Here is a 71,766-nt window from a genome sequence, read left to right as displayed (position 1 = left end):
GGTAGCTCGCCGACACGTGGTGAGGCTGGAGAGATTGGGGACCACAGGGGAGGCATATGGGACCAAAATGGAGGAAGCACAGGTTTTGTGGGGGGGTCGGAGGTTTTGAACTGCCTGTACGCCTTTTGCTGTCATGCCTTTCTTATGTAATAGCCACCATCTCACAGCCACATAAAGATAAAATATAGAAAACTCAAAAAAAAAAAAAAACAAAAGAACCGGAAGACTTTTGGGATTAGAGAAGGTCTCAAGTAGCTTTGACTCTAGGAATCATTGAACATGAACGAAAGACTAACGTTCGACATGAATTGACATGCGATGCCACCGGAAAACAGAGCATAGTAAGGAAATTCGAGACACTAAGCGCAAAGGTATCTCTAATATTATCAAACCATAGGATGTTTTGATAAGCCTTTGTAACAAATAATTCCAATTTCTATTGGACATACAATAACACATCAACGGTGATTTGACTTTTCTTTTTTAAACTAAAATTACCCAGATCTTCAAACACGACACTAAACCTTTATCATACACAAAAGGAAGATAACATAAGTGTTATGATGTATAATTAGTGGGGAAAACCACAATTTTTGTGGCAAATTTTTAGCCATTGTGAAAATTTTGAACAATAAGTAATACAGGCTTAGTTTAGTAATTTCAGACATGTATTATTGACCAAGTTGCTTCCTTTCCTAAATTCACCAATGAACCAAGCCACATAAAGATAAAATATAGAAAACTCAAAAAAAAAAAAAAAAAAAAAGAACCGGAAGACTTTTGGGATTAGAGAAGGTCTCAAGTAGCTTTGACTCTAGGAATCATTGAACATGAACGAAAGACTAACGTTCGACATGAATTGACATGCGATGCCACCGGAAAACAGAGCATAGTAAGGAAATTCGAGACACTAAGCGCAAAGGTATCTCTAATATTATCAAACCATAGGATGTTTTGATAAGCCTTTGTAACAAATAATTCCAATTTCTATTGGACATACAATAACACATCAACGGTGATTTGACTTTTCTTTTTTAAACTAAAATTACCCAGATCTTCAAACACCACACTAAACCTTTATCATACACAAAAGGAAGATAACATAAGTGTTATGATGTATAATTAGTGGGGAAAACCACAATTTTTGTGGCAAATTTTTAGCTATTGTGAAAATTTTGAACAATAAGTAATACATGCTTAGTTTAGTAATTTCAGACATGTATTATTGACCAAGTTGCTTCCTTTCCTAAATTCACCAATGAACCAAGCCACATAAAGATAAAATATAGAAAACTCAAAAAAAACAAAAAAACAAAAGAACCGGAAGACTTCTTGGATTAGAGAAGGTCTCAAGTAGCTTTGACTCTAGGAATCATTGAACATGAACGAAAGACTAACGTTCGACATGAATTGACATGCGATGCCACCAGAAAACAGAGCATAGTAAGGAAATTCGAGACACTAAGCGCAAAGGTATCTCTAATATTATCAAACCATAGGATGTTTTGATAAGCCTTTGTAACAAATAATTCCAATTTCTATTGGACATACAATAACACATCAACGGTGATTTGACTTTTCTTTTTAAACTAAAATTACCCAGATCTTCAAACACCACACTAAACCTTTATCATACACAAAAGGAAGATAACATAAGTGTTATGATGTATAATTAGTGGGGAAAACCAATTTTTGTGGCAAATTTTGTTTTGAACAATAAGTAATACAGCAGTTTAGTAATTTCAGACGTGTATTTTGAACCAAGCCACATAAAGATAAAATATAGAAAACTCAAAAAAAAAAAAAAAAAAAACAAAAGAACCGGAAGACTTTTGGGATTAGAAAATAGCTTCATTGAACAATAATGAATAATGCGATGCCACCAGAAAACAGAGCATAGTAAGGAAGAGACACTAAGCACAAAGGTATCTCTAATATTATCAAACCATAGGATGTTTTGATAAGCCTTTGTAACAAATAATTCCAATTTCTATTGGACATTAGTTTAAACTAAAATTACCTGTAAACACAACACTTTCAGACATAACATAAGTGTTATGATTATAATGAAAACCAAATTTTGTGGCAAATTTTTAGCTATTGTGAAAATTTTGAACAATAAGTAATACAGGCTTAGTTTAGTAATTTCAGACATGTATTATTGACCAAGTTGCTTCCTTTCCTAAATTCACCAATGAACCAAGCATGCCAAAGAAGAATTTACCAACTTCATCGACTAGTTTTTAACTAAGAAATTAATGGTTGGAATGCGGGCTTTGTTTTTATTTGAGTGAATAATGGATTCACTATCATTCAATTTCATTAGTTGACTACACCCGTAAATCTTGCATTGCATCGCAACCAAACCATAGGAATTTTTTGCACCGATTTCGTTGCTTCTCATTTGTGATTACTTCCACGAAAACTCGAAAAAAAGGGGGAAATCAGAATAAGGAAAGAGAAAGAAAACAAAAGAAAGGAGAAGTAAATAGACTGTAAAATGACATGCGTGACCCTCAACGTACTCTAAATTACTAGAGTAATTTATGAACTTTGAATATCCACTCCAAAACTTAAGCTAATATGTGACGGAAGGGAGCACGCATGTGTATATATAAAAAGCATATAAACCCCATAAACAAGTGATTCACGTACAAGAATGACCTGCTCACGTGACATAAACCGAGGCAAAGTCTAACTCCAACAACATGTTGAAATCTTTGTTCACAAATCTTGAACTGATAGATAAAAGGAGATTGTGTGCACATATGAAAAGCAAAATTTTACAGAGACACAACGTGGAATCCCATTAATCTAAAGGAACTCACTTAACCACTCATAAGTCTTGAGAGAATTCGATTTCATCAGGGCTTATGAAAATCAAAATAGCAAAGGAACAAGTTCAAATTTCGCTTCTTTAGAAAGATTTCCAACGTCTTCAAGGGGGGAAGAAAAGCAAGAGGAGTTCGTCTAATTAATTACCTCGGGGTGCGTGTTAATTCTGATGCGAACCCGCTTGCCTGAGATCGAATCCAAGAAGCATCAGGCCGTCAAAACGAGAAGTCGAAGTCGAAGTCAAAGTCAATGTCGACTGCTTCAACACTGTGCGATCTGATCTTCTTGCTTTTATATTCGGTTCTCGGTTTGCAGCGTCGGGCCGTTGGCGATGATTATCTCATCGTGGCGTTTGTCTGATACAAATTACAATTAAACATATCCAATCAACTGCTCATTGCGAATTCGAATCGCCATCCAGAAAGAATCGGTCGAAAGCAAGTTTGAAGATTTAATTTAATATGGTTTAGTTGAATGTTATAATCTTTTTTCGAAAAACTTACGTGAATTTTTAAATGCATTATACTTTACGAGATCTGCAGAAACGAAAGCTTGATGATCAATCAAACAGTGGAATATTCTACGTAATGATTCTTTTAATATCTTCGAATATTTTACATGCCAGTTAGGCATATAAAATACATTAATCGTAACTACTTTCTCAAGGAGGGCAGATATGTTCAAAATTGGAGTACATGTTTCAAGATTTTAGTTCGTCCATTTCTTTTTATAATGTTCTGTTGGTTATCACGTAATTAATTATTAAGGATAAATAAGCATTAAAATCTATTAATATGTTATTTATATATTTTGTTGTTATTTCTATAATTATGTTTCTATTTGTACTCTTTCTTTGATTAGTCATTCTTATAAATACATATCATACAACTCTAATCGGGTTGAGCCACCATAAGTACTTCATCGTTATTTTATTTTCGACTCTAAATATTAACATGTAATCAGAGTAAGAGATTCTAAATTCTAATTTTTCCAAACCCCAATTTGCCTCCCTATTTGCATATTTCCACAAAGGCCAAAGTCTTGCCCACTCGTGAGGGGAAATGTTAAAATATTTAAATAATAAATTACACATTCACCTAAAAACTTAATTTTTTAGAACAATTCATAGTGGTCTTATAAAATTTCATTAGGTCAGCATGTTAAATCATTTACTATTCCAGATTTATTTGTCATTGTGCTTCATTTGATCAAATATAATGTTATAATAGTTAAGTAAACATTTATAGCTCTTTGCATCTGTCAATGATCATGCAGCTCAAATACAAGATGGAAACGCACTGGATGTTGACACGTGAGCCAACTATTAAAGCCTATTCTACCCATCTTTTTTTTAGTATGCATATAGGTAGTAATCAATAGATCAATTTACGAATATATAGTCTTCCTCGTCGGATTTGATGACATATCATTTGTTATTAATATTATTTTTCAGTAAAGCGAACAAATCATTGAAGAGATTCTAAAAAATAATTATTTATGGCTAGAGTCATTATCAAAATTAAAGTGTATGAAACTCTTTCATTGAATCACACTATAAATAAGTTATTCTAAAATCCGGGTGACAATATTATTTGTTCATTCCCGTTCTCTTTACGGTCAAGTAGCTTTCAGTTACAGTTTCTATTATAAAAAATACACACACAAATAAAAGAGATGGTAATTATTTTGCCAAGGTTGGATCTTCTTGAAATTTTGATGAACTTGAAGACATTGAAGGCTTTTGAGAGTTCTGAGTGCGGGGGCACTACAGCTATGAGGTAATTGTTAAACCCTTAATTTTCGTACGCATGATTATTATGCTAATCTTCTTTGTATCATTCCAATTTTATCATATGTCTACAAACAGACAACTTTGGCGGAATGATAGCTGCATATGAACTGTTCAATCTTGCAAGTGGTAGTAGAAGTAGGACTTCGCAGTTAGTCCGAGACTCCTGTTAAATATCTTTGATGGGCTTGCAAAGGCCAAGGATTTCAGGTTAAGAAAGATCTATGAATTTTCCATACAAGTTTGACTTTCAAATCACTTAACTTATGCAAATCTAAGTTAAATTGGTAGGTATGTAAAATGTGTAAGTTATTCATAAATAATAGATAACTCTTGGCCGACAAATCACAGAATTTGAATGAAGAATGTGTATGTTATTCATAAATAATAGATATCTTTTTGCCAACAAATTACAGAATTTGAATGTAGAAAGTGTAAGTTATTCATAAATAATAGATAACTCTTCCCCAACAAATTACAGAATTCGATATTTGTAATGTATGTAACGTTTAACTCTTTGACATGATTTTTTTATATTCAAACTAACGGATACCCAGCTTCTTATTTTAATTTATTTTATTGGCCTAATTCATAAATACCAACTTTATGTAGATTTCAAAGCAGCCAAACCTAATGATATGCAACGTCAGGCAAATTTCCCTCTCATATGGACCCTCACCTTCGTTCATTGATGTCAACATTCTCGAAGGAAAGGGTCGATATGAGGTGAGAAAGTGCCAAATTTCAGATCTTATCGTTTGGTACTTTCGTACGTATTGCTTCCGCTTGGAGATCATACTGTCTGCATTAGGCAAAGCCACAAGATATGCTTCTTTTTTTATACATTGTTGGGCATGACGTTGCCAACTTGTCACTGATCAATGAGCTGTAATCTCAAATCAGCCGTATCTAATGCTCAGCGTGTGGTCCATCTTCTCTCCTTGTTTCTGCTTTACAATTACACATTATGAGAGAAGATAAGCACTAGCGAGGCTAGCATAGACATATCATATTTGTCTCGACAATAGCATTTACGAGACTCTGCCAACTCAATTCTTTATTGGGTGTGGTCGGCTTTATTTGGATCCTTGGTGTTGGTCTCCTCACCGTAAAAGGGAGTTTGCACTCCTACGATAGTCTCCAAGGCCTGCCCGTTTGCTTGTAGTGATGGTGGGCTTTATAGATGCGTTCTTTATTTTAATATATTTTTTATTTTAATATATCAGTGTCTGCAAACCTCATACTCTTAATTCTCCCTCTATCTCTATCTTCCCTAAGGAGAGGGAATACTCTATTGTTATTTTACATCCCAGTGATCTCAAAATCCAAACAAGAACCAAGATGAAATCTTTTAAATACTTGTTTAGGTCCAGGCTTTTATTTCACGCACACCAAATATTAGCGGAGCGTGAGTTCATTCCAATCAAGAGAGTAGAACACGTCTTGTTGCACGAAGAAGACAAACACGTTCATCACACTAACAATTTCACAATATCCGCATTAAAAGCCTAATTTTTAAGACACCGTACGGATGAATGTATTTGCTTTCAATGCTTCTCTTGTGGGCATGAATCAATGCTCTGGTAATTACTCGGTATGCCTCGTCGCGTTTTGCACCAAAAGTTCGAGCAATATCTTCCCACGCCAATAACCAGAATCTCATGGTACAAATTATAAGGTAAGAACAACCGGGGTTGTGATGCATGTTGTTAGAAACCTAACAGGAGAACAAAGCATCTTTACCAACATGGCACTAGAACAAAGTATTAGGTTTCGTAATATGATTTGAGAGAACATTAGGTGCACAATTTTGCTCATTCACATGCATTACTTCCCCCATTGCTCACGGAATTATTGTATTGGTGTTAGTTAAGATAGATTTGAAGTCCACAAGTATGATCATAACCACATAAAAAATTGGCCTACTTAACTTTTGAGTTTCAAAATATTGAGAATTTGATAGCTTCCCCAAGATAAGGTAGGAAATGCTAAGAAAGGAACAGATATCGTGGATGAATGTTGGACCACAGATGGGTCTACTTATTTATTCATTTCCAACTTGTGCCCTTCAGTAAATTTGCTATAGAAGTTGCTAAGCCAGAAATTGAAATTGAGGATGCATCAAAAATTTTAAAATTTATTATGAAAGTGCAATCAAGTCTTAAAATTTTTAAATAGTGCAATCCAATCCTACAACTTACTATATTGATGCAACCGATTGCTTCTATTAATTTAGTTTAATTCAAATAACGGAGAATTTTGATGTGATTTTTTAATTTTTCGAAGAGAGAACCATCATCAATCAAATTTGTCCACTATCATCAATGCTTAACTTCATGACTATAACGATTTGGTCTGATGAGGGTAGGGAGTGTAAGCCGAGGTCAAAGGACTCGAACCTAGCAAGCTTCTTGGATGTTAAAGGAAAGGAATAAACCAAATTGTAAACTAAATGGGATAAAAAAGCAATTATATGATATGTGTGCGCACGCGTGTGTGTGAAAACTAAAATTAATTCGTGAAAGTGTCTTTTGACGTGATGGCAATGCTTAGACTTGAAACTCCAAAATAAGTATGCATAGGTGGGAGCACTCCCAAGATGGATGGCCTCTTGAAAAGGTGCCCGCTTATGTGCCAAAGAATAAAACCGTAAGGTTTAATATGAGATGAGTCAAAAAAAAAAAAAAAACAATACCTTAATGAGTCAATTAGGGGTTACCATGCCGCTCCACCGATGGTAGCGCCATTGCAAAAGTATTGGTGGAAGGATGGTCGAGCCTCCAAGTGGTGGCTTTAGATTTTTTGTTTTTTTTATATTTTTATTAGTTTTTCTTTTTTTAGTCCTTTTTTTCTATTTTCTTCTCAAACTTTGATGTATTTTTCTTATGTTTTGCGGCACCATGTGTTTCAAGAAAATAATTTTAAAAATACAACGTTATCTTTTTCATTTAATCTAATGAGACGAAGTTAATAGAAGGACTTCATTGCATCATGTGACAAGTTTTAGGGATTTGATTGCATCATTTGAAAGTTTTAGAGCTTAGTGGCATTTTTACAATTAATTTTAGGACTTTTGATTTACTTATTCTTAAATATTATTAACAAATGAGAAGTATTAAACCGCATGTTTCTCCCTTGCTTCTAATGACAAAATGTTATATGACCTTCAAATCACTTATTTAGAAAAATAGATAAATGGTCTAAGTCACCCAAATAGATAAAATTCACATAAGAGTTGTTCACTTTAAAGATTCAATAAGAAAGATAAATATTGTGTTTCCACCTTAGTGGGTTCATGTATTGACTCACCATATCAGAATACGTGGCAGTCTCCAAAGTTTAGATAAGTCATTCTAAATCCTTCCAATGTCTAGTCGCAACAATAAGAAGGATTCATATCAAAAGCAATAGCTAAATCGTCATGGAAACCACTCTGACATAAAAACAAAGAAAGTGGCTACCTAAACCAAAAAGAGAAAGGACAATAAGAAAATTAATCTGCCTTCCATTAACCGCACAATTTATGACAGATTTACACTCATTCACTTTGAGTTGATGCGCTACGTCCTTTCACCAAATGCGCCTTGCATTAAACGGGCGTGAACACATACATCTTGCAGGCATGAGGAGCAACAAGTGCAGTCAAATGAAACCTCACGCTCTTTGAGACAAATGAATGCTGCCATAAAGAATAGTGTCTCAGAATATGCATTGAATTTGACAGATGATCAGTACAAACTAGAGATCAGGAAAGTTTAGTCGAAGAGGATCCATTGGATTACCTTCCAGACATCTCTGACGATGACCGCTTGCGACGGGGAGAGCCCGATTTCCCTCCATCCAACCGTTATAGGGGCCCTGACACCGCTTCTGTTCCACAACACTATCACCACTCTTCTTCTTGACAACGGTCCGGCCCAGACCTTCATGATGCAGATGACAGCAGAAAGAGACGATCGTGCCGCCGAGGTTTACCATGCCATCAGAAACTCTAATGCTTAGAAAACATCAAGTCACAATAGCCATTTTCTGGATTTGAAAGACGACGACCATTTGATTTACCTGGGATGCAGAATTTTCGTACTTTACTCATATTAAACAGCTTGAAACTTCAGTTAGACAATTGCTGGCCTTAATTACAATAACATTTTGGTGACTGGGATAACTAGTTCTCTGTGGTTTTTAACTATGGATGAACTTACTTCTAGCCCAGCCTTTGATCGAAGCTTTCTGGCTTGAACTCCCAAAGGGTCCTGGTTCACGTCAATCACCTCCTTGTTCCTGAGTATCGCTAGAGTTTCTCTGCTTGCGGACCGGATATCGCATCCAATTAGCAAAGGAGCCTGCGAGGAGAATAAAATTCAGGCATCATCCAAAATCTTTGTAGGTGAAAGATTAGGTAGCCGTGGAGCAGAAGGTGCACCTTCATGACAGCCCAGATGCTAAAATGGGATCGGTATTCCTCTAAAGTCATCCCACCATTGCCCACCTCCAGCATGTCAGGATCTACAAGTTTGCGCTGCATGTTAATGTTTTGAGATGGCTACAGACCAAAGACAATTTGACGATTGCTAGTAAATTTGAAAGCTCTGCAGGCACCGGAGCTTCATGACTCCTCATCAATCAGAAACAGCAGAAGCAAATCAAGTAAAAATATTTGTCAGTTACCGTTCCATCTGCCCGGTCCAGCAAATCTTCCCCATATGTTGTTGATATCCGCAATGGAGGTGACACTGAATGACAATGCATGAGGGCACAAGTGAGGCTATATTACATGCGTTTTTAAACTCAAAAGCCTTCTATGAATGATCTGTTAATGTTCGAAGAGATGCAAAATATCCAACCTATCCCATCTGTCTTTAATATCCCCCGTCGTTCGCCAAGAATTGCCGAGCTGACCAGCCCATTTTGCTGGATTCTCCTCTCCCCTGTAACATGGTTCAGCAGATACTAAAGCCATATATTGATACACGATAGTGTCCACTCATGGTGTAGTGAGATTTAGTGAAGATGCTTCAAAACATTCATTCCAAATACTGGAGATTATCACATCCAGTATCAAACACAGAATACCATTCACAGATAGAAAAAAGTATTGGTCGTTTGGCCCTCTGCAACGCATAGCTCATTCTCAAGAACCTGTCAAATGAAACAGAAGATCAAAACTGGTTGTTTAGCTAGTCCAGATGCCTAATTATATGATCAGATTTAGACCTTTGCTGAGGTATGGATCCATCATGGTAGCAATTGTCATACTTCAAATAGTCCACTCCCTACAGCCAAACACCCCTACGTCATATCATATCGTATCACTTAGTTCTCTCCCGAAATCAATTAAATCAAGGACACGAACCCAAGCAGCAAAAGTTCTTGCGTCCTGATCTTCATGCCCGAGAGACCCGGGCATTGTCTTGCTGCAAGTACTATACCTGTCAACATGAAAAAGAAAATAAAATCCAAAGAAGATCACTGCTATGAGCAAACAAAAATAACATGCGTCATCGAAAACCTGAAAAAATGGATAGACTTGCCCGGCATCTGAGTATATTCCAAGTTTTAACCCCTTTGTGTGCACATAATTCGCCAGGGCCTTGATTCCAGAAGGGAAAGTTGAAGACTTTGCCCTCAAATTGCCCATCTGATCTCTGTTTCTTTCAGCCCAACAGTCATCTGCATTTTGCTAACCATTTTGGTGAGGCTTTTGGTAAAATGGCAGTCATAAAGCAGACATTGCTATAGCACTAATTTGGTGGCGATTTGCAAATTTGTCTCTGTAAGTAATCATGTTATTCTTCCTGATGCAAAAGGTGAAATTGAAAGTGTAGAAGAAAAGAAACAAAAGTTCATGGTCACTGACTACAATATTTCCAGGCAGTGGCGGCAAAAGTACCTTCCTAACAACTTCAGCAGCAGAATGTACAAAGACATTATTAAGGAATTGAGGACTGAGATTTAATGACACTTACCGATGTTTACATACTTGTATCCAAGTGCAGCCAAACCGGTGGAGACAAGTGCATCAGCTATAGAAGGAACGGAATGTAAATCATTAATATAAGCTGGAAAATCCATTTCATGGTATGAATAAGCCACAAACTTCTTTAAATCAAGTGATAAATGCCAACTCATCTGTTAGAGCTACTCAGAGCTCTCAAATGTCAACTTCTCGTCCCAATAATTCATCAGTATTACAGGTTACTAAGCGAAACTGTCTCTTCTATTCATTTTGAATCAGTTTATAACTGCTCTATATGCAATAATAGCAATGGCCCTTTTGGGAATGCTTTCCAGAAAACTTTCCACTTCTATTTTGGCGGGACAAATTCTCTTCTAACTTCAGTGCTTAAGACACTTTCAAAGTTGATGTCTTTAGTTGTTTTCACTCAGACGTCCCAGAAATCCGAGGAAACGATATGCAAGACCTAACTAAGAGGAAAGACATAGAAACAAGACAGAAGCAGAACAAAGAAACGAAGTTTCTCTATGAGGCTACTGGGAAATAGACCAGTGAAATTCACAGAAGTCCACAACACACATCTTTGCCATGATTATGAACAAGAAATAGTGAGTAAAGAAGACAAAACATCACCAGTGCTCTTCACAGTCCATTCATCAATCCCGCATTGAAAATGATTCCAACTGTTCCACCTACAACAAAAGCAAAAGAAAGAAACAGCGGAAGGGACATGATAAATCCACAACAGAACTAGCTGCAGAGCTAAAGAAGTGTGAAGGGTAAAGTCAAAACTGAGTGTCACCCCATTGGAGGAGTTCGAGCAACTCCACTGGCAAGAAGGAACTGCACATAATCTTCGTGGCCGCGAAGGTGGCTCGCGTTCAGAGCACAAGCTGTTTTGACAACGCACAGAAACAGAACGAGAAGCCCACTTCCGATTCCCGTCATCATCCCGTAACCTTCGAGGACGTGAAATTCCAATTGAAGACACAGAGCGGCGACTGGTAGAGTTGATATAAAAGAGCATCTGCGATCATGTGAGATTGGATGTCGGTGAGGAAGCAGTAGGGACAGAAGGGTTTTAATGCGAGTTAGTTCACTCGGCAGCTAGAAAGATTCTGTGAGACACTTTCGATCTCATCTTCCTTAACTTTATCCACTTTTTCTTTTTTTTTATGTTGAAAAAATGACATAAATAGTGTTTGAACCCCACCCAATATTCAATACCGTCCTTAGAACTTTTATTTTATTCAATATGATTCATGAATTTTTTGTATATATTCAATTTAGTCATTAAATTATGTGTGATATTGTTCTTTCATTAATTCAAATTCAAAGATATATAATTTAGAGGATAGATTGAACATTTATAAAAAGTTCATGAATTACATTGACAAATTATAAATTTAGGAGCGGCATGGCATATTGAGTTAATGTTCATAGACCATATTAAATAAATTAAAAGCTCATAAGCGACATTACACATTAGATTAAAGTTCATTGATCATTTATATGATTAACTCTTTTATTTTATTTTCATGACAACAAGCGACATGTCCAGGATTCTAGTTGAAACATAATTATCCAATTCATCTTAAATTTGAAGATTAAAAAATGATGAGCCGGTCGCTCCCGATGAATTTTTAACATGGACTTGAAGAATTATGTAGGAGCTACATAAGCCAAACGACCAACTCTATATCATGGCACGGAGGTAAATTTGTTGTAACTTGCATTGGGATTATTTAATTTGACCACTTCTACAAATCCGAGGGTCAATGGCAAGTAAATAAATTCGAAGGATTACATTGCGTTAATGAGACGAGTTAAATGACCAACTATATACTCATGATGTCCCATTGCAAATATGATTCGCTTTACTCATTTTTCCATTATCAAAATCGTGGCGGTCCGTATTCAGGTAAGTAATTCATGTGAGAGTTTTTACTTCTTCTTCTTTTTTTTTTGTGGGGGGGGACTTTTCAGTTCTATGATCGATTGATGTGGGGATAAGTGAAAAAAGAATTTTTATTCAGTCCAAAAGAACAAAAATCACTGACTTTATGGGCTTATGCCTTCTGCTGCAAATTCAATTGGGTCAGGCCCGTATGAAATGGCCAAGGTAAAAGCATAGGAGAAATAGTGGCTACAGCCCATATTCATATCCTAGCCCATTAGGGGCTCAATAGGAGTTCTTTTTTAAGGAATCGTTTTGAACCATTTCTGATTGTAATGTGTTTAGAGATGTGGATTCGAGTGAAGAGAAAATTGGAGCGTTTTCTTCAATTGAAACCTTGTATAAATCAATGAAGTTTGTTGTTCTCTACTTATTCTCCTAAATAGTTTCCCATCAATCGAAGATAGCAGTCTGGGTGCATACTAAGATCAATGTTCTCATTTTATTATCCGGTCTACAAAACAAGATAGCAAATGGACCTAGAGTGGAAGATAGCAGATCTTCTTCCTCATTTATCCAATCTAGCCTTTTTGTTGGTTGTCATGTATAGTTTTATATTAGAGATAAATGTATTAGAAGTTATAAAATTTGTCATGAAAGTTCAATTTAGTCATAAAACTTTCAAAAAATGCACTTAAGTCTTAAAATTTGTTACAAAAGTGTAATTAAGTCCTAAAATTTTCAAAAAGTGCAATTAAATCCAAATTAGTCAAATCAAGTCCTTTGATTGAAAAATAAATAATTTTTTTGGACTCAATTGCACTTCCGTGATAAGTTTTAGGATTTGATTGCATTTTTGAGATATTTTAAGACTTTATTGCACTTTCACGATAAGTTTTAAGATTTCTAGTACACTTCTCCCTTTATATTAAAAATAAGGATGCCTTACATGTCTATAGTGTTCTGTCTCAGGCACATGCAAAGACAAAAGCACAACTTAAAAAATTTGGGTAAAATCTTTTTGAAGTTTAACATGCCATTTAACATATTGACGAAACCAAGAAATGATTAGAACTAGTCATCAAGCATTTTGATTAGATTAGGACGAAATGAGAGTCATTGAAATGTCTACTTCAAACTAATTCAAATTATATAAATAAATAAAAACATAACTTGATATGGTCTTGTTGGACTCGTGCAAAAAATGTTATGCAAGAAAGAAAGTCAGGTGGTTCGATGTAATATAACTCCTTTCAAATGGAACCCACATAATCTATTGTGATGACTTTAGAATACATGTCTAAACCCATTTAAATCATTAGTTACTAGTCAAAACTGCTGAACCGAAAGATAAAATTTCTAGGTTCACAATGTCAAGAAGACAACTCAATTAGTGTGGTACGGTCATTATAGTCGCTGTGAAATATTAATTAATGTGGTCGGTTGAATGATTAAGGAACAACTAGGAAAGTCTGTCCAGAAGTCAAGATTGGAAGTACTCAACCCGCATTAGTTACTTTCTTCTTCTTTTTTTGACAAACCCTCATTAGTTACTTTACATAGTGGAAAAGGACAACTGGACAGCTCTTTCTTTCTGCATAAAGTGGCTCGACTTTGTCCCTTCTGTATCATCTTTTCTGAATCACTCTCTTGCTTCAATTTCAAGCGTCTCACATGGTGAAAACTAATACTTCAATCCAATAATTTGACATTGCGTCACAAAATAACCAAATGCCCTTGTTTGAGATGTCTGAATTTATGCTTGAATTGAGATTATTTGAGTTGATTACGTGTTATAATTGACACGATGAAAACTTTCTCACTGACGATAATCAATAGTCATTCTCTTTTTGTGAAAAATTTTCCACTTCATATGAGTGCAAAGAAGTCCGAGTTGCCATGTCCACTTCCTAATAAACAAACCCTTTTTTTGAGTCATCAATCGCATGATTCACCAGCAAAAGTGATACTTTAGAGTCACATATGTCTATTCTTATATTTATTCTCAACAACCAACAATCTACATATGAATAAATAACTAAAGTTTTAGTGCTACAAAATAATTTACTATTGATCCCTTATACGCGAGAAGAGAAGCCAACCCCATTATGTCGGGACTCCGTAGAGACTAGCCACGTTGCTTGATTGTCCCAAAAGGCTTGATTGTCCTAAAAGGACTCCTGGATTCGCACAATCATTCCTTCGTTAATTAATTATTGCTATTCCTCGTGACCATTCCATTCCGCGCCCACAATTAAAGACTTAAATTTGAGAACGGTTTACATTAGTCTTACTTTTACGCGGTATCAAAGTATGCACATAAATGGTTCTATTTCCTTTGTATTCCTGATGAAACGGTCATTTCTTTGTTTGGTTCAAAAATTAATAAGGAATAGCTATTCCTTGAGAGGTTAAGGAATAGCTAATACGTGTGTTTTCATATGACTGTTTAAGCTTTTCAAATAATTCACAGTGATTCTGCTAAATTTTACATGATATTCAAATAAAGCATACAACAATAATTATATATATGTTTTCCAATATATTTCCAATATTGCTAATGAAATAGTCATTCACTTTGTTTGATTCAACATAATTAGAAATAGCTATTCTATGCATTTAATTAACGGTTTAAGTTTTAAAATAGTTAATAATGGTCTCACATGTAAGGGGGAGTCTTTGATTGTTTGAATATTAAACTATAATCTAACAATTTAAACATTTTAAATAGTTGATGACAGATATCATACTTCTCTAAAATTGCTCATATGTTCACTTTCACAATCTCCCTTTCACGTGTGAATGCCTCTAATGTTAAGCATGCTCCCCCTTAATAGGGTAATCCTTAACTCTAACATCCTCTTTATCCTATCAAACCAACGATGATGGGAATCTTCACTCGGGCCCATTAATCACCAGATTTCTTCCTTGATACTGATCCATATTAGGAATTTTCCGATCAATTGTTAGTTTTAATACTACCATTTGCTCTGAAATCACTTCTAGGACGCGCAATTCAAGCCCCATACCTCAATTCTAGGGAGATCACAAGGAGAGGCATACATATTTAAGCTAGTCAACATATCTATGTATCCAGCATTACTAAAAATACTTAAATCGACAAATTTTAGGCATATTAAATTTTAGTGCTCCACACAACATGAGATCTCGGTCATGGGATTACCTGAAATAAACAGGATATGTACGTCATGTGGTTAGCTAGTGATGAGATAGACTTGGAAAGTGGTTTGAGGACGGTTTTCCTCGCGCATTATAATTTGGAGCACCAGGTCAATGTATGCATAATTTGGAACCGTCAATTTTAGTGCCCTCCACTCCACAGACCATGTCTGGTTTTTCTTTATTAAGTGATATGTCAAGTTCTGGGCTCTCCACTCCACAGACCATGTCTGAGTTTTCTTTATTTGGGGTTTGTTAATTATATTGGAATTCACCATCTTCCCTTGTCTCGTAGCCACTCCAACGCAACCATTGGTCCGGTTGCAGCGACATCATTTCGGAAGATCATCATGAGATTGAAAAGCCATCGCAATATCATCTCCCATGAAAAAGTAATGATTATCCCTTAAAGTTACGTGTTTTATTTTGAAAGGGGAAAGTGTTTGCGACCTCATCAAAGTACTTAATGCTGCAAGTATTTTTCAATTTTGGGTTTCAAGTAGTCGGTGCCATGGCCTCTCCATTATACTTGGAAATGTTGTAATGATTCATTGCAATTAGGCTTTCCGTAGAAAAATGAGAGTCGTGTATGATTTGTTTCATACTGTATGAGAATCATCACTATGTTTCTATTGAAACCAACTTTTACGTGGAGAGGGGTCAATGGTCACAATCTCAATCATCAAGGGTGTCAACACCCAACCGTGGGCGAGTCCCGGCTCAATGCATGTGTGAGTTGTGTTATAAAAAAGTCCCACATTAAAGAATTGATGCAATGTGAAATAATTCGCTCATAATTTATTAGTTTAAATTTTTGAGTGGAGATGGGTTTGGCTTCATATATTGATAAGCTTGCACTTGAACTCTCCCTCTTGGTAATCTTCTCGGGTGAAGGTATCTAATTTTTTCTATGTACTCTCAATTATTGATATCAAAGTCAATGATTGATTAGTGACTCCACTTCCAATACGTATTGTTTAGTGAATATCCAAAGAAAGAAATTTGGTGATCAACGTAATTTTTGAGCAACTTTCATGACCGAAGAGACATAAAGTGAAGGCGGTGGGCATTGTGGTGCAACGACGTATTCCGATGGCAACCTTCATAACTCGATACGGAAAAAATGGCCAGGGATGAAAGTAGGCATTGGAGGAGACCTGAATTAAAGGGGAGTAGACAAACACTAAGTTCACTCATGAGATGGAGATTGTAGAGATGCACATATGAAATGTATAAGAACAAAGTCCCACATTGCAGAATTAGTGTGATGTAAAATAGTTAATATATCCTAACTAACTTATAACTCATTGGTTTAAACTTTTAAGTAATAGTAAATCCAACTAGATATATTGATAAGCTCCAACTTGGGCTCTCTCTTAGTAATCTCCCCAAGTGAATATATTGGTGAGGAATGCCCTTGCCAACAGAAAAAGGAAAAATAAAAATAAATGCAAAAATATAAAAAATATTATTAAAAATTATTTACGTTAGTGTCGATTGTGCCATGTAAGATGATCAATATCTATCTTAGCGATTTTCGGTAAAAAATTATCAAATGAACTTAATTAACAAAACATGAAAAGTTTAGAATTCAATTGACAAAAATGAAATTAATTAGAACCGAATTGGTAAAAATACAATAGATTTAAGACTTTTTTTGATAATTTTCTTTAGCAAGGCTTCTTGTAAGATTGGACCACCTACCATTCTATGGGCAAATGAATTCGTTATTTATCTATAAAACAAAAACCGAGATGGCAATTCAAATGGCTATATCATTCCCCAACCGCATAGCTTCTTCCATGAATGTTTATAGATCCGACATTAGATGTGATCGATGGGGACTTATAATAATAAAAATTGTTGTCCGTTTTTGGTAAATATCGATGGTCAGAAAATGGACGGCGAAGCTTACACCGATGCTCCCTCCCTCTACAAATAACAACGAAAAGGTCTCGCAGCTTACGAGACCAGTTCTAAATTTTCTGCCACTTTGACCAACGTCGTACCGATGTTATGTTGTCAAAATATATTATATATTACAATAAACCTCTCTCCGTGATTCAGAACACCCGAACCGAGTTATAATATTTTTCTCCGGTCAAACAGAAAGTTCCTTTGAAATTCCAATTTCATCTTGGAAGATGCGTGCTGATGATCTCTCTGCATTTTCCATTGATTTTCCCCAAGTCGCGACATTTCTATTCACGAGAATTTTTGGGTCGGTAGAATTGTCTTCGATGGGCATGAACTGAAATCCCTGGTGAGCAATCGTTCATAGTGATACCAAGTGCAATTTCCTTTGCAATTGTGAGAAACTTCATGTCTGGTAATCCGCCGTTTAAGAAGTGATTGTGAGTTGTTAGGGAAGTTTCCTCACATATTCATGGAAGCAATAATACGGGAATTTCTCGTTAATGAAATGAAGCAGATGATTATGTGTAATTTTCTTGAATGCATGTGAAATAGGAATATACTCAGCACAGTTAACGACACTTCCCTTTTTGACAAAAATTTGAAGTTAAAAGTAACATAAATGCTGTTTACGATTGTTTTTAAGGCACATGCCATTCAGATATGATATGCAGACATATGCACCCGATACACCAATATATCTCTTGAGCTGGTAAGGCTTGAATCCAGGTCAAGCTACAAACAAAGAAAAGTGGCCGTTCGATCCACAAGTCCAATAATCAGACCAGTGTTATGTTGTCTATTTATGTATGATGTTTAGATGGTCATAGCTAGATTTAGTAAAGATTTACCTGTTCCTCTCGTGGAGCATGTGCTCTTAACAGTTAACAAATTTCCCGATTAAGCTAAGAGATAAAGAAACGGAATTAATCATAGAACATGATCAGATTGTCCAGCAAAAGTACAGACAAAAAGATCAACAACTCTAATATATAATTCATTTTATCTTTCTAAGAGGGTATACATTTGCGGTATGAACTATTGCATATGACACAAAAAGATCGACAGCTCTAATCCGCATGTCCATGTGGAAACCCTAGATGTTATCAATTACAGGAGAGAGAAGGAAAAAAAAACAAGAAACTTTAAAGTTGAAAGATAGTGCTGTTTTCTTGCGCTGTCAGATTGCACTTTCTTCTAGGTCTCTCCTTTGTCCTTTTTTTTACAAAGTTATTTACAAATTAAATTAACAAATCAATAAAGGAAGCAATCGATTAAAGCACGAGGATGACGCCCACTCGTTGCAGACCGCCGCACTGGGAACCAAGAGCGATCTTCATGTTCTTGACCCAATTTTCTTTTTTTCTCTCTACCATTCAGGAAAGAGAAGAAAAGTTCAGGCGTTTCCGTGCAACGTATAACGGGTTCTTGCTTGCGCCTTCTTCGTCTACTTCGAGCACATTCCTCACCACTGCGTCCGTAGCATCTTTCAAGAGCTTTGACCAATCCCTATATTTCAAAATGCAAAAAGAAAACACCATCAGTCTTCTGTAATGAATCATAATAACATCAAGACCAAGAAAAAAAATGAGAAATATCAATCTGCATGCATGTGTAGCTAATGGTGTAGTAATCAATTGTCGATGTATGCTTTCCTTCAACTACTACGAGCGCAAGAAGATAATGGACCCAAAATTAGGTAACGAGCATTTGGTTAAAAAACATAAGGATGTAGAATTGAGCATACCCTGTCGTTGTGTCGAAAGTGAGTCCGACCGTGTCCCTAGCTTCTTCAAGGGCGTCCCTGAATCTCTGCAAGTCCATGTCGGAACAGAGCCCATCGTCCCTGACTTGGAGCAGAGATGGCTTCACATCACAGAAGATGGGAATCACCCTCTTCTTGTTCTCCATCAACACGGCAAGCTCGTGGAGGCAATACGGCGACTCGCAGTAATTTGGAGAGAAGACGGCCACCCCGACCTTGCACCCACATATCGCCTCGTTGATCTTCTGGTACAATGAGTCCCCGGGCCTCATGTTCTTGCTGTCCAAGAAGGGGCGGAGGTTGTGCACGCTGAAGTAGTGGAACAACAAGCCCGACACGTTCCGTTTCGTGTCGATCCCGCGGTGGTTTATGAACACGTCACAAGGCGGCCTCAGGACTTGCATTTGGATCTTCTGCCGGAGGTTGCGGCCCCGGTGGTGAATCAAGCTCTTGGCCGTAGCCACCGGACGTTGCATTGCGTTAGCCAGAGCGGATCAAAGGGTGTAGACTTCTTTCTTTTTTGATTGTATGTTGAGGGGTGAAACTTACGCTTTGTCTGAGTATATATATATATAGCGAGAGAGATTGCAAGGGCTTTTGGTCGTGCCGACATAGACCGCCAAGCGAAAGTACTTGGTACTTGTTTTGAAAAAGCAGAGAAAAGAGCGCAGCTTGAAATATTCTAATGTCTGGACGACTGCCCAAAACCTTCAAACACGTTCTTTGCAACTTTGGGAGACATGATGAGGAGGCGGTCATTTGAATAGAATTTGTACTTTGGGGCGGTCATTTGAATAGAATTTGTACTTTGGGCATAGGTCAATTTCATGTGATTTCTTTGCGGCGTGTCTTCATTTGTTGTTGCGAAACACCCATTCGCGGAGTTTTAAGGATTAGTTGTTCTTGGATTCACGTTCGTTGACCTCGGTTTGATGTTGTCGTGTTGTTTTCTCGTTGGCAATGCCTCCTTATGTTTCGTTAGAATTACTAAACTTTGCTCAAGAGCTGAATTTCATGGAGCCTAATTTCGACGGTAATCACGTCTTGTTAATACCATACACTACACACGCGTGATAACTTTCTCTTCGGAGGAGAAACCATCCTATTCAACGCCAATCCTCGGCATGCTCTGTCTCTCCTCATTGGCATCCCTATTGAAAATAGATCGATAGATGGTTGCTGAACGCTCGGTTAATTTCGCGACTTCCCAAACGGTTGGAGCGTATAAACTCGGATTTTCACATGCTAAGTCAATGTTTATTTTTTCGCTATTTCTTTCGCATGAAAACGTTCAACAACTCAAATGCATAGCAGATTTACTTGGAAATTGCAGGGTCACTGCCTAACCCCTTCATCAACATCGCCCCCTCTTCGGCGTCCTTCCTCAGACGATACGTCGTGTGAAATTCGGACTCAAAAGAGCAGTCCATCCTTTTGACTTTCCGAATCGGCTTCAAAGCACGCACCAACCTCGGAATATCCCGCGTTATCTCTGAGTTGCATGGAAATTTAATTAACTTAAGCAATTTGATTTAATCTATACACGGCGCCGAATGTTGTTACCCGAAATGGCAAGAGCTTTTCTCAGTCATGAGCCGCAAAATAATGGAAATTTTCAACATGGATTGGTTCACTACTTCTTGTCGTTCCTCAGTTCTAGGAAAATACAGGAGCTGATGTGTGTACCGACAACTAGAGACAATCAGATCTACCATAAAATATTGTTGTACTAATAGTAATTGCCTCTTCTTCTTCTTCTTTCTGGATCGTCTGGGCCATACCTTACAGCTACCTAATTTATTCATCCGGTCGTTAAAAGAAAATTAGTTTTGCTTGAAAGGGAAAATGACGGTGCTTGAAGCTCCACACGTCTCTTTGAAGAGTTGAGTCTGTAGAGTGGGAGTCTTGGGTTTAGGTTCGGTCCATTATGTTCTAGCTAGACTATTAGTTGTTTCATATCGTCCTAATTTTCAGACGTGGGATTTCGCCCATAACATCCTTACACGAGCATCTATTAATACTTCATAATCATATCACGGGACGTCTTAAAAATTACGGATCCATTTGCATCGGGAAAAGGTGGTTGTGCGAAACCATTTACTCCACTTCTTCGGTACTGTTGAACTTCATTAGCCAACAATTTTCTGAATTGATAATAAGTATTCACACGTGAAAATCAGAAAACGATTTATGCTTAAAAATTTAAAAGAGAGAGTTTGCTTCTATCTCCGTCACCCGCATCATCAAAATTAGTTACCACAAGCGATCGACCCGAGTCCGACATAGTCAAATTTGGGGCCGTAAACAGCAACACTTCAGTCTCCGACCATCAAACCCGATCCATGAACAGCCGAACCATGGTCCGTGGAGGTGGGGTTAGGTCATCACCACCAGCCAGAACCTAGTCATCACGGATCCATGAACAGCCGAACCATGGTCCGTGGAGGTGGGGTTAGGTCGTCACCACCAGCCAGACCCTAGTCATCACGTTAAGAGGCGAATCGGAAAGATTTTTCCCCTCACCTAACGGTTTTCGTCACGTCAAAATCGACACACAGTACCACGGGTCATTTTCCCCGCTCTGGGCGGAAGCCTTGAAAGTTGGGGAGAGCTGAATCAAGGTCAGGTCAAAGCCAAAAGCACATTCAGGAATTCACGATCTGCACGCACTTTTAAGACCAAGAAATGGTCAAGTCACGTTCAGCAAAAAAAGACTAAGAAGATTCTCTCCTTTGGTCAGTTCTAAATTGGTCTAGACTACGATACACGCCATGCACACAAGCGAATCAAAGCAGGGTCGCCTTAAGGTTGATAATTAAAGACTTTTTTGCGTCGAGATCATGGTGGGTTCCGAGTAAACTAGTGTCTTCAGCTAATTCAAGGAAAAATTCAGTTCCACCTTGCCCTTTCGCGATCAACAGGGGCTATTTCTTCTCTGCCTTGGCTTTTTGGGGGGAGTCAAAGAAACATTATGACACTTGAAAAACCCTGGTTTCGTTGAACCTATACCCATGCTTACTCCTCAGATGATCTCCTCCAGCAATCCCTTAAAAAATGGTTCGAAGTCTCTCTGACTAATATGAATGCCGGAATCACCAGCCCGGTCTATCCCTTCAAACTTTGACCGTGGTTTTACAGGGAAAATGCAGACGAATGATCGATAGGAGCATATTCTCAAAATCGAACGGGGAATTACGTTGATTAAATCGATGAGTTGTCTTCTCTTGAAGCCCTTGTTTGATCTAATATTCAATGCAGCAGCATGCCTTTTATTGCTACGAATATTCAACAAAAGATCTTTGGTGCGTCAAAGAAGGCATCTTACCAGTAAAAGCAACCACCAAACATCACTAGCTATCAATATAATAATTATGCAATTAACCCACTGTTCTTTTCATATCATTTAGCGAAATGTTTCCATCTTTGGGGTAGAAGCCCTGTGATCTTGACCAGTTTGGAACATCGACGGTCAAATTCTATTCTTATTTCGTAAAATTCGGTGCGAGTGACTCCATAGCTTTTGCTGCAAAACATCAGAAGTTTCTTGATAGCGTATTATATAACGACTCAGCAGTTGACATTGGTCTGACTTTTAGAAAGTCCAAAGCGGAACCACACCTTGTCCATTTCATCAGACAGACACGACACATGGCTACCAAACCGAACATACCTGAACATTAAACATAGAAATTCGAGGTATCATCGTCCCATCTTCTCTGTTTATTTTTTTTTCTGCAGAAAGTTCTTTCTTGGCCGCATATTGGAATATCCAATTGCTTCTTCTGGCAACTTGTTGATTCCCTTTTGTTTTTGGTAAGGTCAACCATATAATATAGCTCTCCTTCAAAACCTAAAAGTATCTGGCTTTTTTTTTTTTTCTTAATTGGTTCAGTAGCATAGAACTTGAAAAAAATTTCAAGTAGGTGGTATAATAAAAAATAGTTTCATTAAATATATAATTGTATATATAGTCATAGTGAAGTAATACTCCAGATTCTCACAAAACAAAATAATATCATTTTTTTTCAACACTCATTCCTTATTTTATTAGCTAATGATCTAGTGTTTAGATCTCTATGCTTATACCAATAGAAAACGAAATATTTAAATGATTTTTCACCAAATGACTATTCATTTATTGAATTTTCATGTAAATAGGGGCAAGAAAGTTCCATGGAAAAATGGCAGTTTAATTTGATGTTATATGAAGGAAAATTAGAATACAGGTTGGTTGAGCGGCCCAAGACTTGATTTGCAAGCTAAAGATCACATGTTCAATTCCCTAATCTATCCTTGATCTCAGAAAACCTTGTTTAGTCTACAAACGACGAACCTAGGTTCAACCATATTTTTGGTCTTGAGCTTCTCCTCTCACCCCTATCGAGACAATGGTGACCAGCTCATCCAATGGGCAGTTGGTGCATTGTTAGCACCTTAAACCTAACATTCGAGTAGAGGATAAGATATGTTACAACCCCATTCAAGCCCTTTCACTTGTGAACCCTCTATAGGAAGATGGGCTTGAACACAAGACTCTCATTCACGAGGCCCAATTCCCCTCCCCATGATGGGAACGGTGTTACATAGCTGGCCCAATTCCACTATCCATGATGGAAACAGTGTTATATAGCTGGCCCAAATCCATTATTAACAATGGCTCCATCAAGAATTGTTCGTGCATCTAATTCTACGTAGAAAAGATATCATCACGTGATCCACAAAAGCACATATTCCATGCTTCGCGTGGATTTCCAAGACAATCTTATTGGTTGGGTGATGCAATCATGGGTCATTCGCGCATCAGACTAATAGCACATCCTTAATCAGATCAAAACCATCCATGCTTAATCCCGGAAATTCACAAGGAATTCTTCTAGTTTTTGCTTTCTTTTTGGCTTTTTACATACGTTAAATTAAGTACCATGGTTTCCTCCATCTAGTTTGATTCCAATGGTTCGAATCATCTTCCACTTCCATTATAATTCAGTGTAAAAATCGTGAGAAATTAAGCACAAAGGGATTGAATTGTAATAATAAAGGAAAATGGTATAAATGGTCTTCGAACTTTGGTTCAATATGTAATCTTGTCCCAAAAATTTTAATTTGTTCAATATGATTTATAAACTAAATATTTAATGACACAAATGAGAAGACTACATCGGATATTTACCAATAATTCATGATCTCATTAAATAAATTAAAAGTTCATAGATAATGTTGCACATTACGCCAAATTGCAAGACAACATTGAATAAAGTAAAAGTTTAGGGACAACTTTACTCATTAAATCAAAGTTTATGAATTATTTGTGTTATCATTCTTAATTGAAAACACATAGTGATGAAGTAGCATTGAAACCAAAAAGTGCCCTTAGGCTTTGTTGCTAGCTTCTATTCTTCTAGATGCCACTCTGATGTCGAAGAAATCATTGCCACAGAAGTACAAACTAGGAATTATAGATGGACAGAGATGTCATTGAAGGGCTAACATTGTCCAAAAATCTTGAATCTATTACATTTTTGCCAATTAAATCCTAAACATTTTCAATTCTCACCAATTAAGTTCATCTAACCAATTTTAACCAAAAATAATTGACATGGAAGCTGGCGGTGCCATGTAGGACTACATCGCTAACATGAACAAAATTTAATATTTTTTTAATAATTTTTTTAAATTTTAAATATTTTTTAAATATTTTATTTTTTTTTCTCTTTTTTTTTTTTCTTTCTTTTCCTTTTTGCTTCTTCTTCTTCCTTTTGTTGATGGTTGGCTATTGAAGGTCAAACACCGACCATACCAGGCCGACTACCCTCACTCGCCACAAGCGAGTCATGGCCGGGCAAGCCCCAACGAGGGGAGCCCTCGCCTAGGCAAGGCCTAGCAAAGCCGATCTTGCTTAGGGTAAGCAAAGACAGCCCTCACCCAAGCTAAGGCGGCCTCACCAAGGTTCACTTAGGTGCAAGCAACACCTAGCGAGGCCACCTTGGCCTAGGCGAGGGCCGACCTCACCAAATCTAGTAATGGAGCCCTCGCCGAGACTCGCCCACCTAGGCGAGGCCTAACAAGGGTCGGCCTCGCCCAGGCCAAATCGGGCAAGGCCACCCTAGCCTAGGTGAGGGCCAATCTCATGAGATCTAGCTTGGCCGAGGCTAACCTTCACTAGGTCTTGCCCAGCTGTGCATCGCCTATGGCAAGCAAGGCTAGTCGACCCGACATGGCCGGTAGCTAGCCAACTGAAAAAGGAAGAAGAAGAAAAAATAAAAATAAAAATAAAAAAGAGGAAAAAAATTCAAAAAATATTAAAATTTATCCACATCGTAGCTAGCAGGTCCTACTTGACACCATCGACTTCCATGTTAGCAATTTCCAATTAAAATTGGTCGGATGGACTCAACTGGCAAGAAGTGAAAAAAATTTAGGATTTAATTGACAAAATTAAAATGTTTATAATTAAATTGGCAAAAATATAATAAATTTAGGACTTTTTAGATAATTTTCCCCTTATAAGGAGTTTGCATGTCAAAAGAAAACCGGGGGAGGGGGAATTTCATTAGAACTTAGTGGCTCTGATATTATACATAACAATGCTTACATTTAGGAATATGTTATTTCGGTTCTTATTTTATTTAAAAGAAAGAGTTTATACTATATATAGCTTAGAAGGATACAATGGAAAACTTTTCAATCAATCCTAAAATTATTGTACAGTGGTCAATTCAGTTTCAAACTTTTTAATTTTATTAATTTAATCCTAAACATGTGTGAAATTTCAATTAGTACCTCCAATCAATTTTCGTCAGAAATGGCTAACTTATGGCGATCTACTTATCATCAACCACATGCCACGTCAATGATTTCTAGCAAAATTGACTGAAAAGACTATATTGAAATTCCACGCAAAAATTTAAGATTAAATTGATTTTCTAAGGAGACAATTGATGAAAAAAGGTACACAAAATAATCTTGCTGAATCCCATCAAGCTAATTGCACTAACTTACACATCTAATTAACAGGGTTATTTATCACTGCATGGAGACTTTTTGGAAAAAAGTAAAAAGAAAAATGCAAGATGATTTGCCCAGTGATTTTTTTACGGATAAATTCAACTGGGGAGATGAGACAGACCGATTGCTTATGATTTTCTGGAGAGTTCGAACAAATATACATCCAACAGGTGGGCCCAAGACAATAATCCATGCGGTGCCCGAGAAGATGGTTATGAGTCCCATGATACCAATTCAACAAGCTTGTTCCGAGCACAACGCTTCGACCAAATGGAGTTCTCGTTTGTAGTCGCTTTGGACATCAAAATCCATTGTTTAGGCATGTGTTAGGACGCTTTTCTATTTCTTGTCATTTTCCGTGTTTTTTTTTTTTTTTCCAGATTATTTACTACTTAAGGTTAGTTTTTGGAATTTTACGCTACCTAGGGTTAACAACGTATTTGTTTCACCATTTCGATGTATCATACAACTTTCGTAATACTTTACAATATACATGAAAAGAGAACTCTTTTGGTTGCGCTTGTGGGCTCATTCGTCTGAATGTGGGTTTGTGGATTGTCAAATTCGTGTTCATCTATATCTTTGCTATCGATATCAAAATACAGTAATGTTCTTATCAATAATTTTTATATCAGTTAACTTTTTTAGAATTTTATCATCACCAAAAAATGATCATTTTTCTTAACAGAGCGGTAGAATCACCAAATTCTTGATAACAAGCAGTTTATGCTTGACAAGAAAACATAGTGTTCATGCTATATGAACGAGAGATTATTAGGATAAAATTCCTGCAACTACACACCCATGTACATGTGTGAAGTAACCCCAAAACATCCGAAGAAAGTGATACCAACATACTACACTAGCAATAATCATAGGAATAGTGTACTAAATAAGAGATTATTTCTTTTACAATGTTATTATTATCATCATACATAAACAGAACTAAACGAAACTTTAGCTAATACTAGTTGTACTGCCTCGGTCCCTTAAAAACTATGTGGTCATACTATCAAACCACTATATATTATCTTATTTACAAAGAATCAACTAAATCAATAAATTTGATTCAGGAAATAAATTAAATCAAGGCATGGAGAGAGATGGGTCTCTCCAATGTACCTCTTTAAACCCCCTCCATTTGGTTCTACACGCAATATTTATAATGCACAATGCGCTAACCATCATATGTCTTTTTGAGCTAGTGATATGGACACAATTTTGTGTTTGGCTCTAATTAGGGCTTCTCTTCTTCTGCCTCCGGCAAGTTTTGTACCACTGCATCCGATACATCTCTCAGTAGCTTAGACCAGTCCCTGTTCCACCATGTAGAAACAATATCAGGACCCATGGAATATAATACTTAAGCTATATATACTAATATGCACTTGCACTGACTAAGAAAATATATGAGGCATTTTACTGTGTTTTAAGTAATTCGTACTTTTTTAGTAATGGTGCTTCAATACACAGCTATTTTGTCTTCTACTCTCTAGTTTAATCTTTCGGGTCGATATTTTAGACTATGAATACCCTCTTTTCTTTTCTTATTCTGCGTATATCCACTGCTTTTCATGATAATATGACTTCTCGTCATCATTCGCAACAAGTCATGCTACAATTCGTAGTAGAAGATTAGAACAAAGGAGAGTTAAAGCATACCCTTTTGATGAACAGAAACTAAGACCGACAGTGTTCTTGGCTTCCTCAAGGGCATGCCTGTATCTTTGCAAATCCCCGGCCGAATGCGTCACCTCGTCCACGACGTGAAGCTGAGATGGTTTCACATCGCAAAAAATGGGTATCACCTTCTTCTTCGTCTCCATCAACAAAGCGAGCTCCTGGAGACAGAACCACGATTCGCAGTAACGAGGCGAGAACACCGCCACCCCAACTTTGCAACCATATATGGCCCCATTGATCTCATCAAACAGCTTATCTCCGGGCTTCATGCTCTTCCTATCCAAGAAAGGACGAAGGTCGAGCAAAGTCAGGAAATCGTACAACAAGCTGGCAATGTTCCGTTTGGTCTCGATACCACGGTGGTTTATGAACACGTTGCACGGCGGTCTTAGGGTTTGCATAATTTGGCTGTTGTGTCCAAGAATGAGGTCGTGACGAATTACGCTTTTCGCTACGGCTGCTGACAATCGCTGCATGGCTTTTTCAAGAAGCCAAAGTCAGTAACAAAAGGTATTTTTTAAAGTACTATACGATCTTATTCTGCTATAGGGCGCAATATACACGCATAGGGTGTGTTCATATATAGAGATAGATAGAGAGAGAAAGAGTTGGAGAGATAATTAGTCAGAAAATGGTTCGATATTCAAAAGAGGAGAATTATTCAACAGATTTTCGTCGGACCGAACGACCATTTTCCCCAAGAGAAATTACTTAGCATTCGATGAGGAAGTTTTGTCTTAACCTTCAAACACGTCCTTATCTTGGCCATCAAGAAATCGAATAGATCCGTATGTTGCTGCTACACCTACCGCTCTCATGGATTTCAAACACGCTGTTTTCTTGACTGATGAACTTCATGGTCTTTCAATTTGTACTTTCATTCGGGAGGCCTGATCAAACGTCGATTTCTTGCAATCTCTCGGGACCCTTGTATCGTAGAAAATAGCAGATTTTGGAGGGATAATACATGAATAAATTGATTAGTGTTGCTCTATCTATTATTCCGTTGTTATTTTGTTTCCCTTGAAGTTCGTTGAATAGAGCCAGCCCTCAAAGAAGGCTCCCCAAAGAAGACCAAACTCGAGATATAGACATATGCGAAAATCAAATAGTTCTTGTGCTATCGATCAAATAATTTTTACAGTTTAGAGAGGAAAACAAACTAAACTGATGGATGACTTAGAGATAAAAGCCGACGGCAAAAGCTTGAAACACACTTGCAAGAGCAGGAGTTTGGCAAAATAAAGCAAACTGAACAAAAATATGAAAAAATAAATAAATAAAGTAAAATCTTGTGATTTGTTTAGTGTGAACGTGCTTTAGTCCTAAGCTTGCTTCCATACTTCTTTTGAATCCTTGCCCACCACAGCACAGGTGATTTCCAAATTTCTCATTGGTTGTTGAACTAGTTTGGTCATTTTGCTCCTTGATCTTCAGAATTGCCGACTGCATGTTTCCGCGGCTATCGAATCGGTTTCTTGGAGGTTTTTACATGTCCATTTTGTGGTGCCCAATAATTTAAGGTTACTCTGCAACTAACTCTATTTTTATTTTTATTTTTTTGAAAAGTTGTCTACTCATATCCAATTCGCTGAGGCTATTATTACCGTGATCTGGCATTAGCCAACCTCCTTTGAGATTTTAAGGATTTTCACAGCTTCCTCCTATTTTCGAATCCCCTTCATTAGAGTCTGGCATTGCTCATTACCAATCTCTCAATTTCCATCTGCTAAATGCCAAACGTCTTTCTCTTGCCAGTCGTGCCAAATTTGTTGGGAATTTATAGTCAGAGAATTGAAAAAATAAGATTAAACTTTGAGACATACTAACACTCTTTTTAAAGAATTATTTACTCCACAATGTTGTTAATGATTATTGGTAATAACCCTTCATGATACAAGAAAGTCTTGAACGAGAATACTAGCTAGCAACTCTAGTATATTTCTAAAAACTCTCGAAAATAAATAATTGCAAAGAATGCTATATTTTTGGAAAGTAAATTGGACAAGACTTGATGAACATCGATACAAAAAACGAACGTACTTATCTCAATCTTTTTGAACAGAAGCAATCATTCGAAAAAAGTTGCAAAGTGAATAGATACATTCTCGAAAGATATGTTGAAAAGACATATTGGAAATTTGGAATAAAATAATAAAATAATTATTTTATTTTATTTTTAATCTGAATTTCACAATTTCTGAAAAATACCAATTGGACAAATACAACTTTTCAAAGATTGTGACATGCCTAATAAAAATTAGCAAAAATAACCGCATGAATAATAATGATGAATAATAATAATAATAATAATAATAATAATAATAATAATAATAATAATAATAATAATAATAATAATAATAATAATAATAATAATAATAATAATAATAATAATAATAATAATAATAATAATAATAATAATAATAATAATAATAATAATAATAATAATAATAATAATAATAACAATAACAATAACAACAACGAATTTATTCGCGCACCTACATGTGAGTATTATGAGATCTAGTTGTAACCCATTTCTTCATCTAAACAAGTTAGGAGACATCCACACTTATATAATGCCATGCCCCATGTACTTTTAATTTTTCTATGTTAGACAAGGAAAAAGCACTATTTTGTTTGTTTTACAAACAAATAACCAAAAACATTTTGGTGCCAATACATGTTCCCAACATTTAGTTATGTCTTACTATATATAATCAAAAGGAATGCTCCGGGTGTTTTGAACAACTACTCTCCCACTTGAGGTGACAATTTATTGGATCAACTAATTCATGCATATTGATGGATGTCTTTCAAATCAACATTTCAGTTTACTTGTGCTATGCACAGCAACATCAAGTTGGATAAGTTTGGTAAATTAAATAAATTATGAGTGAATGTTACTGCAATGTTTCCAATCCATTTGTCATTTGTAAAAATAAGGACCGTCGACTTAATTTTCTCAAATTGAAGAATAGTCGTTAACATTTTGGCTATAATTCAGGGGCGTGAATGTGGAAACCCGGCTATAAATCGATCTACAGAATACCTAGAAAACCTCATGAGCTGATTAAGGCCAGATCTTTGATTTATACCAGCGATCCTAATCCAGAGCAGTTTGAAGATAGTTAGTAAACATTCAAACAAATAACGTCCAGTTTCTAAGTTGGAAAGGCCCAGCATCCCAACCAACTATGCCAACTCCAAAGGATCATATAGTTTATCAGCATATGAGGCACGGTCCATTTAGCGTGCCTCAAATACCTCAAATGGTGTGAGAAAAATAAAACGATATATATATGCAGATTATGGCTTCTAAGTAGATCCACGGACAGGAAAGTTCTCGTTGTCATTTTATCAAATTTCGTCACCCAGGACATCATACACCTCCCAACACTTCCTCACTTCCATTTGCGAGTTTCTCAATCTCTCGGTCTTATGGTAGGGACCTGCAATACCTTTCCTTGAAGCTGCACAGCTTCAAGAACCTCTACTTCGTATGAAACTAGGACTAGGTTAGGGTTTTGGAGGTTGGTTTTGTTCCAGTTCGCTACTTCAAGTTCAAACATGAATTTTCTTCTTAGGCTGAAATTAAAGCTCAAGAGCTTGGACAATTAAAAATTTCTTCCTCTTCAGAGACTGTCCTCAACCACCCTTCAAAGAGCGCAGAAGGTAGACGTGGATATCCTCTAGGATTCAATGGACCTTCTAAATTATTCGTGAATAGCAAGAAATACTGGGCAAAAATATCAATGAGACCCCTGAGAGAAAGAGAGAGAATAGACTGACCGAAAGCTAGAAATGTCAGGCAAAAATAAAAATTTGGTAAAAGGAAACCTTGGACTGAGGCTCGTACCTATTTGGTACACAAGGGGTGCAATCCACAATACACTTGGTTTGGCCGAAGTTGATATTAGGAGTGAGCATAGTTTCAGAGTAAAATATAGAATCTAAGAACTAGACCAATGGGAACTTTTAGGTTTCAGGTTTCAAGTTATGCTAGATAGATTCCGAGTTCCAAAAAATAAGGAACCTATTTTGAGGAATGGGTTCCTAGATTCTTAGTTGGAGAAATCTAGAACCTGTAACCTGTAATCTCGTAACCTAGAATCTAGAATAAGTTTTAATGTTTTCTTGGTTCATGTCTTCAAATGATCTTATGATATTCCATGCCATTCGATGATGCATATACAATCTGGAAATATTAATCCAAGCCTCCATTTTATGACTAAAACTATTATTATTATTTTTAATGTTCATATTTTCTATATGTTTCTATGGTCAATGAATTGTAGCAAAGGTTTTAATTCATTATAATCATTTAATCAATAATATAGGTGAAACCTAAATAAATCTTGGAACCGACTCTAATATAACACAATAATTTACAGGTTCTAGGGTATCTAAGGTAGATTTTAGATTCTAAAAAATGAAAAATGTGTTCCAAAGAATAGGTTCTAGATTTTAGATGAAACCTATATGGAACTTGAAACTACTTACATCTAATTCATATGTGTGAAACCGACACTTTTACTTATTGTTATCAAACTAATAAGTGAAACCATTGATATAGTGAAAATGCGAGAGCTTCTCAATTTCCGGGAGATAGTAAAAATAAGGAAACAAGCTTTCTGTAATATTTTTGTACGGCTGGAAATCACACCAAACAGCTTAGGACAACAAAAATTCCACTTTTGGAATTGCTTTAACCTAACTTAAATAACTAATAGATAGCTGAGACGACATTTAAATAGAAATTAGTACGGTTTTGATAGTCTTTTATGACTCAATTAAAGGCATTAAATGTAGAAATAAGAAAAATATCCAAAGAAAAGGTAGACATGGAAGGATTGGAAAGCAATCCAAGGTTAAACTGAGAATGAAAAGGCAAATAAAGCCTAAATATCCTTTCACTAATAGATATTGGGAGTTCAAACACTGAAAAGGTAGCTGTAGCCTACACTTTGTGGTGATATTAGACATATATGGGTATAGAAAGTCGATATTTCTTGCTTAGAAATCAAATAATCATTTCAATAAGCTTTTTACTGAGATGTCCTTGTTGATTGATTCTTCATATCCTCATGAAAATTTTTAGGAAAAATCACCAAAAAAAGTCTTAAATCTTATGTATGAATTTCAGTTTAGTCTTAAACATTTCAATTTGATCCAGAATCTTTTGACGATTTACCAATTTAGTCATTTCGGCTAATTTTGGCAAAATTGTTAATGTAAATATGGTTGACACTAATATGGGCAATTATTTTCTTTCTTAATTTTTCTTATTTTTTTTTAAATTGTTGACTATGGCCAATTGTTGGCTATGGTCGAGGCCCGGCACTAGCGGAGGAAAAATGAAAAATAAAATAAAATAAAAAATTCAAAAAATTATAAAAGTTCAAAAAAAAAAATTGTAAAAATTGTAGTAAAAAATTTATTCATATTAGCGTTTAGCTATGTCATGTAAGATGATCGACATCTACATCTATAAATTCCAGTCAAATTAGCTAAAATGGCTACATTGGTAAATTGTTAAAGATTTAAAACTAACTTGACATCTATATAATAAAATTAGGACTTTTTTTGGTTAATTTTTTCCAAATTTTTGTCATACTATAGTTTAAAGTTTAGGCAAGTTCTGTGATACCTCATCGTGCGAGTGGTATCCTTTTACCGCAATTTCCTATCTGTCCGAAGCAGAAGAAACAAAAGAAAATCAATGAATTCAAGTCCAAATAATTGAATTCAGGTCCCCTGTACCCACTGTGTCCGAGGCTTTAAAACCGAAAGAATTGAATGGCAGGTCTGACATGTTACGACCAAGGAGTGCTCCCTCGGTTATATTTACTAAAATCAATCTAAACCATTAAAATAAACCGATTCCATGACGTGTCTTGTAAGATTTGACGATTCAGATTCATTTAGTACATGTCACAATCAGCACTTTCTTGACTAATGTTCCTTTTTCTTTTTTTCGTCAGAATTGACTAATGTTCCTTAGAAGCCAATCAGTTGGGAATTAAGCCCCATCTCAAAAGTCCTCAAATACAAATGTCGTATCGAGGAAATCCCATGAGAAAACTCGATACCTTTAATGGGAGGGAGATTAGTGAAAGAACTCAAGTTTAATCTCATTAATATATTTAAAGCTTTTAATAAAAATATATTGAATAAACATATTTGATATCGAACCTGTTATGAATATTATTGAAATTGGAGATGGAGTACTTATTTACTTAAACTCCTAAATTTAAAATTAGATAGGAGAAAAAAGTTCATATGTTTGTGATTGGGAGAGCAAGACTCTAAGATCTAAAATTAGACTAGGAGAGTGAGGAAGGAAATAAGTGGAAATAAAAAGGAAAGCAACTAGAAATGAGAGGAAAAGATCTAGGTCAAATCCCTCCCCTTCAAAAGTTGAAGAGACAAAGAAAGGCTGAAACTCAAATGAGGAGAGGGAGGGAGAGACTTAGTGTCAACATTAAAGTTGGGTTGTCAAAATTCCAAGAATTTTAGATTTGGAAAAATAAGTCAAAACCTATGAGCCGCAAGATTTATATTAATAAATAAGTAATAGTCAATGCCCTTAAGCTAAAAAGTCGTGAGCCCATTATAAATATTGTTTCCCACTGGGTTACCCGGCCACACCCCCCCCCCAACGGAGGGGTGGGTAACCCCATGGATCCTTGCGATGCCTTTCCGGGTAACCAATCCCGGCCAGGTACAGGGAAATGAAGAGGTTCGGGCCCTCAAGGGGGCCCGGGGTTCATCTCCCGTGTATTACTCAAATTGGGAATTTTTTATACTAATGCCCTTACATGCGCACCTTAACACGTTGACTATGGAAGATTTCGAAAACTTGAGGAGCTTCTTACACCCGTAAAGAAAATTGAAATACAGAGAAACATGATGGCGGTGGCGGGTGATAGCCAACGCGGCTGGGTGGCGACTTGGATGGCAGGAGAAGATTAGAGTTGGGTTGAGAGTATTAAGATTTGCGGTGATGCCAAAGTTCGATTTTATTTTATTTTTTATTTCGCTCTTTGTTATAGGAGTGCTAATCTTGACTTTTCAAATATGCATTTTTTTTTAAGGCCCATGGGGGTTCTCTTCTTCCTCCTAATTGGGTCCTTTATCCTCCTCCTTTTCTGCAGGATCTTTTGTATTCCGATCTTATATTAAGGCTCCGTTCGTTTCACGAAAATGATTTCCAGAAAAATATTTTCCGGATTTTCCGATGTTCGTTTCACGGAAAATCAACTATTCAAGAAAAAAATTTTCCATCAATAGAAAAAAAACTACCTTCAAAGTGGAAAACATTTTCCATAACTTCTTCCACCTTATATCTTTTTACCAACACATTTTTGTTTTATTTTTATGCTTTTTTTTTTCTTTTTTTCCTTTTCTTTTGTTCCTTTTCATCTTTCTTCCTTAGCTTGGCCGGTGGCCGGCCACGACGACGGCCGACGACCAGCGATCGGCAACCAACCGCGGCAACAAGCCAGCTCGAGCTCCGCCCCAGGCCGGCGAGGCGGAGCCTCGCCCGAGGCGAGCCCGAGCTCCACCGCCAAATTCGGCAAACTTGCGGCTTGCCAGAGCCCGACGAAACTCTAGCGAGCTCAGGCGAGATCGGCTAAGCCTCGACCTCGTCGGATCTGCGACCGGATCTTGGTCGATCTGCCGGCGATCGGCCATCGTCGGGCGTGCGGCGGCGGAGGAAGGAGGAAGGAGGAGGAAAAGAAAAAGGAAAAGGAAAAGAAAAGGAAAAAAAAAAAAAAAAGAAAAGAAAAAAAATAATAAATAATAAAAATTTCGATTTTTAAAATATAAATAATTAAAAATTCATTTTTAAAAATATAAAAAATAAAACTAATGAAAGGTGGAAAATAATAAAAAAATTTGTATTTTTAAAAATACAAATATTTTTGGTCAATTAAAAATATTAAATTTAATTTTTTGATAATTTTTCCTAATCAATTAAATTAGTTAACAAACGGTGAAAAATATTTTCCACTCAAAATTCAAGTTTCAGCCGAACACCAAAAATATAGTCATTTTCCTAAAAAATGATTTCTAGGAAAATGTTTTCCGGAGATGGCCCATTTTCCGCGAAACGAACGGACCCTAAATAACCTCAAAACTGAGAGTTTAATATATGAGTTGTTTTAGACCAAAATATATATATGCATTTTAATACTTGTGTTTCAAAAATACATGATACCAAGTAGCAAATTAATAAGTGATAGAAGAGGATTTCTGGAATCTTTTTTTCTAGCAATGCGAGATAGAGAAACTCATTCATGTATCCAGTAGAAATGTAGTTAATCTATTAGCTTTAATATCTGTGGCGTTATTCTTGTCCTTTGAGACGTCTTGGGCTTCCCTGCAAAGTCAAATCCAAATATCATCTTGTTTAACGTTCCTTCAATATTGGGGACTATTTGCACAATGGGCCAATCGAAGCCCGTCGTAGAAAGGCCCCCACTTAGTTCGCTGAAATATTGCGAAAATCAGGCCTGCTAGGCGTAGCTATTGATGAAGGGAATAATTTCTGATACGGCACCATAACATGACTCAAACTTAATATAAAATTAGGAATTGAAACTAATTATGTTCAGGTCAATTTCATATGAACCCACGACACACAATTAATGATCTTCATGTGCGCATGTAACTCGTTTAAATTAACAAGTTAGTGTCGACACGATTTGTGTATAAACCCTTTAGACACAATTAACTTATTTTGTTAACTATGAACATGTTTTTAGTTTGATTTGATGATATTTAATATTGCAATATGTAAGTATATTTTGTCAAAAAATTGAGAATATTTTTCATGTCAAGTTTGTGTTGATGGGTTGATTTTGTGTTGACAAGCTAACTCGTGTCACGGTGGATCATGCAATCATGTTTGTTAGCCAACTCATTATTTAATCATGTTACGTTGATTATGTTGTGTCAATTCATTAACTTTCAAATTGTATCCGTGTCAAATAGATCCATATGATTAACTAATAGCGTGATGTTTGGGTTGATCTATTTTGTAGTATACCCTTATATCGAGATGACATGAACACGATTGTTAACACAAATTGTCACCCTTGCATGTACATGCCCCCATCGTTCCTTCATTGTACCAGATAATATTGGATACCTATTTTTGTATAGAGACTCCGTAAAGATTGATTTACAAAACTATTCGAATAATCAATTTTGTGCCTTTTGAACTAAATAATTTGAATCCAAATCTCTCCGTAGCGTGCATCAAAGATATTCGATAAATGCGAAATTTAAGAACGTTATAGAATAGTCCTCAATTGCCTAATCCATGAAAGTCCAGTCGAAACTAAATTTAAAACTAGCAAATCCAATCTAATTAAATTCTGAAAAAGTTCACACTTTACGTATATATTAGAGGGAGAATACACTTCAACCACAAAAAGGAGAAATTACACAAACTTCTCCCAAAACTTTGGGGGTTGTCTACGCCTAAACTTTCAAGTATTTGCACGTTAAACCTAAACAGTCATTTCATTACAGTCGTTACTCCTTTGTTATATTTTGCATTAATTTGTGCAAGCACGTGAATTTTAAAAGGTAAATATGCATTTCTGACTTTTTTTCATAGACATCTCTCGTTTACACTTGATTTCTATAAAAACTGAAAAAATTAAGAAAATGGAGAATAATAAACTAGATAACATATAAATAATTAAAATGTCTTTAAAAAAGAAACGCAGTTAAGTAAAAAGGAGAAAAGCCTCAACAACAAAAGATTAAATTACAAAAATTGGATACTCATTAGGTACTCTTAAATGATTAATTAATACAAAAATATGATTGATCAATAAAAAATTTTAGAAAAATACCCTAGCTTCCAATTAATCATCTCCTTTTATGATTTAATAGCATTATTTTCTTTTATACATTTTTTTTAAAACATTTTTAATCACTCACTTAGACATTAATGTGCCCTTTTTATATACATAATGGATTGACCAATATTTTTAATTTGACCTTTATATTGAGTCGTTATCCCTTTTGTTTATTTTTTATTTATTTTCTTAAAATATCTTATTTAGTTCTATTAAAGTGATTATATTTATCAAATTTTAACAAATTTTTATTTTTTAAGATTATTTTTTACATTTATTTCCTTTATTATTAGTATTTTAATTTATTTATTTATTCTCTCATTTTCTATCTTTTCCATTTTCACAGCAATTAAGGGTAAAAGAGAAATTTCTTTCAAAAAACAATAAGATGAAAAATATACATTTGCCCCAAAAAAAGTCACATGTAATGCACATACTAACAGTGACAACTATAATAAGATAAAAATTTAAGGGGGTATTACCAATTAAAAGTTCATGAAGGCCGTCCCTAAAGTTTGTGGGATTTTTGTATAAAGGAAAATGTCACAAAAATTTCAAACTATACCCATTGTGATATATTTACCCTAAATCTTACTTTGCCAATTGCTATATATTTATCTTAAACTTTTTCCTATGACATAAAATCCCTTAAATTAAGTATTCATATGACATATTTATTCTTCATCAATGTTCCATTTGATAATTTTTCAATCACAGTAAGTGTCATATCAATATTGTTTACTTTTTAGCATCTATGTAGGTAGATTTTTAATGATCTTATTGGCAAAACTTTGACAAAGGGTAAATGTATCATACAAGTATAAGTTTGGAATTTTTAGTGCCACGTAAAAAGGAAGTTTAGGGAAAATATATCATAGTAAGCATAATTTATGATTTTTTATGGCTTTTACCTTTGTATAAAGTATTCTATGTTTAATTGTCTTAAATCAAATGACTTTCTAAGGTGGACTTTTTTTTTCGTCATTAAAATATTATTTTTTATTGAACCCAAGGACCTCCTAAGACACCATACAACATTGAGAAAACATTGGCTTGAGTGTAATACTCCACGTAGGATATCCAGAAAACCACTCAGCAATCCACATGTGTCGATCAGGCCCACATGAGGGATATTCAAAATTTACTACAGCTATCCTCTCTCTCTCCCTCCTTTGCGAAGTGCCTCTCAGTTGTGAAACGGGTTTACCAAAGCCCCGCCATCATGTTTTTCCCTCAAATCTCCCCCCCCCCTCCGCAAGCGAAAAAACCACAATGCTGCCGGGTGATTTCAACAGGGAGATAGAGGAGAGATGTAATAAATAAATGTGGACCTTTGAACAAAAAAAAGAGGGTCGGGTTTATATTCTTAATAGTCTTCGGTGTGGGCTTGGATCAACACGTATCGAAATATAAAAAGAATATAAACACGTTTTTTTGAACAAAAAAACGTTTAAATTTGAATATAATTTGTATAATTTTTTAATATTTTTATTTTTTATTTTTTTTTTCTATTTTCTTTCTTATTTTTCTTATTTTCTTATTTATTTTTCCTTTTTTTCTTTTTTTTTTTTTTTTCTTTTTTTCTTCTTTTGGCCGGTCGTCGGCCTCGGCCATGGCCAACAATTGGCTGACGAGGGCCAGCGGCCTCGCCCCCACGGGCTCGCCGGGCCCCAGGCAAGGCCGAGCCTCGCCGTAGTTGGGCGAGGCTCGGCCTCGCCTTGGCCGGGCGAGCTCGGCCTCGCCGGATTTGGGCGAGATCGAGCTCGCCCGCCCGGCGCGAGGTCGGCCTCGCCTCGCCAGGGGCCGGCGACGCTCCGGCAAGGTCACCGGCCCTCGACGGCGTCGCCGGCCATGGCCGAGGCTAGCGACCAATCAAAGAAAAAAAAAAAAAAAAGAAGAAAAAAGAATAAGAAAAAGAGAGAAGAAAATAGAAGAGAGAGAAAAAGTGTTCCTAAATTTTGTTACATAAACTTTTGTTCTTGTTTCTGTTCCAGATGTATTTCTGGGAACAAAAAAATAGATTTGGAACAAAAACGCAAACAAATGCGTTTTTGTTCCTTTTTTGTTCCTAGGAACAAAAAAAACAAAAACAAAAAACTGTTTTTAAACAGAAAAAAGAAGTGAAAACAAACAGGCCCTAAGTGATTTTTTATATGTCCTACATAGAGGGTTAAACTCAAACGATATTTTCTCATACAACACTAGCTTTAAAAGATCATTAGTCAAAGGCTACTTCTCTTTTTATTTATTTTCACAGCAATTGAGGGTAAAAGAGAGGGGCTCTATAGCTTAGCTGCAAAGTGCACAATATCCCAAGTTTTTCGATAACATATGATATAATGACCCAATATATGACACTGGTTTTTATCTTTAAGAAAGCTCAAGCTTTAGCATACCTTGTCACTTTAATCAGAAATGCCACGTGGCCACCAAAACCAAACAACGCCATATAATAAACACTGACATTCGACGTCCCTCTCTTTCTTTTGGGCACATATACGAAATGTTATATTTGGTAACTTGTTAATGTCCCTTTTTTTTTATGTCATTCATATAATATAGCTTTATCTCAAAACTCAAAAGTAGCAGGTTCGCCTACATACAACCGTATGCTAGCACATACCAAGTTAGTGGTTGGCTAAGTGGTCCGAAATATGATTTGCATGCAAGATGTCAAATGATCAACTCCACTCCCTAGGCAATCTCGGGAACTGTGGTTAGTCTACAATTAATAGGCTTGGTTTTATATGTATTAGTGGTCCTAGGCTTCCCCACTCACAACTTATGAGGTTATGATAACAAGCTCATTCAATGAACGGTTGGTGTTTCTTTGGCACTGTAATCGAAATTTCAATAGTGGATGGGGTAGCTTTCAATCCCATCCAAACCCTTTTATTTGTGAACCTTCTACGGGAACATGGACTTGATCAAACTAGGCTTTCATTCACAAGGCCTAATCATTTAGATGGAAACAGTGCGATATAGCTGGCCCAGATCTATTATCAAACAATGGCTCTATCAAGAATTGTTCATGCATCTAAGTAGAAAAGATATGACCACGTGACTCACAAAAAGCATATATTCCATGCTTCGTGCCGCAGCGGGACTACCATCAGAAAGCCGGTTTTTAATTATTAAATACAATTGTATTAACTGGAAGTTGCAATAATGTGATCTCACGGATCTTTCAAGTACCAGACTAGGATCATATGTTTGATCCGATCAAAGACAGACCATCTATGCTACCACTTGGAAATTTGTACAAAATTCTTTCTTTCTTTCTTTCTTCTTTCTCTTTCATTTTGCCTTTTTCTTTTGTCTTTTCATATCAGATGGAATTAATGACTATGGTTTGCTCCGTCCAGTTTGATTGAGATGGTTCGAATCTTCTCCACTTCCATTAAAATTCACAAGGTCAAAATTGTGAGAAATCAAGCACGAGGGGACTGGAGCGCAACTAAGAACACATAGTGACAAGAATAGTAGTGAGACAAAAAAAAGTGGCCCCGCAACAAATTACCACAGAAGTACGCAGTAGGAACTTTACAAGGATGGAGATGTCATTGAAAGGAGTTTGTATTTCCAAAGAAAACAAGGGGAAATTTGAAGGTTTCATCAGAAGCTAGTTGCTTTGATACTATTCTTGACAATGCTTACACGACGGACTATGTTTGTCTGTTCTTTTTTTTCTTTTTTTTTCCTTTACAAGAGCCAAAGAGAGTTTATAATGTATTCAGCTTACAAGGATACATGGACCCGAAAAATTAAACGAAGTAATCTTGCTGAATATTATTGAGCTAAATGTATCTTATAAACTTAATGAACAGGCTGCTTGGAGATTTTCTGGTAAGAAGTAAAGGAAGACTACTAGAATACCTGACTGATAATTTTTTTTATGGATGATTTCAACTGGAGAGACGATGCACAAGTGATTGCTGATGACTTTCCAGAGAGTTCAACAAACGTGGATCCAGTAGGTGAGCCCGAGCACCAGTCTGCATAGTGTGCAAGAAAACAGCTACAACTTTTGATCCAAACAGAGTTACGAGAACCATAATACCAATCCAGAAAGCTCGTTCCGAGCGCTTTACTTTGATCAAATGGGTTTCCCTGTAGCCTTTCGCATATTAGCAGCTTTGGCTAAAACTCGAGCAGTTTCTTGAAAATCATCGTTTAGGCGTGTCACAGAGTATTGTTTCTATTTTTTTTTTATCATTTTTCTTTGTTATTTTGGTTTATTGTTTATTTTCTCATATTGTTTACTGCTTAAGGTTGTTTTCAGGTTACTGACCAAAAAAACGAGGTTATTTTCAGGTTTATCGATGTCACCTAGGATTAGCACTGTACTTATTTGATCTTTTCGATGAATCATGCAGCTTCCAATATATTTTACAGAACAAAGAGATTTCTCTTTTTGTTGAATCTCTCTTTGATTGATCAATGTGTGATATTCCGAATCCTAATTACTAATGGAATCAAAATGATCTCTGGATTTATCAGGAGATCCTTTCAATTGGCTAGAATCCGTTACTTGAACAAAACTAGATCTTGTAGAATCATATGCTAGATGCAAATGTGCATAATAGATCGATATGAACATCATGAGCTATCCCACAATAAAACCTGTTGTTGCTGATACCTTCTTCTTGGTTCCTTCTTATCCTCCTTTTAGGACCCGAGCTCAGATCGCCTGAGTGCATGTTTGCAAATCGTGGAGTTCATGTTGTTTATCTATTTCTTTGCAATGTTAATTGATACCAACACATGGTAATTTTTTTTTTTTTTTTTACTAATATTTTCCAACTCTTTCATAAATCTACTAACACAGAATACAAGCGGTTTAGGTTTAATAATAAAGCATCTTATTTATGCTCTATGAACAATAGATTATGAGGATAAAATTCATGCACGTGCGCACCTGTTTGCACGTGTGATATAACCCTCTTTCACAAGAGGAGATAATAAGCAAAAATCCTGGATATAACGTTCTAAGGAAGGGATACAAGAAAGTTTCGAATGATCTCCATTTTATTGATTTTGCATTATGGTCGGAGAAACATGAAGGAAATAATCATTTGAATAGTGCACTAAAAAAGAGGTTTATTCTTTAGACTAAAGATGTACAATTTTATTATCATCAGAGATTAAGAAAATTATACTAAACTTAGGCCGATACTATTTACAATGCCGATGGTCCCTTATACAAACCACTAATATATTTGTTACAAAGAATCAAAAAAAAATCAATAAATTTGATTTAATGAAACAAAGCAAATTAAAGTGTGGAGATTGATGGGGGGGATCTCCAATCTCTTTTTGGATCTCCCCCATGCACAGACCATTAAATGCATTTTATTCAGTGCTTTGTGCACATTTTGGCTCTAATTGGGGCTTCTCTTCTTCGGCCTCCAGCAAGTTGCGTATCACTGCGTCGGATGCGTCTCTTACCAGCTTCGACCAGTCCCTGTTCCAACATGTAGAAACATTATACGAGGCATTATATTGTGTTTAGAATATTTCGTGATTTTTAGTAATGATGCTTTGGTGGACCTTTCATTAATCTTCTACTCGATAGCTTAATCTTTTAGATTGAAATTTAGGCCTTGAATATTCTCTTCTTCTTATTTTTTTCTTATTTCGCATACATCCACTATTTTTCATGATAATATGATTTCTTGTGGTCATTCGTAACAGGTCGTGCTATAGTCCGCGGTGGAAAATTAGAGCAAAAGGGATTGAAGCATACCCTTTTGATGAATAGAAAGTGAGACCAACGGTGTTCTTGGCTTCCTCGACAGCATGCCTATATCTTTGCAAATTATTGGCCGAATGCTTCAGGTCGTCCCGGACATGAAGTTGAGACGGCTTCACATCGCAAAAAATGGGTACCACCCTCTTCTTCGTCTCCATCAGCAAAGCCAGCTCGTGGAGGCAGAACCGCGACTCGCAGTAAAGCGGCGAGAACACCACAACCCCGACCTTGCAGCCATAAATGGCCGCGTCGATCTCATCGAACAGCTTATCTCCGGGCTTCATGCTCCTGTTGTCCAGGAAAGGGTGAACATCGAGCAGGCTCAGGAAGTTGTGCAGCAAGCCAGCGATGCTCCGCTTGGTCTCGGCGCCACGGTGGTTTATGAACACCTCGCATGGCGGCCTTAGGGTTTGGATTATTTGGCTGTTGCGTCCAAGAACGCGGCCGTGATGAATTACGTTCTTGGCTATGGCCGTTGATAATCCCTGCATCACTTTTTTTTTTCCAAGAAGCTAAAGTAACGAAAGGTATTTTTAAGAAAAATACGATTTATTTCTGCTATAGGGTGCGATATACACGACACAGGGTGTGTTCATTTATATATGAAGAGAGTTCGAGGGAGGGAGAAATGTTATGAATTTTTTATTAGACAGAGAATGGTTTGATATTCAAAGGAGGAACGTTTCAAAAGTCGTCGGACCGACTGACCGACCGTATCACGTAGGGAAGCAACATAGCATTTGTTCAGAAAAGGCGGGGAAAAGAGAGCGAGAGAATGATTGTTCGACACGTATTTAATTAGGAAGTGTTGTCTGGACCTTCAAACACGGTCGGCTCTTGGCCCCTAAAATTGTGTTACGACTACTCCCATCGCTATCATGGTTTTCACTTTCAAATACGTTGTCGTCTTGGCTAATATTCTCTGCATGGTCATTTGAATTTGTACTATTATTTGGCAGGCTCGATCAAACGTCAATTTCTTGTGATTTCTTGGGGCCATTGTCTCATGGGAAATTGCACGTGATGGCCTAAGCAATTAGACCAAACTAGGCATTCGAGGCTAACCTGAATATCACCTAAACGTCGAAATGAAGAAGAAACCGCTCTAACATCCTCTTTGATTTGGCATAAATATAACTGGAGGAACATTCGTTGTGCTTTGAAGTTCGAACAACTGCTCTCATACCTGATGTGAGAATTTATTGAATCAACCAATTTATTATGCATATTGATGGGTGCCTTTCAAATCACCATTAAAGTTAACTTAATCTAATAAAGAGATGCACCCGTCAAGTCATTAAATTGTATTAGTTTAGTAAATTACATAGATCATGAGAGAATTTCTTAAGTCAAAATACGATTGCTGACTTTTTTTTTCTTGTCATCAAGGGCAAGAGCACGAAGACCTGACGAACACTGCTCAAGCGGTCAAACTCCATGAACCTGTCGAATCAGGACTTTTAGTCTATACAGTAGACCCAACTCAGAGCGGTTTGCAGACAATTAGTAGGAATTCGGACAAAAAACGTCTACTTGTTTTTGAGCTAGAAATCTCCCAATGCTCCATCCAATCATAACAACCTTGAGGAGTCAAGTAGTCGTTAATACGTAGGATCAGTCCGTTAACCGCGCCTTACATTCCACATAGTAGTTTCTAAGTAGATCCATGGACAGGAAAATTCTGGTTTATCGTTGTATCAATTTCGTCATCCGAGACGTCATATAGCTACCATAACTTTCTTCCAATTTCCAGATTCTCAATTTCTCCGTCTTTTGCTAGGAAACCTGCAGTACCTTCCTTGACGCTGCACAGCTTCAAAGAATTCTCTCAGTCGGGTGGAACTTGGACTACGTCAGAGTTTTGGTGGTCGGTGTTGTTCCTGTTCCTTTGCTACTATAAGCTCATACATGAATATCTTCTAGGGCTTAATTTGAAGTTCAACAGCTTGAACAATTGTAACTTTTCATTTACAATAGCTTGTAAAGTATTATTTTCGAGGATAATTTCTGCCTCTCAGAGAGCGTAGATGTTAGAATGTGAATATCTCCATGATTCAATGGACGACCCGGTTTATTTAGGTATAGCAGGTACAATAGATATGTGAAGCTCGTGAGAGGAAGAGAGAAAATAGGTTAAGCGAAACTTAGAAATATCATGTGAAAATTACAAATTCAATAGAAGGAAATGTTCCGGGCTTCGCATATATTTCGAGCATGGGGAGGGCACAATCCAACTTTACACTTGGTTCGTCCCAAATTCATACACAAGATCACAAAACTCATAAAGAAAAAAAAAAAAAAAAAAAACAGAGGGCTTCTCAAATAGTGTGGGATGAGAAAGAGAAAAGGAAACAAGGTTTGAGAAATATTTTCCTACGACAGCAAGTCACATCAAACTGCCTCAGACCAATATTACACTCTTGAAATAGCTTTAACCAAATTTTTGGGTGTTTAGCTTAGCTTTTCTGAGGGATTTTGAGCCTTGGGGGAAGATATGATGTGTTTGGCAAACTTTTTTGTGATCTCTTTGGCCAAATGTTAGCTTTGACAAAGCTGCTTTCAACATTTGCGAAAGGCTATTTGTGAGGTTGAGTAACTTTTTTTCTTCAAAAACTATTCTTACCAATTTTTTTCGTTTCTTTGGTTTTGCCCCCATTGTTACTATTCATCTTCTTTGCATGAGGGCGGCTAGCAAGGCTAAATTAGACTGCGAAGGGCCAGCGAAAATTGCTTGAGGTCACATGACCTCTGCGAGGGTCATGCGACCCTAGCGAGGGCTACTTAGGATCATGCAACCTCAGACAACGGTGAATGGCTGCCTAAGCCCTTCGCTAGAGCAAGCAAAGAGTGAGTTTTTTTTTTTTTTTTTTAAAACTAACTAAATAAAATTGTAGCTAAGTCCTTTGCAAGAAAAGTTTATCCAAATATTATTTAGCCAAAAGTTGCTTTACCAAGGACTTTTAAATTATAATTTACCAAACGCAATTGCATTTCATCAAACCCCATTTCCCCAAAGCTCATTTCCAAAGTTGAACTAAACACACTCGTCCATCCATGGATGAACTAATAGAAAGCCGAAATTGCATTTAAATATAAATTAGTATGGTTTTTTTATCATCTTTGATGACTCAATTAAAAGGATCGAACTACTTAATATTCAATATCAATAAAATGAATTAGTGTGTTGGTTCATTTTAAATATATGTGTTGTTTCATTTTAAATATAAACAGTAACTTGATTATATTCATATCATTTGACCAGATTGTAGCTTTATTTAGATTTCCATAAAAAGCATGACAAAAAAAAAATTTGACATAAATAGTTCATGAACTTTAACCCAATGTGCAATTTAGTCTCTAAACTTTTAATTTATTCAATGTAGTCTCCAAACTTTAGCTCAATAGATAATGTGGTCCATGAATTTTTAATTTGTTCAATATAGTTCCTGAATATTTGGTACATGTTTAATACAATTCTTGAATTATATGAAAATGTTTAATATAGTCATTCCATAATCATTCAAGACCAAGGACTACATTAAACATTTTCATATAGCTTAAGGGTTGTATTAAATATGTACAAAAATTAATAACTACATTAAATAAATTAAAAGTTTAGGGACCACATTGCACATTGAGCTAAAGTTGAGGGACCACATAGAACAAATTAAAAGTTTAAGAACCAAACTGCACATTTAGCCAAAGTTTACAGATTATTTGTGTTGTTATCCCAAAAAAAAAAAAAAATAAAAATGCTCAAGTGGGATGAACTACTCATTATTAGATATTCATGATGAATAGCCCAAGAGTAAGAAGACGTGGTTGGATTGGAGAGCAATCCAAACTTAAACTTTAAATGAAAAGGTAACTATAGTCTGCCGCTTTCTAGAAATATTAGGCGATGGAAAAGTCCATATTTCTTGATTAAAGATCAGATAATCATTTTTAATAAGCTTTGACGGGGCCGTCCTTGTTGATCCATTCTTCACTTCCTTCAGTGGTATTCTTTCCCAACAATTTCTTATCTCTCCGACGCAGAAGAAACGAAAGAAAATCAACGATTTCAAGTCCGCCGTTCCCACGGTGTCCAACGCTTCAATCCGAAAGAATTGAATGGTATAGGTGTGACATGTTGATTTTGATTCTGGGTATAGAGCTTCGCAAGTTACACCCGAGACTTCGTCTCGTTGGTGACGTGTGCCCAAATAAACCTTAACCTAGGATTGATGGGTTTTATGACAAGTCTCGCCAAATTCGACAAGCTCATATTCATTTAGTACATATAACACGATCAATGCTTCTAAACTAACATTCCACTAGAAGAGATCCCAAGAGGGAACTCATAATTTCATTGAGGGGGAGGTTGCTAAGAGAAAGCTTAAATATGAGCTTATTAACATATTTTTACTCAAAAATAAGAAAGTCTTAAGAGCCTTTTTGTTTACAATCAAACAAACACTAAAAAGCTATTGTTTTGCTTTAGGAAAATGGTATAAATGGTCTCTTAACTTTGAATTAATATGCAATATTGTCTTTAAACTTTTAATTTGTTCAATGCAATCCTTAAACTTAACTTCTAGATTTCTTCAATATGATCCTTGAATTTTTTTTTCTACATGTTTAATTTAGTCCATAAAATGCTCAATGTTATTCTTCAATTGATTCGAGTTAATGAAATTTGCTAATTTGAATTCTAATCAAGTAAGTTTAAACGGTAGGCAAAAAAATAACCTTATGTGTGGATTATCCACGTGAAATATTTGACCCAAATCAAAATATGATATCCACACCATCAAATTACATGGATAATCATTTTTTAACTAAACCAATTTTTAAAAACTAAGAGAATTATTATATGATAATTTGAGCTGAATGTCTTACGTAGATAATCTGTGTAACGTTATCATTTTGTCCACCATTCAAACATAGTGAATTGGAAGCCAAATTAGTAAATTCCTTTGACTTGAATTAATAGAATGAAAACTTTGAGTATTTTCATATAGTCCAAGGACTAAATTGAACATATACAAAAAATTCAATGATCATTTGAACAAATCAAAAAGTTTAGGGACAACATTATACATTGAGCTAAAGTTTGTGGATGATGTTATACAATGAGTCAAAGTTCAATGACTATATGTGTAATTATCTATTTTACTATCCCACCAAAATTTAACATATTATTAGAATTTTCAAAAAAAAAATCAAAAAAAATTATGTGACTTTATGTGTCAACATTTGAATTTATGCAAAAAAAAAAAAAAAAAAAAAGTCAAAATTCATGAACTAAAAAATTATATAAAGCAAAAAAATAGGATAGGTACACTATGAATGTCATAACTTTTTTTTTCATGCACTTGAGTGTCACAAATTTAAAAAATCTATCACTTAAGTGCCATTGGCAAATTCCTCACCAGAAAAAATAATATGGCATTAATTTATAATACATCATCCAACATGGCATCTTGGAGAGCTTAAGTTAGAACTTGAGAAAGCCAACAATGTCGCTTGAGTGTTTGATTGAAGGAAAATAAAGTTTCAATAACTTCACGAATAATCATTTTCCAGTGCCAATTTTCAGAAATGGACACTTAGGTTCTTCAATTTTTTAAAAAGCTACCACTTAAATGACAAGAAAAGTGAATTTGTAAATGGCATCGTCTGAGGAAGAGAGAGAGTAAAACTCATATATAAATGGATAACTTGAAAGATCCAACGAACCGTATTTGGTTATAAGTCAGGCGAGTCCATTTAAGCATAATCTAGCACATAATTTAAATCTATTCATTATATGAGTCTTGATGTCTCAAGCATTCTTCTTGTCCTTCTAAGATGTCCTTTTGCCTCTTTCCTGCAAAATCTAACCCACTATCATCTTGTCCATCGTCCCTTCGATATTTGGGACTTTTTTGCGCAACGGGCCAGTTAAAGCCCATTGTGAAAAGGCCTCAACTTTAGTCGCTGAAATATTACTAAAATCAGGCTCACTGCGCAAACCCATGAATACAGGGTGACCTAATCTTACACGACACCATAACATAACTTGCATGCAATCCTAACTTGCTAGGTTCGAGTTGAAGCTAATTGTGTCTGAGTCAATTTCATGCCAACCAACGAGACACTATTGTTGACATCTAAATTTTTCGCTAAACATTTTGAATTAAATTACGTAGAAAATTAAGGACCAATTTGAAATTAACAAAAATATTTTTCGCGTCACCTAGGTATTAGTATCATTTGCTTTTACTAACTTTTTTTTTGTTTTATTTTCCATATTTTTTGGATAATTATTATTTTAAAAAAAAAGAGAGGGCAAGGCCCATGCGGGTTGGGCCTTCACGCCCCGGCCCTCTTTCTTCTTTGTCTTTTGCATGGGCCCGGGCCCATCTGGCCCCCTCACCGTTGCGACCCAGCCCAGTCCCCTCCTTTCTTCTTCTTCCTTCCTGGGAGAATTACCAAAAAGTCCTAAACCTATTATAATTGTGCCAATTCGGTCATAAACTTTTTTTTGTCCAATTTAGTCCTAAACCTTTTATAATTGTGCCAATTCAGTCCATCCGGCCAAAATTGGCCGGCCGGCCGACGTGGACGCCGGTGGGAGACAAATGCCGGTGAGGTAAATTTTTAATATTTTTTATTATATATATATTTTCAAATTTTTAAATATTTTTAATTTTTTTTTTTGGCCTTCTTCTCCTTCCACCGGCCGACGCCGCCAGGTGAGGGCCAGAGGTGAGGGCCTCGCCGCCACTAGCGAGGCTTGCCCCGCCGACCAATGGCGGAGGCGAGCCTCGCCCGGCCGACGGCGAGGCGGGCGTCACTAGATCTCGGCGAGGCTCGACCTCGCCATGGCCGGGCGAGACCGAGCCTCACCGGATCTGGCGACGGCGGCCTCGGCGTCGGCCGGGCGAGGCCGAGCCTCGCCAAATCCGGCGAGCTCGGCCCTCGCCGGCCACTGGCGAGGGTGAGGCCCCGCGTTGCGTGGTGTAGTCGAGGAACCCGCGGAGGAGCTCGATCTCGTTCTCGTCGGTCTAGAGGCGCTAGAACGGGTTTTGGCGACGGTCACGGCCGGGGAGGGCCGCTTGAGCTCGGAGGGAGAGATCGTGCCAACGATTGGGGGACGGGGGAGGCGGCGGAGGTGGCGATGGCGACGGCAGCCTTGCCGCCACCGGGCGAGGTCAACCCTTGCCCTCGCCGGTGGCCGGCGAGGTGGCCGTCGCCCGATCTCGGCGAGGTCGAGCGTCGCGGATCTGGCGACGGCCGCCTCGCCGTCCCCGGTGAGGCTCGCCTCCGCCTGGTGGCCGGTGGGGCGAGCCTCGCCCGGCCCTCACCTCGGCCGGCGTCCGGCCGAGGAAGGAGAAGAAGGCAAAAAAATATATATATATTTAAAAATATTTAAAAATTCAAAAATACAAAAATAGAAAAAATTTAAAAAAATTACCTCGCCGGCCGGCTGTCCCGACGGCATCCACGTGACGTCGGCCAGCCAATTTTGCCCGGATGGACTAAATTGGCACAATTATAAAAGGTTTAGGATTAAATTGGACAAAAAAAAGTTTATGACTAAATTGGCACAATTGCAATAGGTTTATAACTTTTTTGGTAATTCTCCCCTTCCTTCCTCCTTCCCCCTTCGCCTCTATAGCTCCCATGCGGCGACGATGACGTGCACGAGGACAGCCTACGGCGGAGAGAGAGAGAGGAGTAGGCCTACAAAGGATGGGACACGCCTTCAAAGCAAAGCAGGTGGGCCGTTGATGAGATGCCGGTTCGGCCGCATCCGTAGACATCGATGCTCTGTACCACCACGACCTAGTCGGTCGAGCCTCACGCCATTAAGCCCGCTAACGTCTCCCTTGTTGCTCCTTGCCGCTGCCGCCCCCTACATCTCAACTCGGACTGGCCAAGCTAGCTAGGCTGCACATGGTAACGTTTCTATTTCTCCCAAATTCCGTTCTTTTGTTTCTTGGAACAAAAAAAGAACTGATAACACCAAATTGTTTTCTATTCCAGGGAATAGAAAGTTAATCCAAGAATAGATTTTGAGCAGAAACAAGAAAAAAAAAAAGACTTCTGTTCTCGGGAACAATTTTTAGAAATAAGTCAATTTTTTTTTTTTATTCTTTCTCTTGCCATGGCCACCTTCAATTGCCCGGAGACACCGCAGCCGCCGCTCGTCGTCCTCGGTCACCGAACGCCGCCGCCGATCGCCGCCATCTGCTACCCGCCGCCACCACTGCACGACCACTGGCAGCCGACCGTCATCGCCAACCGCCGCCGCACAACTTGTCGGCTGCCGATGACTGCTAGCGGTGGCAACAGGTGGTGGGCAACGGTTGGCAGGCGGCGATCCATGAACAAGAATAAAAAACTAATAAATACAAAAAAGAAACTATTGCGTTACCAAACACATTTCTATTCTTTTTATATTTGTGTAGTTACCAAACAGGTTCTTTTACTCGAAATTGTTCCCTAGAATAGAAATAGAAAAGAACTATTTCTAAAAAAAAAAAAAAACTCTTCCCCAGTCAATAAGCGTTGTCATGCGCGCCCTTCCTCGACACCTCGCCAATCCGCCGCCATCTCCTGTTGCTGCCACCTCACCATCACGTCCGCCAATCCCTCGACGCAAGCTACTGCAGATCTGTTGTACGCGGCCATGGTGACCGTGTTGCTCGCCTCAGTTGGTTCCATCAGTGTCATGGGAGTACAGGGGTAAGGGAGCTTGCAACCGGGTTAGCGTGAATCATAGTCTAAGTAACACCGACACGCGACACGAACACGCAACACGACACGACACGCCGACACGTCATTTTTTAAAAATAGATAATTCCGACGCGTTGGGAAAATAAATATTTTTTTTTTAATGAATTTACACTAATAATATTAATAAATCTATTTATAGGAAATTAAAGATATATCTAGAGTTAATGTGTACCCATATTTGAAAACATATTTCTAATTTTAATATAAAATATTTATGAAACTAACGACCAACAAAAAAATTAAAATCAATTTATTCATATAAATATATTATATTTTATAAAGATTTTTATCATCCCCCACTTCCCAAAAAAGAAGTCCCAAAAAACAAAAATCGCCGCCCCCAAACCCCTCTCCTCCACGCACCAAAACCTCCCGTACAAAAACCGCCATCCCCAAAACCCCCTCCCCCCCCAAGACACAAAAAACCCCCTCACAGAAACCACCATCCCCCCAAAACCTCCCCCTTCCGCCCCCAGTTTCTCCCCTCCTTTCTTTCCCCATCACCCATCATGTCTGTCATTCCCTTAAAAATTAAAATCATCCTCTCAGCCAGTCAGCCATCCCTCTGCACCAGAATCTCCATTTTTATTTTTGTTTTCATCTACTCTTCTTGTTCAAAAGTTAACGCTCTCCTCCGCGCCCTTCTCTTCCTCCTCCTTACCCGATTCTCTTCACCTTGATCTCTGCTCTCTCTCTCTCTCTCGGTTACCTCGTCGCAATCGCTTGCCGCCGCGCCTGCGGCCCTCCCTCCTTCGCAGCCGCAGCCGCAGCCTTCGGGCCTCCATCGCGCACCGCTATCGCGGCCCTCCTCCTTGCAGTCGTGGCCACGCCGTCGCCGCCGCAGCCTCAGCCTCGCCTCTGCTCCCTCGCTCTTGCATCCACCTCCCATCGCCTTCTTTAACAATTTTCTTTACCTTCGCACTTGCAGACCCGCCCCTGAAACCACCATGCTTCTCACAAATCCCGGACACGCGAGTCGAATCGGAAAGAGTCGATCGCGCGTCGGATTTTTCGACACGTTGACCGCGGGTCTGTTGTGGCGCTGGGGCGGGCTAACTAGGGGTCAATTTTTGGGCCTGAGAAAATGGGGGTCTTGGGCCGTTTATTTGAAGGGGTGAACCCATTTTCCCAGCCGAACTGGGCCCGCAAATCAGGCCCGGTCCGGCTGGGGTCTTGCTATCTGGGCCGGCAGGCCCGGGTGGCTTGGACCTGTGTCGGATGTGAAGACCTGACCCGGGTTTCCTTTTTAATATATAATATTATATTTTTATTTTATGAAAAATAGAAAATTCAAAAAGAAATTATATTTTCCAAAAATCAGACAAATCCAAAAATTATATTTTCCAAGAAATTAAAAAAAAAAGCCTAAATGATGGTTTTTATTCTCCATAAATGCATGAAAAATCCTTTAAAATTCAAAAGCCTTAGGGCTTAAATAATATTAGGTACTAAAGAGGCATTAGTGATTAACTAATATAATCAATTCACCGATCTTAATTTTTCTGGTTGTATAAGAGTGAAGTATTTCTCCTAATATTTTATTTGGTTTTATTATCGATCTATCCAAATTGATTAGTGGTGACTCTTATTTGAAACTAACTTGTAAGCTAAAAATTCAAACTATAAGTCGTGAATTAGTGGACTTGGAAGAGTCCACGCTAAGCCTAATAAACTTAGTGAGCCATTAGCCTTCGCATGCATAAGGGTGCCCAAAAACGAGGTCGCAACAACTTTAAAATTATGTAGGGTTCATGTCGAACTCGCTAGACACAAAATTTACCGGTATAAGTCGTTGAAATTAGCATATTAGTATTTGATACATCCTACACGTAACCTTTTTAGCCATGATTAGCAAATGCCATTAACAATGAACATGATTTTATTTGATTATACAATAATTTGTTCATGGATATTACAAATTGTAAATAGATTTTATAATAAATTAGGAATATTTTCCTGTCAGGTTTGTGTCGATAGAGTGATTTTGTGTTGACGGTTTAATTCATGCAATGGCAAATCATGTAATCGTATCCGCTCATCAAATCATGTTACACAAATCGTGTCTTTCAATCCATTAACATTCGGTCATTTTAGGTCAAGTAGGTGAGCATAATTAACTCCTCATGTCGCCAAGTGCAAACAATGCCATATTCAAATTATCTAACTCGACTTTTCCTGGCTTTCTAGATTGTTAATGCAACATACACTATCGTCTCAATCCTCACACTCTGAGCACAACATAAACAGTTAATCAACCTCTCTTGTCTTTTCAAAGATGCGGCAAACAACCCCTTTCAAAGAATCAATTTTGAAATACAAAAGGCAACCCCTGGAATCGGGAAGGAAGGTAGAAAATGACCTGAAGACCGTGGAGAATAGGCCTTTTGACTCCGGAAAATGTTGGCCATCACTACACTCAAAAAGGTGATGGTGGGGAGGCACTAGGGAACGAGGGATGTTTTGTCCACTTTGCCTTTGGCATTGCTCCCTTTTCTATTGTCAAGAATTATTTATTTCTAACATTTGAAAATAAAAATAAATGCATCCACTGACCACGAATCTTTTTTCTTTTTCTTTTTTGGTTTTTGCTGTAGCGAGGATGTATAGTTTAAGTAAATAAATCTTGAATTTGTAAAATATCTCTATAAACATTATAAATTAGATATGAACGAGTCTTCAGGCGATGAGGTCATATATTTATGGTTAACAATGCAGCATAATTGTGGATTGCGTACCTAAATCCTAGATACAGCTTTGACTAAGCCAATTGGGACAGATCTTTCAGCCTGAGCCATTTTCAATTCTTTGACGAGCAACCCGGCAAATGGGAAAAGTGATTCAAATGCATACCAGCTAATGCATCTACAATTGCTGTCGGTGGATCTCAGGCGAGACTTCCATGATCTAAGTTAGGTACCACTAGACTCGCATCCACCAGGTGTAACCTAAAATTTCTTCAAAATCAATGATGAGAGTGGAATGTTCTCCACTCCAGTTCACGCTTTGACCAAAAGAAAAAAAAAACACTCCAATTCATGCATATAAGGCCTTGAGAATCACAGGAATGGACCGAGCTCACACGCGTAACTCAAAATATCTTCAAAATTGGCAACGCAAGTGACGTTTCACTTTGGTTAACACATATTTTTATTTGTTTACACTGAAACAAAAGCAGAAGATAGATCACATCAAAATTTAGAATTATTATCGAATTTCAAAAATTGGTGGAAAAAGTCATATATAAACCTGCGTCAACATTTTAGTGCTACGACAATTTCCGGCAGTTTCGTATTATTATTATTTTTTTTTTAACAGAGGCAGTTTCGTATTTAAAACAGCTACTTTTCTCCCTGTAACTCTTCTTCTTCTTTTCTAGGAACTTTCGATGAACGTGATGTATCTCTTAAAAATGGTAGACCTTTGAGGGAAGTTCTAGCGCAAAAAAGAATGGACAAGCGGCAAAATGAAGCTCTACCATGAAATTTAGCTCAACATTGCCCCTTTACTCTTGTAACTTCCTATTTTTAGATGTGAAAATCTGTATTTATTACATCCGAGCGCTCGAACAAACGAGAAGAATCCCAATACACACTAATGCCTCGTTTTCCTCTCAAGTTTTTTATTTATTTATTGCATAATAAGATAAGATGCAGGTCACTTCACTAAATTTATGTACTTTCTCGATCGAATCGACCATCCGAGGATGGCTATTGTGAAGTAGCATGTGATGGTAACTCCAGCAAAAAGAGTTCATACATTTTTCCAGGGAAAAGAATCAACCGAGGATGTCCAAAAGAATTTAGAGTTAATATGACAAAAATCTGAAATTTGTACGTATGTAACACATTTATCTCAAATTAATTTTTTTATCATGAAAAATCCCAAACTTATACACTCATGGAAAATTTACTCTAAACTAATTTTTGAACCACAAAAAATCCCAAACTAGTATACTTACAATAAATTTATCATTAATTAGTTTTTTGACGGCCATACTCTCTGTTAAATTGGATAAATGCCACCAAAAATCACAAAACTAATACCCCCATGACAAACAGATGGTAAAATCCCAAATTACTTGACCCATCAAATTACATGTATCATCCAGTTCAGTAATTTAAGTACTAAAATTTGACGAAAACTAAGAATTAAATTAATCACAAATGTACTAGTTTCAAATTTTCAGTGGTCAAAAATTAGTTTGAAATAAATTTATTACATGTGCACCAATTTGAGAATTTCATGATATCAACCCAAGAATTTATGCACATAAAGGGGGTTGAAAAAGGACGTATATTAGTGACAAGGGGCAATGGTATTTCATGCAATAATTATTAGAGCTTAGTCCCTTGAATCAAGGGGCAATGATCATACAAATTTGGATTGAGGCTAATTGTTTTTCTATCTGTCTTCGCTGTCGCCGAAAAGGTCTATACGACAACAACGACAGTTCCCTGGAATTGTGGGGTGGATTAGTTAGCCGTTCGAGAGAGAGAAAATGCCTCCAAGGGAAAAACCCCCCTCGCAAAACCAGCGCCAGAACCGCATAAAACAACCAAGGCAAAGCAAACCTTCCGTAACGAACGTCTAACGACGACGCCTCCGCGGTCCGTCCGTCCTTAAAAAAAGGCCATTTCGCCACCTTTCGGGGCCTTGACTTTCTCCACGAGAAAGTTCCAGACGAGAGAGCATCGGGAAAACCTGTCCTAGGCCATCCGGAAATGCTCTGCACGTAGGGATCGCAACGACAGCGACGGTCTCTCTTTTCTTTTCTCTGTATTTCATTCCATGACTGGCGCTTTCAGATCTCGAATGTTTCTTCGTCTGAAGGGCGCTTCTTTGCCCGTTCTCTCCGTGTAAAAATCAGGGTTCCTCTCAGACGGTTTGTTCGTCTGGCGCTTTTGCGTTGATCGACCGTGATCTGGACCGGCACACGCGTCGACGACCACCATGGCGACCCAAAGCTGCTGTGGTACGTCGCCGTTCCTGGGGGATTGCGGCTCATGCAAGTCCTGTGGTTACGAGGTATGGTAGAACATGATGTCAGAATCATATATGTTCTTGTTCTTCTGTTTCATTGTTGACATGCAGTTTGATGACGTTAGACACATCCATGATGCCTGGGACTTACGTTTGGCACAGCCACCTTCCATTTGCTTGATTTCCATGGTTTAGGAATGAGAATACCACACAGTTTATATGTCTTATATACCACGAGCAATTCTGATATATCGCGATGAATTCACTTCTTCTATCGGCATCATACCCACCGACATTTTGTAAAATATTTCATTTTCCGAGTCCTTAACATTTTTCTGGGAAAAATGTGCCTGGTAATTTGTCGTTCATCTTTCATCGAATATTTCTTCATGATTTCTATATTCATCTGTGATCTTTAATCTTGTCCTCATTTTTGTAGGATAACATCATTTACTGTCATCACTTCGCCATAACGTGAAATCAGTAGTCGTGTTATTCATAAATATGGCCGAAGCATACAAGTATCTATCCCGATTAGCTCTTAGAAATTACGTCTCAAAAGTTAATTGACGATGTGACGATCTTGACGATTTGGGAATCTGCTGCTGCAGGTAAGGAAAGAATCCAAGATGTCAAAGCATCAAAAGGGCGTCGAGGGCTCGAAAATCGCTAGCTTACATGGATCCAGAGACGACCTTCTGGCAGTGGAGCTGCAGAGCAAGATTTCCATCTTTCGCGATCTCATTGACTTACCACCTTGCCATGGTTCTTTGTCAGTCGACAAGGTGATTAAACAGAATGTTGCGCATCCCTCTAAAATCCTACGTGAATAGACCTCTCTGATATCGATATAATTACAAATTCAAATACCTTGAATTCTCTTCTCTCGCAGCTGGTAATAGAGACAATGAGAGATCTCCAAAAGCTTTACCCTGAAATCATATCAAAGATGCAAGTCGCAGAAATGAAGACATCAGCAATAAATCAGGTACGCTATTTCGATTTGCGGAGCCGAATATGATTAGGTCAATTGCAGATTTGAGACTTTAAAAAGGCTCTCTGCTGAATTAACCAAACATATTCGAAGCAGGGTTTGAGTTACTTTTGCACTGCCTTAATATCAATCGGAGATTCGTGGAAGATGAACAATGTGTGGATTGACAACACCACCGTCAACGAGATTGCTAATATGGAGCGCAACAATTTGGAGAAAATTGGTATGCTCAAAATATAGTTCGCTTAAAGTAAAAGTTGAGTTTCTCCTGAATTTCAAAACCCAGTAATCTTATTCTGCCAACGCAGTGGGAATAGTATTGGCAATACTCGAAGGCCTGATAAAACTAGTTAGAGAGAAATTCGACCTGATGGATGTAGAAAATGAGGACGAAGATCAGCGACAGTTCGAGAAGAACTTCACGGGATGTCTCGACATCCAAAGCCCCTGTGGCTCGCCTGTTAGTCCGAATTCAGTCCTTCCAGAACAGCTCATGGCCACGAAATTCGCAGAGGTCTCCTACACGCCAGCACTGCTGTTTCCTCTCCGTGTTAGGGCTGTGGGGAAATTGAACCCAATCGATGTGAAGCGCCTTTCGCTGTACATGTTTCCTAATGTTATGGCACAAACCGGCAGTACTGCAAATGCAATTTGTGAGAAAAAGGAGGAAGCTAGCAACACTGACGATGTGAAACAAGAACTTGCAAAAGAGGAGGCTTTGCAAGGAACAGTGCAGCCACCAAAGGTGTTGTCCAGTGCATCGCCATTGCCTATGTTGCTGCCACCGCCACCGCCAGTGCCTTGCAGGATCTCACCAATAGAGGAGGGTTCGCAAGGAACAGTACAGCCACTTAAGGTATTGACCAGTGGGTTGTCATCACCTACGTTGCCACCTCCACCACCGCCACCGCCACTGCCTTGCAGGATCTCACCTATAGAAGTCCAGCCAAACATTGTAGCACAAGCACCCCCACCGCCTCCACCACCTCTACCTTCTTCATCAGTCAATTCACCAAATGTTACAAATCAGTACCCACTACCTCCCCTGCCGCCACCGCCACCAGCACCAAAGATGCAAGGGAACGTCTTGGTGCCTCCTCCACCGCCACCTCCGCTTCAGACACCTTCAAAAGGATCCACACCTCCACCATTACCTCCCCCACCATTTGGAAAAGGAGGAGCTGCTCCACCACCCCCTCCTCCACTTAGTGCGACCAAATCCTTGCGGCCCAAGAAATCAACCACAAAGCTGAAAAGATCAACCCAAATTGGCAGTTTATATCGTCTGCTCAAGGGAAAGGTTGAAGGGTCGAGCCTAAATGGTAGATGTGCCAATGGGAAGAAAAGCAAGGTCGGCGCCTCGAGTGGTGGAAAACAAGGAATGGCCGATGCGCTAGCGGAAATGACAAAGAGGTAACTCTTGAACGGACCAAAAATCCTAACGGTATTTACAAGAAAAGATTATGTTAGAAAAACTAACCTTATGTTTTATGTAATTTGCCAAAATTCTATATCTCAGATCGGCATACTTCCAACAAATCGAGGAAGACGTCCAAAACTATGCAACAATTATAAAAGAGTTGAAGGGTACCATCATTTCTTTCAAAACCAAGGACATGGCTGAGCTGCTCAAGTTCCACAATCATGTAGAGTCTCACCTTGAAAAGTTGACTGATGAAACACAGGTCTACAATTAATAGATTATTCCATGTTATTTTCTGACAGTCGATCTAAGCATCACCATCAGCTCAAGATCCTAACGCTCGACTCTTGGAATCGCAGGTCTTGGCGAGGTTCGAAGGATTCCCCACAAAGAAGTTGGAATCATTACGAACAGCCGCAGCACTGTACACGAAGTTAAACTCTATTATCGTCGAGTTGCACAACTATAAAATCGTGCCTCCCTTAGGGAAGCTCCTTGACAAGGTTGAGTGCTACTTCACCAAGGTAAACTGAATATCTATTGTTTGCCCTCAAGATATCAAGAGGCTTTGCCATGAATCTTTGCTTGAACTTCATTGCTCATGGTTTTTGCCAAATTGAACCGCAAATAGATCAAAGGAGAACTCGACAAACTCGAGCGCACAAAAGATGAAGAGGCCAAGAAATTCTCAGCCTGTGACATCCAATTCGACTTCGATATACTCGTAAGGATCAAGGAAGCAATGGTGGATGTATCTTCAAGCTGCATGGAACTGGCACTTAAGGTATCACATAAAAAGAACTATTGAAGCGCGAGTTCTATTAGTTCATCAGACTATAAATGCAAATGGACAATCCAGATCTTGAGTTTCATCTTATAAGTCTGGTGTTTTTTTTTTTTTTTTAACCTTTAACATAGTCTGGTGTTTCTTTAGCTCACCCTTTCTCTTGATGCAGGAGAAGAGGGACGCCAAGGCGAATGAGGATTTAAATGCTGGAACAGAAGCGAACAAACGAGGACAGGCATGCACAAAAATGCTCTGGAGGGCTTTTCAGTTCGCATTCCGGGTGTACACATTTGCTGGTGGCCATGACGACCGTGCCGACAAGCTCACTAGAGAGCTGGCTCATGAGATCGAGTCTGATCCGCAGCACCAGTGAACCTGTCAATCTATATTTAACCAATTAAATGACAAGTTTGAGGCTATTCAGTGTATCTTATTGGAGAGTCCTTTTTTTGTGGCTTATATATAATCTCTTTAAGAAATTCCAGTAATCTCTTACTAGATTTCTTGAGGACACCAGTTTAAAATATGCCATTCCAAGACTCTCTGGCAGAGATACAAGCTAAACTTAAGGTTTGCTCCATGTTGGATAAAATATATAAACAAGTATTATTATATTCGAGTGTTTGATGCGGCATTTAGTAACTAGTTGCTTTCCCACTCAAGTTTGTTCTTAATTATGAAATAGAATTGCTGTCTGGTGATTTGTTGTGGAAGATACAACCCAAATTGGGGTATGTCACGTTTAGGCATTTAAAGGTAGGAACAGAGACAAAAAAGAAAAGAAAAAAAAGCCTCATCTACATTAAGATTAAGAACTTGGGAATGTAATGCAAACACGCCTGTGAAAGAAAAGAGTGGGCACGTAGAGGACAACACGCGAATTACGAGTGACAGGTCTACTTTTGGATCGACTATCTGTCTTATATACCGTTCATTTTGCGCATCACCAATGAATGAGGCAGAGGATAAGTTAAAACCTAATAAACAATACCTCAAAAGAAATTTCACCATTTCACAGAGCTGTTCTCTGGATATTCTAATAGTAGAACAGTCAAAATGCATCTTTCAGTATGGCAGTTCCTCTGCAAATTTGCGATCATGTCTTCAAACAGGCATCCTGAGGAGAAAAAGATGGACCAACTTGATCTGAATAAAAAAATTGCAAACCCTACACATGAAAGCTCAGGACACCGAGAAGCAAAATCACTCTGCTCTTCGAGTAACTAGGACTAGACAGCATTTGCAACTTGAATCAGAAGGGTCTATATCTGCAATTACAACAGAAGTCGAATGCAGCATGTGGTGATGTATTGAATGCAAGATCAATCAATCACATATCAGGAACATGGTAAAATAATTGCCAGAGAAAAATCAGACGTTTCAATGAGCTGAGTGCTTAAGGACGTCGAGAGGGACGACACTCTTGGGAAGCCGAACGGTGATGTCTAGGCCACCAGTTTGTTTCGAGGGAAGCAACATTGAACCGAATGGGTTGTGAACTGTCTTAGGTTTGCTGGCCTGTTACAGATCGATACCTGTTATAGTAGAGTCCAACTTATTCGCACATTTTTTTGGCACAATTGTGTTATTTCTCTAGGAAGATAGGCACTAGGTTAATTTTTATTATTTAAGCTAAACAAGTATTTTCCTTATCAACAAAGCACATTCATAACATAACCGACATATAAATGTTAAATGAAAGAACATGTTATCATTTGCATAATGGATCGATGGCTCATAATGAAAATTCCAAGTCATCGTGATACCATATTGTCGTAGATGACATGCATATGTGATTCTTTATGTGTAAAAGAGAAATAGGTCATGCATATATCTTCAAGTAAGAACAGAAGTTAAGAAAATTAATTGCTAGAATCTGCCAAATATAATAGAAGTATCTCATGAAAGTATCCCAGTGATAAACTTACCAAAGTTGTAAGAAAGAAATCTAGGCGTACCATTATTAATCAAATGCATTTAACAGCACAAAAATATGTCAAGCCTATAAATATGGACTAGTGCAGATAGAGTGCAAATTTAACATCTTTCTTTCCCAATCTAAAGCAAGGCTAAGGAAATGCAAGGAATACAACCGTTTGCCTAATTTTTTTTTTAATTGTTTCCTTCGTGTGCATGGCGCATGCTATTTCAAAATAAATATCTACCAAAAGATAGTAACCATAAAACAAATACCTTTTTCCCTTTTTCAGGTGAGCCATGGATGGTGACAAAAGTCAACGCATCATGTCAACGAGATGTTGATTGCAGCTGGCAATGTCCGAGGGCCAGGTGGGCACTTTGCGATCTCGGACTCACCAATGCTCATGCATTGGGAGCAAATTAACTGGTTCTGCTAATGTTGATGTTGAACCCCGATTAGCTTCAAATCCCTAATTAGTCAATGCGTGGAAACAAACCCTTGTTGATGTCCACAATAATCAAATCATGAATAAATTTGTCCGATAATATGATATTGCATCGGTCCCTTTTTGTCCTCACATTCTTATATTGTTTTTTGATACTCAATCTTCATTAATGCATATTATCCACAACAATTTGGTAAAAATGACATTACAATCTAACATTAGCTAAACACCCAATGCCTGTCCATCTTGTGACCACAATTATCTTGCTTCATCAACAAGGCTTCTCCCTCAACATAAGTGTAGGTTCATTGAGTACAAGAAAATCTCAATTTGCATCTTTTAGAAATCGAAATCTTTCCCATCAAACCTATCGATTTCATTTTTCCTTCTTCTATCATCATCGATTTACCTCAAGTCAATTGAGTTTAGCTTTGGTATCAATTGCTACAAAAAAAAAAAGCAATTGAGCATAGTAGTAAACGTAACAAGGAAATAAATCGAACACCAAATATACATGATTTGGTTGATTTGACCTACTCCACGAGAAACTGTATGTGTTTCCATTATAAATCAATTGATACAACAAGATTACAATCACACTAAAGTAATTTAAACACTCTTCCTATTTCTCAATTCCCAATGACACCAAGTAACCCACACAGTGCTCAACCCTTACAATTTTTTCGCAAGACAATCTCACAAAGGAATTCACAAATCTTACCACAAAATTCATTAGCTTGAAGCACTTGCAATTCCTTCATGATGTAATTCACAAGCATATTGCACAATCTATTGTTATGACCGAAAGCTCTTTTTTTTTTTTTTTTTTTTTTTTGGTAAGGTAAGATTAGTATTGACTTTTAACCAAAAGGAACTTTACAGCAAAGTAATCTCGGCACCAACAAAACTTGCACTCATGGTGACAAACAAGTCATTAAGAGTGGAAGGGTGTCGAGAGTAAAAGAAAAGGAGGGGAAACCAAAACAATGGCAACCCTCAAACAAACTTTACATAGAAAGATCTGACACTTCTGAAGAGAAAATAGAGGGATCAAGTCCCCAACTTCATTGAATTCTCTTGTTCCTTGGCATGTCCACCACATGGCTGAACGTAGTAGCCTTGTCCTTAACGGCTTTGACGAGATGTTTCTTCAAAGCAGGCATAAAAAGGACTTGGCTCCGGAAAAAGATATTGTTCCGCGTCTTCCAAATTAAGTGACAAAGGGCCCCAAAAGCAAACCGAGCAACAACCGAGAGCTGTTTTTTTTTTTTTTTTTTTTTGGGACAGGAGGAACCAACTTGTAGCCGACAACCGTGCTATAAACCTCCCGGTGACACTAGTGCAGGACCCACCACTACGACGTCACGCTTAAGACACCTAGCGTCTCCACTGGGTTTCGAACCCCTCACCTCTGAGCTGAGGATCAGTAGGACCTCATCCAACGAAACTACCATGGCCAGTGGTAACCGAAAGCTCTTTTGATCACCACTAACAGGCAAAAATTGACATTCACCTCTTGTATATATAATATGTGGTTCCAGACTAGGAAAAATCTATTCAAACTACAAAACCACTCAAAATTACGAAACCTACTAAGACTAATAAATGTATATTGGTTAGGTTTGCTTTACGAGGTCAAACTCGAGAAATATCTTCAATAATATATGTTCTACATCTCTGGAATTTTACGAATATGTTGGGGTGGATAAAGACAGAATTTGGTACATATGTGTATTAAGATATTAAGATTAGATGAAACTAGTACATAATGGGGTTGTTATTTTATGAGCTAAGCGCTTATCTGCTTTCGTTTACATTTATCCTTAATTAACTTATTAATCCAAAAATTTCTCCATCCAACTATCAGCGAGAATGGTAGCATGAGAATGATGCACTTCGGCGGACTTTTAATTTTGCAATAGATACCCACCCACGAGACCTTGTCATTTCTTAACAAATCGTTGACCGGCGTTGTCAATGGCTTCGAGAATTTTTTTTACAAGCCTAGTAATTAAGTAATAAATCTAGATGGGATTTGAGAAGATATTTGCAGTTATATTTATTTTATTTATAGCGATATATCTCGGAATTAATAATGTAAGTTAATTCAAATTAATTAAGTTAACAGTTGAAGGTGATCTTTTTTCTTCTTTTTTTTGCGGTCTTATTCTACTTCTATTCTAATTCTCACGCTCAAACTTTTATCCTGTCTCCTTGCAAGGCATGGGAGTCAAAACCCACTTCTAAAACTAATTCGCTCCCACCCCAACTCCTCCTTGAGAATGTGGGGATTCGAACCCCTCTCTCCCTATCATGTTGGAAGTGTGACCATACGCTTAGACTTTTGCCCCGCCTTCTTACAGGGCGTGGGAGTTGAAACCCACTTTTGAAACTAATTCGCTCCCACCCCAACTCTTCCTTGAAAATGTGGGGATTCGAACCCGCTTCTCCCTTCTATGTTTGAAGGATGGCCATTGGGAGTTGAAGGTGATCTTAAAGAGCAAAAGCTTTCTCCCACGCGGAAGTAGGCTTTTAATATTAATTTATTCTATTAATTCTCAATTTCTATTTAGCCATGTACTAGGTATGCTAGATTTTCATAGGGGAAATCTTGATTTCTCTATCCAGAACTCTGGAACTTTTTAGAATAAACGATATGATAGAAGAAAATATGGACATATGTGGGAAACAACACGAAAATTGATGTATCTTGGAATTCAAATTTAATGCGAGAACAATAAATTGGCGGAGAAATCATTGATGAAGATAGGGATACCAAATATTTACATAGTCATTATTATTAATCCAATATAATCCAATCCTATTTGAGGTTATTTCCAGATGTTGAGTAGAACCATAGTCATTATTATCAATTCAAGAAATCATGCATCCCCAAGCAGCTTTGTACTGCAAGAGAATGTTTGTACTACACAAAGGGTATGGAATTTCTCTTGTACTTCATCATCTTGAGAGGACTGTTCGTAATTAAGTTAAGAATTTTTCATCAGCCCTTCAGTATGCAAAGGTCAAGACACCACACAGAGCGAGCGAGCGAGAGAGAGAGAGAGAGAGAGAGAGAGAGAGAGAGAGAGAGAGAGAGAGATGATCGGTGAACCATTCGTGCTTTTCTCTGGAATTTCCCAACTCGTGAGAGCTGCAACGGAAAAGGCGATGTACACGCCGGAAGACGCAGAGATACTCTACAGATAATTGGTTGTGCTAGCTTGTTCGCATTGCTCCAGGCTTTTCCTTCACATGCACACACATCCAGATGTGTTCTTCGGTGGATATGAGTTGTGCATGACCCTTGATTGCCAGGCATCTCAAATAAGTCAACAACCATACATGCGTGCACATACATATAAGAATGTATATATGCGTATACGTACTTATGTAACGTATGCTTTTATGTGTGATTTGTTGGTTAAGCTGCTAATCTTTAGGACAATGGCTTTGGTAATCTTGAAATCCCGACTGTTCTTTTGTCTCAGTCTCTATTTCTCCGTTGACTTATTGGTATATGGATACGGTATCACAACGGGCGGGTTGAATTTGCACGTTGTGAGATTGTTTAGCTTTCATCATTCAAGCTTTCTAGAATAATCCCAATCGTGTAGACTAATGGATGTTGACACCTAAATTTCGGTCAAAGGGGACATGCCAGAAGAGGGTGACGGATTGCCAGCTTCGATAACCTCCCCTGAGAGATATCAAAGGAGGCCCAAGGATGAGCAGGCTGAGATCCGAGGTTGGCCGGTGAGGAGGGTCGGATTCAGAGAGAGGAGGAGATCGGAGGAGGTCCGGAGACCCAGATCCGAGGGCGAGGGACAGTAGAGGCCAGATCTGGGAGTCGATCGACGCTGTCACTATGACCTAGCGTCAGGCTAGCTGCTTCGAATTGTGCCACCACCATCCACTTCAGGACCAGGTCAGCTGCCGTCATCGTTCACCCCCGACTCCGTCCCCAACAAACCAGCCATGACCCCCTTGACGTCGTCGCTGCACCAGACCTCCGTCGTCGTCCAATCGCCACCGACGATGCCACCCAGTCTCGCGGCCCCCAACGCCGTCCCTGATGACTCACCGGGTAGGGTTTCGATCAATTTGGGCCAACCGAGCCCAATCGTGTGTGGGCTTGTCTTGCGCGGGCTCAGAGATGCGTAGCCTTTGTTTTGGGCTTTGATTAAAAACTCTGGGCCGGGCCCATGCCTCAGGCCTATCTGGGACGGCGGTTGGCCGTTCGGGTCGGAGGCCAGTGAACCGGGTCGGACCCAACCCGGGGATCTGACCCGAGCCTTTTTAATATATATTATATTATAATAATAAAAATAAAATTTAAATTTAAAAAATTTAAATATAATTTATTTTCCAGAAAATAAAAAAAATTGAAAAATATCCCATGTTTTCATAATCTTCCAAAAAAACAAAAAAAAAAAAAACAAAATGATTAATATTTTCATAAAAAGATCAATAAATCAAAAAATGCTTTCCATGTCCAAAAATAAAAATAAAAAGACTCAAAAAATATTTTTCCTCCACAAAATGCATAGAAAATCCCTAAAAAATAAAAAAGTCTTAGAGTTTAAACAAGATTAGGTATCGAATGGGCATTAGTGATTAATTAGTGTAATCGAGTCCTCAAACCTAATTTCTCCGATTGCACAGGAGCGAATATTTCTCTCAATATTTCGCTTGGGTTCTAATTGACCCACTCTAAATAGATTAGTGGCGACTCATTTTAAAATTAATTCATAGGTTAAAATATTAAATTACTAAGTCGTGAATTGGTGGACTTGGGAGAGCCCAGGTTAAACCTAATAGACATAACCAAACCATTAGCCTTCGCAAGTGCCCCCCTAATCGGGCACCGAAAAAAAGAGGTCGCGACAATGGACAGGCAATAGTTCACATTGGAACTCGATCTCTCCTCATTCTCACTAAAAATAGTTGAGACATGGCAAGATTCTTGAGTTTTTTTATGAGATGGATTGGTGATCTGGTTAAGTTAGTTGACAGTGAGAGGCGCAAACACGATTGGTTCCAAAAGGGAATATGCTTTTTCATTTAATAGCACCACTGATTAGAGTAAGTGCAGAGATCTCTATGGATTACATGAAACAACAATACCATTTAATTATATCAATCGTAGGCATTTAGGGTTTACAAGAGCCTACAATATGCAACGCAGCGAGCATTTTATTCAAACACGCATGATATAGAAACTAAGAGAAGCAAGAAAAGTAACGAGGAAAGATAAAGAAAAGTTTACACGTAAGTTAACCCGAAAGTGATGGGAAAAAGTTGAAGGTGAAACACTTGCAACTAACATAAAGAAGAGAAGGAGATAGACTTTTCATTTAATTCACCTTATTTCACCTTAACAAAAACGATTACAAGACTCCCTTACTTATGGACTTATTACACAACTTTTACTCTCCCTCATAAATACAGCTAGTGTTATGAGGAGATAAAGTCCTAGGAACTTACAAAAGACCTCAAGACACAAATAGACAGAACATAAAAATAAGAATAGTCTTCTCAAAAGTAACGCTACAATAATCGCTCTTCTTCAATGTGTACATCGAGCAGTTTTCAATATCAAGTTTATAATATTGGCAACATGTTGACGAATTGACATCAGTAAGTCAGTAATTCATCGTTAGCCTTAACAACGACAAAAATTATGAATTTGGTTTAATTTCTAATGTTGCGACCCAATCTCTCCACCACCTAGCCTTAGGGGAAAGGAAGGGGGGAGGGGTTGAATTCAGGGATACTCGATCACGAGAGCTCCCTCACGGTTCTCATCCATAAAGGTGTCATCACCTCGCCTCCCAAGTGAACCTCTTGTGAGTTCATATGATTGCAGTCGCAAGCTCTCCCAAGCTCGTTTTTTGTGTAACAGCAGAAGGTGTCGTGACCCTACCCTAACATTACAGCATGTCCTAATTGATGGTCTAAGGTCGAAAGGAAATCGGACATAAATGTGAGTTTAAAGGTATTTTTACAATTATGAAAGCCCTCTCAAAATGTACACCCACCAAATATCTCATCACTTCATCTTTACTGGCTTCACCATCTTAAGTATGCTAAATCGTATCCGTGAACCTTTTTCCAAAGGTTCATACCCTCACGACAGGTTTATTAAACGATCTAGTTGTTTAAGATAATCTAGATATAAGACGAAAATCACCAGTAGCCTTATTTTTGGGGGCCAGCTAGAAAACCCGATCAAGGGCTAGAAGTATTCTCTCGATTCCTATGTAACTAGATATCCAGGTTCAAGAACTTGGGTTATGCTAATATTGTTAGAGAAAACTCTTTTGAGATTTTGAAGCTGACAAAACTTATCCTAAGTCTATTATGAAGAATTCCAGACTCTGTGTCAAAGTCTGTCCACTCTAATAAATTCCAGATTGAACGAAAGTGAAGGATGAAGACGTTTCCAGATAAGGGATTATCATTCTTTCTTCAAAGGATTGGTTCGTATGGATTATATATGGACTTATGGTTGGAAAACATCTATGAGATTGGAAATCTTCATTAGAATCAATTTAGATTCATCAAATCTTTTTGAAGGGCAAATATTTTTGGAAAGAATCTACTTATGGAAACCGAGATCCTGATTGTATGGGCGAACATGATTGACGGGCTTTCATCACAATCATCAAACGGCTTGAGATCTCTTTGGTTGATTATATCCAACGGGTTGATTGGAAGAATTCCTTTGGAAAGTGCCAACGGTCGAAAATGCATGAAGGAGTATTTAAGGAGGACTCCCCAATTGTTCGAAAGTGTGCGTGAAAGAGAAATTCCAAAGTTTGAAGCTTCCCAGTATCTTGTTACTTCTTACTCTATGCTCTAAACTATACTCAAAAGAGAGAAAATTACAGAGTGACTTCATGAGAGAGCAGTAGATACTCCTCACTGTGAAGTTGAGGTCACAAGACTGTAAATTCTCTTTTGATTTATAGTGGAATCCAGCCAGAAGGCTATCAGCGTGGGAGAGTGGACTTAGGCTTGATCTAAGCCGAACCATTATAAATTATGTATTCATATCCTCTTTCCTGAACTTCTTTATTTTGCTCATAGCTTTATGTTACTGCCAAAGTCTGAACTAACTCAAAGTTTGTTATTCTTTAGACTCAGTTTATAAAGTAAAATATTTTCACTGTTCTTTATGAAAAATCATTTTCACGCCTATTTAGCCCCCTCTAGGTGTTCATACTAGCACTAACAAATATTTCTATTAACGTCATTTCAATACCTAATAGTGTGTCACGTTACCTAAGGTATGTATGTATTTCTCTTTACCTTTTTAGGATTGTTTATCCTAAACTAAGCAATTATGCATGGAGGATCATTTTCGTGCCATTCAATTTCTAAGAAAGATAAAAGAAAGCACTCAATTGAATTGAAAGTGCGAAGCAGTAAGTAAAAATCAAGTAAAACAGTAAATCTATCATGCAATCCTTCAAAATGGTAAAAAGGAAAATAACATGAAAGAAAAATGAACGAAAGGAACCTGCAACTCGTCAGGTATTTATACAAATAAGAAAACTCAAGACATATGTCGGGCATAAATGATACAAAATTGTGATTGGAATGGACATCGACCTTCCACCATCTTTGTGTCCGCTCCATCTTCAGGATACTAATCGAATCTTATTCTAAGAACTATGGCAAGGTACATATAATAGAAGGAAATAATCATGCTTGTCAAAACAATCAAAAGCATGACATAGGGCCAAATTCAACCAAGAAAGTGAAGTAAGGTTTAAAATCAACCAAATTTGGGCGTCAAGGTTGGCCTTTGCAATTAATGCATAGGTCCCCTTAGACAACTGTCCAATTCATTTTATGACTTATAGCCATTATTAATCATTTGTATTCTCGTATGGCTAATAACACCCGTAGGTCCCTAAAAAGGCGTTCTAAATGACTTCCCAAGATTTTCTCTCGATATCACGCATCGCGCCTAACATACATCTAGAATTCACATGCATTGCATGAATTAAATACACATGCAGGCCTTTTAAGCCTTACTTCTCAATCAATGAACCAAGTGAGTGAACCGTCGGCAGGTCACCTATTACAAGGGCAAGCGCCGATCATGGACACAAACATTTCTAAAGAATAGATGTGATTATATGCATGAAGGGGGTACATGTGATGTTTCAAAAAATGAATTTGAAATTATTGATAATGGAAAGTAAGGTTTTTGAGACAAAGTGATGTCTTAGTTATTGAACTCATTTAATTGCCAAGGCTAGCTTGGGGCTCGCATAAATGTTCTCACATGCATTGCAGACATTTTAAATATGGTCCAAATCATGACTATCACAATGCCAAATCAAAGTTCAAAGAGATTTGAAGACATTTTAGACTAAGGAATCTCTAGGTTATGGAACGTATTTAATTTCCAAGACTAGTATGGGGCTTGCATAAATACACTCACAGACATCGTAAACATTTTAAATACGGTCCAAATCGTGATTTTTCCAAAGTCAAATCAAGTATTTGTTGACACATAAATTTTGGCAACCCGCTTAGTCATTTATTGCATTAAAAAATTAAGGGTTAATTTTATCCTTGAAAAAATAGTCAATTGCATAACATATAGTTTTAGGTGCATTTATGTTTTAATTTGCATTTACATTGGTCGGTGACAAATTGGTTTGATTTTGTGGTTTTGAACTTTAAGCTGACAAGTCGGACTAAGCCCACGAAGAGAGCAATTTAGCCTAAGCCCATATTTGAAAAAATCCTATTGCAATTTTTGAAAAAATCAATAGAGAA

The 71,766-nt window shown here is 37.6% G+C and overlaps 5 protein-coding genes across 6 annotated transcripts; 1 reads left to right on the top strand and 4 right to left on the bottom strand.

The window, feature by feature from the left end:
- Nucleotides 1-7,947: 7,947 nt before the first annotated feature.
- LOC104441048 (alpha-galactosidase-like) lies at nt 7,948-11,696 on the bottom strand. 2 transcript variants are annotated; one of them, XM_039311048.1, is made up of 13 exons: nt 11,383-11,693; nt 11,214-11,272; nt 10,591-10,647; nt 10,156-10,294; nt 9,978-10,053; nt 9,839-9,897; nt 9,698-9,763; nt 9,469-9,552; nt 9,293-9,357; nt 9,048-9,130; nt 8,827-8,967; nt 8,407-8,547; nt 7,948-8,303 (listed from the first exon to the last, which is right to left on the bottom strand). In XM_039311048.1, exons 1-13 carry the CDS (start codon nt 11,529-11,531, stop codon nt 8,214-8,216), a joined length of 1,209 nt encoding a protein of 402 aa, XP_039166982.1. In that variant the 5' UTR covers nt 11,532-11,693; the 3' UTR covers nt 7,948-8,213. The 2 variants fall into 2 exon arrangements, with proteins under 2 accessions (XP_039166982.1, XP_039166983.1); XM_039311049.1 differs by lacking the exons at nt 7,948-8,303; nt 8,407-8,547 and adding an exon at nt 8,554-8,686 and having other exon boundaries at nt 11,383-11,696.
- A 7,251-nt stretch (nt 11,697-18,947) lies between these two features.
- LOC104442647 (TIR-only protein) lies at nt 18,948-19,812 on the bottom strand. Its single transcript, XM_010056051.3, has 2 exons — nt 19,319-19,812; nt 18,948-19,080 (listed from the first exon to the last, which is right to left on the bottom strand). The coding sequence occupies exons 1-2, from the start codon at nt 19,810-19,812 to the stop codon at nt 18,948-18,950; spliced, it is 627 nt and encodes a 208-aa protein (XP_010054353.1).
- Nucleotides 19,813-27,578: 7,766 nt separating this feature from the next.
- On the bottom strand, nt 27,579-28,500 carry LOC104442646 (TIR-only protein). The gene is made up of 2 exons (XM_010056050.2): nt 28,004-28,500; nt 27,579-27,657 (listed from the first exon to the last, which is right to left on the bottom strand). Exons 1-2 carry the CDS (start codon nt 28,498-28,500, stop codon nt 27,579-27,581), a joined length of 576 nt encoding a protein of 191 aa, XP_010054352.2.
- A 14,751-nt stretch (nt 28,501-43,251) lies between these two features.
- LOC104442645 (TIR-only protein) lies at nt 43,252-44,142 on the bottom strand. The gene is made up of 2 exons (XM_010056049.2): nt 43,646-44,142; nt 43,252-43,363 (listed from the first exon to the last, which is right to left on the bottom strand). The coding sequence occupies exons 1-2, from the start codon at nt 44,140-44,142 to the stop codon at nt 43,252-43,254; spliced, it is 609 nt and encodes a 202-aa protein (XP_010054351.2).
- Nucleotides 44,143-57,066: 12,924 nt separating this feature from the next.
- Nucleotides 57,067-61,188, top strand: LOC104442644 (uncharacterized protein At4g04980-like). The gene is made up of 10 exons (XM_039311241.1): nt 57,067-57,173; nt 57,285-57,442; nt 58,009-58,182; nt 58,290-58,385; nt 58,488-58,614; nt 58,700-59,804; nt 59,911-60,076; nt 60,174-60,338; nt 60,446-60,598; nt 60,771-61,188. Exons 2-10 carry the CDS (start codon nt 57,368-57,370, stop codon nt 60,972-60,974), a joined length of 2,265 nt encoding a protein of 754 aa, XP_039167175.1. The 5' UTR covers nt 57,067-57,173; nt 57,285-57,367; the 3' UTR covers nt 60,975-61,188.
- The last annotated feature ends 10,578 nt before the right edge of the window (nt 61,189-71,766 follow it).

This window comes from Eucalyptus grandis, chromosome 4 (genome assembly GCF_016545825.1).
Source record: "Eucalyptus grandis isolate ANBG69807.140 chromosome 4, ASM1654582v1, whole genome shotgun sequence".
Classification (NCBI taxonomy): domain Eukaryota; kingdom Viridiplantae; phylum Streptophyta; class Magnoliopsida; order Myrtales; family Myrtaceae; genus Eucalyptus; species Eucalyptus grandis.
Note: the sequence above shows the minus strand (reverse complement) of the source record. Positions and strands in the feature narration are given on the sequence as shown.

Bases quoted from the DNA above. Each gene is read 5' to 3' on its own strand.
- LOC104441048 (XM_039311048.1), bottom strand. From the start codon at position 11,531: ATGATGACGGGAATCGGAAGTGGGCTTCTCGTTCTGTTTCTGTGCGTT. The intron at 11,273-11,382 runs GTGACACTCAGT...CTTTTGTTGTAG, and splicing joins GCTCGAACTCCTCCAATGGG to GTGGAACAGTTGGAATCATT. The intron at 9,358-9,468 runs GTTGGATATTTT...ATTGTCATTCAG, and splicing joins ATTAAAGACAGATGGGATAG to TGTCACCTCCATTGCGGATA.
- LOC104442647 (XM_010056051.3), bottom strand. From the start codon at position 19,812: ATGCAACGTCCGGTGGCTACGGCCAAGAGCTTGATTCACCACCGGGGC. The intron at 19,081-19,318 runs GTATGCTCAATT...TTTGAAATATAG, and splicing joins ACTTTCGACACAACGACAGG to GGATTGGTCAAAGCTCTTGA.
- LOC104442646 (XM_010056050.2), bottom strand. From the start codon at position 28,500: ATGCAGCGATTGTCAGCAGCCGTAGCGAAAAGCGTAATTCGTCACGAC. The intron at 27,658-28,003 runs GTATGCTTTAAC...ATGGTGGAACAG, and splicing joins AGTTTCTGTTCATCAAAAGG to GGACTGGTCTAAGCTACTGA.
- LOC104442645 (XM_010056049.2), bottom strand. From the start codon at position 44,142: ATGCAGGGATTATCAACGGCCATAGCCAAGAACGTAATTCATCACGGC. The intron at 43,364-43,645 runs GTATGCTTCAAT...ATGTTGGAACAG, and splicing joins ACTTTCTATTCATCAAAAGG to GGACTGGTCGAAGCTGGTAA.
- LOC104442644 (XM_039311241.1), top strand. From the start codon at position 57,368: ATGGCGACCCAAAGCTGCTGTGGTACGTCGCCGTTCCTGGGGGATTGC. The intron at 58,615-58,699 runs GTATGCTCAAAA...CTGCCAACGCAG, and splicing joins CAACAATTTGGAGAAAATTG to TGGGAATAGTATTGGCAATA. The intron at 60,599-60,770 runs GTATCACATAAA...CTCTTGATGCAG, and splicing joins GCATGGAACTGGCACTTAAG to GAGAAGAGGGACGCCAAGGC.